General features: G+C 48.4%; 1 protein-coding gene across 1 annotated transcript; it reads left to right on the top strand.

The window, feature by feature from the left end:
* The first annotated feature begins 40,963 nt into the window (after positions 1–40,963).
* On the top strand, positions 40,964–60,733 carry LOC128843510 (tumor necrosis factor ligand superfamily member 10-like). The gene is made up of 5 exons (XM_054040380.1): positions 40,964–41,339; positions 53,493–53,639; positions 54,515–54,551; positions 57,244–57,351; positions 57,722–60,733. The coding sequence occupies exons 1-5, from the start codon at positions 41,109–41,111 to the stop codon at positions 58,162–58,164; spliced, it is 966 nt and encodes a 321-aa protein (XP_053896355.1). The 5' UTR covers positions 40,964–41,108; the 3' UTR covers positions 58,165–60,733.
* The last annotated feature ends 2,055 nt before the right edge of the window (positions 60,734–62,788 follow it).

Genomic DNA, 62,788 nt, shown 5'->3' on the forward strand with positions numbered 1-62,788 from the left:
CCCCTTTGAGGAAGCTCAATGAGTCTCTGGAAAGAGACAAAGATCCACTTGCTAGAAATGGTTCAGGTTCAACAACTGGATGCAGCTGCCTTTACTGTAACATTTTTAAAGGGCCAGATCCTAGTTCCAGTGAAGTCAGTGGCAAAGTTCCCATTGACCAGGGCCAAGACGTTGGCTTGGAGTATTAAAGCAACATCCCCAGCAAATAAGAGCATCCCAGCCATTCAGGGCAGCTTACAGTTCCTGGGCTGTGGCTTTTGTCAAAGCAGGACATTGGACAAGGAGGAAGGAAAAAGGAAGAGGAAGAAAGAAGAAATCATAACTGAAAGTGGTGCCCTCATTTCAAACAAGCCTTCACATGATCTATAGCACATTTCAGCCCAAATGATCCTCAAGCTCTACCTGTCACACAGTGTGGGATAGACAGAGAGGGTCTACTGCATCCATCACAAATGTAGCCACTCCAGGATGGAACATGGCAGCTGTTTGACAGTTTAGGACAGGAAGTGAAGAATACTGTAGCCAACTGAAAGCATCAGGGGGGATTTCAAGAGGCAAAATGTAATCATCAGTGTTGGAATGAGGCCAGGACACTGGGGTTAACACCCTGCCTCTTGAGGAAAGTGCCATGGCACAGCTGATGTGTACAAGTGAACAGGGCCTAAGTATTATGCTAAAGGCAAACTTGGGCAGGCTTTTCTTCTCCCAGACTTTTCTTGGGGGGCAGGGCAGGTAGGTGGGAGAAGGGGTGGTGAGAGGCAGTGTGGCTGGCACTATTCCAACAGGGTTTTACTGTTCAGCTCTGCCCTGGGAGCTCCTTAGAGGGCTTGGACTCCATAGAGAGGCCTGATACTATCACAGACTTTACTGGGCACTTTGTGCTGCATAGAATAACTCCCCAGCGTTCTGCCCCAGCATGCACCAGGCTCAGGGTAGCACCTGGGACGCAGTCTCTGGGGACTGTCTACTGTAGAAAAACTAAGTCCTGGGGAGGAACCTGGAGGGGATGTCCCAGATGTGACATTGCAGGGTGCCTGGGTCACCCCTGCCTACAACTTGGGGTGCCTCATAGTGCTTTGCTGCTGTAGCAGGCAACCTGGGCTTCTCACAAACAGCCTAACAGCATGCAGGGCACCCCCTGAATGTCTGTGAACAGCAGTGGTTCTCCACCTATTTACTATTGTGGGCCATATCCACACAACATATATACTACCTGTATGGCGCTGAGGAGGTCACATGGGCCACAACTGTGTGCTGATTGAGCCACAAGTGACCTGCAGGCTGTGTGTTGTATAGCCACAGCCCGAGTCCAGAACTCTGACCCCAGTAGCCTATCGGCACACACCAGCCACACTCCAAACTTCCACTATGCTTGGTTACCCCTTGCAGGGTAACCCAAACACACACCCAGTCCTGGGATTTCCCCCAAAAACCATGTGTTCTGCACTGTCCAGCTCTCTGGGACAGTCCAGTTGTACTAGATCCATTGCCCCTCTAAGGTGAGCAACATACAACAGTTTGCTACCATAAATGGAGTTACCCGCATAGCTCACAGCATTGGTTCAGTTTTGATTAAAGAATAAAACAAAGTTAGTTTAACTACACAGAGATAGGCTTTAAGTGAGTACAAGCATACGGCACTAACATCAGAATTGGTTACAAGAGAAATAAAGAGAAAATGCTTTCTAAACTTAACAAACCAGACTTGGTTCAAGGGGAAGTTCTTATCACAGGTTCCCAGTAACGATGCTGACCAAGTATCAGGATCTGCTCCCAAAGCCCAATGGCTGTTTTTTTTTTTTTTTGTCTTCTTAGATGAAAAGGAGAGAGATGGATAGGGAGAGATGACAGGGGCAAAAACACCCCAAGTTAAGGCTGATTCCCCACTCTGGCACTTCGAGTGCAGAAGATGGGAGCCCGCAAGGATTCTAAAAATTAATAGTGGCCACTCGAGGCTTGTATTAAACTCCCAGGGTTACAGCTTTTCTCTGACCTTGGCTTGGTAAACGCTGCCACCAGCCAAATGCAAAACCCCTTTTTTGGAACCCAGGAAGGCGCACTTGGGAATTTCTTCCTGTGGGGTACCCTCAAACCCTTTCACCCCCTCTCCAGGGAAGATAGGAGGGGGGGGGGGAAAGAGGAAATTAGCTGTTGCTACCAGCTAATTAAAGAAAATATGCATAAACCTCATAGGACACCAAAAATCCAATCCTGTTCTTTAAAAAGGTAAATTTTATTAATAAAAAAAGAAAATACATCTGAGAACTTACTTTTGCTAGATTTTAAAAGAGCAATTCCAAAAATTAAGCACCCAAAATAGCTTTCTTGGGGGTTCAGCTTAAAGGTTACAAGCAAACAAAAGCATCTGGGGTTAACACAGAAGAGTCTGCTAGCCATAAGAAATAAACAGAAATAAACCTATTTGCATATTTCTAAACATTCCTGATCTACTTACACATCTGGGGGTTCCAAATAAGTCGTTCTAGGTATGATCTGATGATCTATGATCATACCTGGCTTAAGGCTTCTCATAGCATTACTGCTTCATGTTCCCCTCTTTCCTGGAGAAAAACAGACACAAAAGGGAAGTTTCCCCCCCCCCCCCCCCATTTTAAAAATTTCTAGCCTTCTTATTGGCTCTTTTGGTCAGGTGCCTACTCCCTTTCCTTTACCTGGGGGACTTTAAACCTTTACAGGTAAAGCAAGCAGAGAACAGCCACCAAGAGGGACTTTATAGCTAAATAGGTGTTCATAAAAGGGAATCCCCCTCCCCCTTCATTTATCACACCTTACTTTTATAGTTCAATCACTCTTTGAAATGCATTTTCCTGAGGGTTACCCCTAGATAAAGTTCCTTCCAGCTGTGAGGATGGAGACATGGGGGTCTGTCCTGAAAGACTTCATGCTGTTTGCTAAATTGCAGATTTGCCTTGTCTCCCTCTTGCTGTTTCAAGGCCATTGTTTAACACACACACACACACATTTGTTTAAGGCCTGCTTGGGGCTATGTGGTTTTGAACATGTGCCACCAACATCATTCAGGGGGAATTCATAACTTCACATAGAATGTTGCTACCCACATTTCATTCTGGTATTATTGACCAGTGAATTGAGTTTTCCAATGATACCGTGCAAGGCATATTTTGTACAAAGATTATTACAATAGTATGTAGGGTGTGAATACGGGGTTGCATTCCATCACACCATGACTGTACATTGGGAGGTCCAGCCCTTGTTATGATCTCAGCCAGAGCGACTTATATGCTGGAATACTCAGCAAGCCATTTCCCAATGCAATCCTTCCACTGCTCCACTAAAGTAGTCCCATGCAGTTACTACTATATTTTAAAAAGAACAGGAGTACTTGTGGCACCTTAGAGACTAACAAATTTATTAGAGCATAAGCTTTCGTGGACTACAGCCCACTTCTTCGGATGCACAAGTACTCCTGTTCTTTTTGCGGATTCAGACTAACACGGCTGCTACTCTGAAACCTACTATATTTTAATGTCCTTTCTTACCCTATCCTTATTTATATCAGGCTGGATGCTTTTTCAGGAAACGTGGGTGCAGATACATAGGAGGATTTGGGGAACCCAGTGAAAAGAGGGATGTCCTTGGCAACAAAGAGAGACAAGAGCTGGGTCCCTAGCTTTCACCTTCACAGAGATACTCAGTCCTGTCTACAGATGTACATTGTCAAAGAACTGTGCAGACATTAGCTAACTCAAAGGTCTCCATCTCACCTGGCCATCAGTGGGAAACTTTCCATTGCCTTTCACAGCACTTGAATCATGTCCTTAGAGGGAGCCTGTGGTGCAGTGGAGGGAGACCTGGTCATAGGGGAAGGGCCATGCCATTTCTGGCCCATGACAGTGATTGAATGAGAGGAACACCCACCTCCTGTGGCTGTAATGTGCCATGGCTATGCCCTCCCGAGCCCTGATCTGGACTTTGGAACAGCCAGACAGACCTGGTCCCAAAGAATCTATCCCCAGGATCAGAGCCCAGTGCATTGTGGGGCAGGTCTTTGGGAGTCTAGTCAGTGCTGTGCTTATGCCATGCAGTGCATAAGTGACCAATAAAGCTTACAGGTACTGAATTTACCACACTCTGGCATCGAAGTGTTTTGATATAAGGACCTCCCAGTAACCTAAGACATAACAGTGGCAGCTGCATGGCAGCACCAGACATACACCACGACAGGAAGAGCCTCCCAGAACAGAGGAAGAGCAGAGCACGTGACAGCATCTGGCACCAAGTGCCACTGGCCCCCAGGACACACAAGTCACCCCTTTGCTGCAGTCTAACCTCCCAGAGAGATACCCTTCAATGTCAGAGCCTACCACCCTGGATGTGACCACGCTCAGACATTGGGCGACATTAGGGTTATCATATTTCAACAATCAAAAAAGAGGACAGGAGGAGCCCCGCCCTAGCACCGCCCCTGTCCTGCCCTAGCCCCGCCCCTGCCCCTTCCACTCCCTCCCACTTCCTGCCCCCTCAGAACCCCCAACCCTCCCCCCCACGCCTTGTCCCCTGACTGCCCCCTCCTGGGACCCCTGCCCCTAACTGCCCCCCAGGACTCCACCCCCTACCTAAGCCTCCCTGCTCCTTGTCCCCTGACTGCCCCCTCCTGAGACCTTCCCCACATCCTAACTGGCCCCCTAGGACTCTACCCCCTACCTGTCCCCTGACTGCCCCAACCTTATCCACACCCCCACCCCCAGACAGACCCCTGGGACTCCCATGCCCCATCCAACCACTCCCCACCCCCTGACAGCCCCCCCCCCAAACTCCCGACCCATCTAAACCCCTCTGCTCCCTGTCCCCTGACTGCTCTGATCCCTCTCCCCACTCCTGCCCCCTGACAGCCCCCCCCAGAACTCCCAAACACCCCCTTGCTCCTTGTCCCCTGACTGCCCCCTCCTGGGACCCCTGCTCCTAACTGCCCTCCAGAACCTCACCCCCTACCTAAGCCTCCCTGTGTCTTGTCCCCTAACTGCCCCCTCCTGAGACCCCCCCACCTGTACTCTGACTGCCCAAAACCTTACACCCCCAACCCCCAGACAGCCCCCCCCCGAACTCCTGACCCATCCAACCCTGCTCCCTGTCTCTTGACTACCCCCCCCCGAACTTCCCTGCCGCTTCTCTGACCCCCGGCCCCCTTACTGTGCTGCAGAGCAGCGCGCTCGGCAGCGGGGGAGGGGAGCAGGGTCGGAGCTCCAGACTGCCAGAGGCCGAGGCGACGGCCGGCGATCTGTGAATGCAGGGTGGGGGGAGGGAGAGGAGGGGAGTGGTGTCAAGTTGCAGGGGAGAGGAGGGGGGAAGTGGAGGAAGGGCTCTGGCTGCCGGAGCCCGTGCGAGTGGCACCATCCGGCCGGCTGCCCTGTAAGCCCCGCACTCTCTGCATGGGGGGCGGGGGAAGTCCGGACATTGACAAATTCCCCCCGGACGCTATTTTTAACTGAAAAAAGCCGGACATGTCCGGGGGAATCCGGACGAATGGTAACCCTAGGCGACATCAGATCTGCATCCTGCAAAACCTAGGCCGAGGCCTAAACTGCTCTTGAATCAGCACTTGTTGGCTGCCTGGCTTCCTGGAGGCTGAGTCATGGCTGGCACCGCCTCCATTTCTTCTTCCCAGAAAGTTTCTTCCTCGGCCAGATCATTCTTTCCCATCACCACTTTTCTTTGGAATTTGGAGAGGTCACAGCTGGGGGACCTGCCCATGTGTGATCTTCCTCTCCCCTCACCACCCATCCCATCCACTCATCTCCGCCGCAGCTCTGCTAGGATTTGCCAGAGAAGAAAGAGCAGATAAATTCATCATCATCACATCCGCTCATTGTCAGACAGTGGGCACTCAACAGCCCATGCACCAAAACACCCTCTGGTCACAGGCTTGCAGTCCCTTCTCTTCAGCAACTTGGGTTTATTTCTTCAGAATAAGACTAACAAAAGTTCAGCTCCTCAACCACGTGCTTTCACCACGACCCAAGGCCTCCTGCAAGAGCCTATCTAATTCCAGCAGCCCTGTCTGCCTGGGAGTCAAGGCAAGCCTCTCCGCTCCCATCTTGTCCCTAGCCTGCACCCTGCAGGATTACACTTCACAGTCCCTCTTCCTGGGAGTCTCACCTGTCAACTGAGGTCTGTCATCTACAGAAACCTTCCTATTTCAGCTCAGCTGGCGACTTGCTGAAGGAGGCAACGGCTGATTAGTTTCAGAGTAGCAGCCTTGTTAGTCTGTATCCGCAAAAAGAACAGGAGTACTTGTGGCACCTTAGAGACTAACAAATTTATTTGAGTATAAGCTTTCGTGGGCTACATCCCACTTCTTCGGATGCATAGAATGGAACATATATTGAGGAGACACCCACCATGAACAGGTGGGAGTTGTCTTACCAACTCTGAGAGGCCAATTAAGTAAGAGAAAAAAAAAAAAAAACACCACCACACACAAAAAAAACACACACACTTTTGAAGTGATAATCAAAATAGCCCAGTACAGACAAGTTGATAAGAAGTGAGAGAGTAGTCACAGGTGGGGTTGGACCAAACATTCCTTAAAGAGCCAGCCACCATGTGATGTTCACTTAGAAGCCAGCTCACATATGACATGGCCCCCTCATTTCAGTCATTAAAGATCTGCAGAATTCAGTGACTCACATAGACACTGACCATGCACCTGAGTATATATGGTACAGTGGGGGGTTGAGGAAAGACCTCAGCTCTACAGACAGGACTCATCAGCAAGGCTATTCCCAGGTGGGAGAGATCACAGGAGGGTCAGAAGAGAAACAATAGAGCAGTGGAAAACACCCAGACTTGCATTGTACCCTTGGTGTAAATGACTCATCTGCTCCAATATATACAATAGCCTAGCTCAGGAGTTCTCCGCTTGGGGGTCGTGATCCCCAGCGGGGTCAAAATCAGGTTTCAGGGGGTCATGACCCCCCTCTTTCTATATTCCTAAATACTGGGGGGGGGGGGTCCCAAAACTTTCTTCTGTTGTAACATGGAGCCAGGATGAGGCTGGAAACCCCGGCCTGGCTGGAGACAGTGCTAATATCAGCACCATGGAGTCGATTCTTCCAGCTGTGCATGTGGATGGGACGAGTTCTCTAAGTCCATTAACAGCAGGGGAGCTGCCATTCTAACCACCCCCACACTGTGTGTGTGGTGTGCATTATATCTGGGCTATGCTGGCTGTGAGGAAGAATGTGGATTTCACCTCTGACCTTGGATCCTCTTGGGTTGCAAACTGAGGAGCGCTGATGTTTCCTGTCCCATAGGCATCTGAGTCGCAAAGTGCAGGCTGAACTTGAACCAGAATTACATGCACTGTGAAATTGCTGGTTCCATGACCGAGGGAGGGAGAGAAAAACGTCTGGTTCTAATTACACCCTAAGTGCACAGTTCATGGTGTATTACTAGGCATGATATAATTTAAGGTTTTAAGACAGTTTCTGTTCTAAGCCTGCTTTTGACCCTGAGCTGCTTTCAGCCTGACTATATGCAGCCAGAGGACAGTATGTCTGGGAAAGTTTGAAGCTAATTGGATAAGCTGTTGCCAGGTTTTAGGACCTTGAAATATAAGTGGTTTTTCATTGTTTGAAAGTGGGTCTATTGTTTATACTCTTGTCTATTCAGCCCTCCAATGCCTCTTTTTTTCTTAAGGGTAACCCACCACCACAATTAGTTTTCCATAGAGTTTAAGGCCAGAAGGGACCAGTAGGATTATGTAGTCTGACTTCTTGTATAACACAGGCCAGAGAACCTCATCCTATAGTTTCTGCATCAAGCCCACAACTTCTGGCTGAGCTACAGCATCTCTTTTAGAAAGATCTAGTCTTGACTTAAAGATTCCAAGAGATGGAGGATCCACCTAGGTAGGGTGACCAGATGTCCCAATTTTATAGGGACAGTCCTGATTTTTGGGTCTTTTTCTTATATAGGCTCCTCTTACCCCCCCACCCCCACCCCATGTCCTGATTTTTCACATTTGCTGTCTGATCACCTTACACCTAGACAAGTTGTTCCAATGGTTAATTACCATCACTAAGGCTAAGATTTAGTCATGGGTATTTTTTTGTAAAAGTTATGGACAGGTCATAAGCAGTGATTTCCCTACACCCCCCCTGAATTTCCCCAACACCGCCCCCCCCAGTTTTGTGAACTAGTTACATGCCAATTTAGTGACTGTTTGGAAATTTGAATTGAAATTGAAACATTAATACACACTTTAAAAGCATATGCAGTGTATGATAAAATACATGTATCTGAAAAAGAATCAGATTTGAAAAGTATGAACATAGACTAGCTTCCTTATACAGCTGTTTTTTAGGACAATGTCAGTGCATTCATTTCGGTGATGTTGGCCAACCTAATAATTTCAAATGATGATTTGTAAGCGAAGTCTAAATGAGCTCTCCCTGACAGCTAGTGATGAGCTGTGGGGCTGGGGGTGGAAAAAGGCTTCAGGACCAGATTGTATTTACATTCACACCTAAATCTATCTAGGTATCCAGCGAACAGAGCTGTGTTGCCCAAGTGATAGATTTTGGCTGGGGTTGGGTTACAAATCCCTTGAATGCGGGGGCGGGGGGGGGGGGAGGGAAGGGAGGATGAAATGTTGTTGTTCTTATTGTATGAGTAAAGGGCAGTAGAACTGTACTTAGCCTGTGCTGATTGAGGGCATCAAGAGAGAGGGTGGGGACCTGTCCCTCTCCACTGTTTAAAGACAGAGCTGATTAGGCTCCATAGATAGTCTTTTGTTCTGTTAAGTGACCACTGCAGCTGAAATCACTGATAATCAGGTCTAAGTGCTTAGTCCTGTTGTAGGGCCAGTGTTTCAGTGGAAGAGATGGCCCAGACTGCACTAGCAGCGAGGTTCCCTCACTGAGAGCTCAGCTGAAATCACTGAGAGCTGGGTGGAACCTCAAGAGACCAACTCACAGAGCTCACAGTGGCAGGTGGCAGCAGAAGGTGACTGTGCAGGGCCATTGGCAACAGAGCCATGGAGTGAACGGTGGCACAATGAATAGCAGAGGCCAGAGCGAACAGTGAGCAGCTGGAGGAACGAGCAAGGTGCCTTCTTGCCCCCCACCTAGGAGGTGTAGTCACATGAAAGCACCTCTGAACTCTGAGTCTCTACTGACCAAGGACAACACCGGTGAGTGGGGTGCGGTGGAGGGAAAAGTGAGGGGCATGATAAATAAACATTTGTTTGTTGGACTATATTTTAGTGACTTTGCTCCAGAATACTAGATTTGTGACTGGGGATGGAAATTTATATAAATATGTTTCCTAGTAGGCCAAGATTTTTAAAATGCATTATTTGCCAAGGTTGTTCTCACATTGTTGCTATCTTGAGAGGTCATTATGTTGGGGAGTTTCTGTACTAAACATTTCTATTATAATTAATTTTTACATAAGAATGATCATACTGGGTCAGACCAATGGTCTATATAGCCCAGTATCCTGTCTTCCGACAGTGGTCAAGGCCAGTTGCTTCAGAGGGAATGAACAGAACAGATAATCAAGTGATCCATCCCCTATTGCCCATTCCCAGCTTCTGGCAAACAGGCTAGGGACACTCAGAGCATGGTGTTCCATCCCTCCCCATCCCTCCCCATCCTGGCTAATAGCCACTGATGGACCTATTCTCCAGGAATTTATCTAGTTCTTTTTTAAATCCTGTTATAGTTTTGGTCTTCACAGCATCCCCTGGCAAAGAGTTCCACGAGTTGACTTTATGTTGTGTGAAGAAATACTTCCTTTTGTTTTTTGTTTTGTTTTGTTTTTTTAAATCTGCTGCCTATTAATTTCATTGGGTGACTGCTAGTTCTTGTGTTATGTGAAAGATTAAATAACATTTCCTTATTCACTTTCTTCACACCAGTCAAGATTTTATAGACCTCTATCATATCCCTCCTTAGTCGTCTCTTTTCTAAGCTAAAAATTCCCAGTCATTTTAATTTCTCCTCCTGTTCATAGCCCTAATCATTTTAGTTGCCCATCTCTGTACCTTTTCCAATTCCAATATATATTTTTTGGGATGGGGCGACCACATCTGCATGCAGTATTCAAGGTGTGCACATACCATGGATTTATATAGAGGCAATATGATATTTTCTGTCTTATTATCTAGGGTTACCATATTTCAGCAAGCAAAAAAGAGGACGGGAGGAGCCCCGCCCTAGCCCCGCCCCTGTCCTGCCCTAGCCCCGCCCCTGCCCCTCCCACTTCCCGCCCCCTCAGAACCCCCAACCCTACCCCCGCTCCTTGTCCCCTGACTGACCCCTCCTGGGACCCCTGCCCCTAACTGCCCCCCAGGACTCCACCCCCTACCTAAGCCTCCCTACCTCTTGTCCCCTGACTGCCCCCTCCTGAGACCCTCTCCCCCATCCTAACTGGCCCCCTAGGAGCCTACTCCTACCTGTACCCTGATTGCCCCAACCCTTATCCACACCCCCACCCCCAGACAGACCCCTGGGACTCCCACGCCCCATCCAACCACTCCCCACCCCCTGACAGCCCCTCCCAGAACTTCCGACCCATCTAAACCCCTCTGCTCCCTGTCCCCTGACTGCTCTGATCCCTCTCCCCACCCCTGCCCCCTGACAGTCCCCCCAGAACTCCCAACCCCCCCCCGCTCCTTGTCCCCTGACCACCCCTCCTGGGACCCCTGCTCTTAACTGCCCTCCAGAACCCAACCCCCTACCTAAGCCTCCCTGTTCCTTGTCCCCTAACTGCCCCCTCCTGAGACCCCCCCCACCCTAACTGCCCCCCCGGCCCCTACCCCCTACCTGTACCCTGACTGCCCAAAACCTTATCCACACACCCCCAGAAAGCCCCCCCCAGTCCTGACCCCTTCCTCCCCCCGCTCCCTGTCTCTTGACTGCCCCCTCCAGAACCTCCCTGCCCCTTCTCCGACCCCCTGGTCCCCTTACTCTGCCGCTCAGACCAGCGTGCTGGGGAGGAGGAGCAGGGGGAGGAGCTCCAGACTGCTGGTGCGAACGAACGGCCGGCTGGTGATCTGCGAATGCAGGGAGGGAGGGAGGGAGTGCTCTCAGCTGCAGGGGAGAGGAGGGGGAAGTGGAGGAGGGGGCTCTCTCTGGCTGTCGGAGCCCCATGTAAGTGGCACCATCTGGCCGGCTGCCCTGTCAGCCGCGCGCGTTCTGCATGGTGGTGGGGGGGGAGTCCGGACATTTACAAATTCCCCCAGATGCTATTTTTAACTCTAAAAGCCGGACATGTCCGGGGGAATCCGGACAAATGGTAACCCTATATTATCTATCCCTTTCTGTTTGCTTTTGACTGCCGCTGCATATTGAGTGGATGTTTTCAGAGAACTATCCACAATGACTCCAAGATCTCTTTCTTGAGTGATAACAGCTAAGTCAGACTCCATTTTCAATGTATAGTTGAGATTGTTTTCCAATGTGCATTACTTTGCATTTATCAACATTGAATTTCATCTGCCATTTTGTTGCCCAGTCACCCAGTTTTGTGAGATCCCTTTGTAACTCTTCGCAGTCTGCCTGGGACTTAACTATCTTGAATAGCTTTGCATCATTGCAAATTTTGCCACCTCACTGTTTACCCATTTTTCCAGATCATTTATGAATATGTTGAACAGTAATGGTTCCAGTACCGACCCCTCAGGGATACCACTATTTATCCCTCTCCATTCTGACAGCTGACAAAGGGTAGAAATAAATTGTTTCCCATCTTTTAACCAGTTACTGATCCATGAGAGGACTTCCCTCTTATCCCATGATAGCTGACTTTTCAAAAGTCATTATATTTTTTTAGAAATTTAGACCGGTTATGTGTTTTGGTGTAATTTGCATTATCCTTATGTTACATTTGCATTATCCTAATGTAACCCTTCTGCCCATCTAAGTTGGCAGCAACAAGGGCCGGGTTCTGTATCTAGGGGTTCCGCTTCAATAACACAGTGCAAAACCGGCTCGAGCCCCCACCCAGTGACCTGGGACAATTACATACCACCCCCTGGGTGCCTCTAAGAGGCAATACTTCCCCTCTCGCAAGCACGGAGTCTGAGTGTAACAGAAAATGTTTAATAACATGAGGTAAACGACATCAGCATTAAATTGGAAAAACACCACAACTAGAGTTCATAGACCAAACCATGAGCGAAGACCCACCCCAGCAAATTGGGCCGTGTCCTCTCCCGTTGGTTCTTGGAACCAGCGACCCAAGAATCACCAAAGTCCCAAAAGTCCGACAACCCCCCAAAGTCTCTGTCCCTGATCAGTGCAGCCCCAGAGTTCAAAAAGGGGGGGGGGGGTGAGCAGGGTGCTAAGGGGCACCTTACGTGATCCGAGGCCAACCGGCTGCTTCTCCGTGGGGTTCCACCCAGCCTTCACCACGAACTGCTCCACTCCACCCGCAGTCCCACTCCTGCCGTCCCACGAACTGCTCTGGCAGCTGCTCCGCTCCGCTCCGCTCACCGACCTGTGAGCCGTGCCGCGCCGCTCCGCGCCGCTCCGCTCACCGACCTGTGAGCCGTGCCGCACCGCGCCGCGCTGCTCCGCTCCGCTCACCGACCTGTGAGCCGTGCCGCTCCGCGCCGCTCCGCTCACCGACCTGTGAGCCGTGCCACACCGCGCTGCTCCGCTCCGCTCCAGCCGTCCCTTGGGCCGCTCCCACAAGGCTCTGTTCTGTTAGCTGCTCCTCCAGCCGCTCCACTCACCGACCTGTGAGTCGCTCAGCGCCACTCCAACCGTCCCACAAGGCTCCACTCTGCTAGCTGCTCTGCCAGCCGCTTAGCATTATAGCTTCAGGCTCCCCCACTAGTTAACACCGCCTCAGTGATCTCAGCTCTTTTGTGATTTCAGCTCATAGTAGGGGAGACCCAGTGCTAGTGCACCACTGGCCCAAAGTGAATTCAGTTCAGCAGTCTGTAACTAGACTTCTAATGGAATCAAAAGTTAGCTCTGATATTCAACAATGGAGAGAGGAGGTAGTGCAATTGGTGTTTCAACCCCTCAGAGAGGGCCCATACCATCAGGTACAAATACCTGTCCCCATCCTCTCTCAATTCACTGGGTTTTGTAACCCATGCCCCTTGACAAGCACATGCTACTTAGGTAATGGTGAATGACTCACTCAGTCCTTCTGTCATACACAGTTCCACTGGCCTTGATTCACAGAATCAGGGTAACAAAACTTTATTCTTCCTGCCCCAATAACAGAGAAACTGGGGATCCCACACCAGCCAAAGTAACCACTTTGAGTTGCTGTTGTTTCATGCCAGGCGAGTGGGTGTGCCTATGCAAACAAGATCAGCCCCTGGAGTTCTTTTCCACACTCGCCATAAGTCACCACCAGATGTCAGGGTAGAGCTCATCCTGACTCTGCTTACATCCTCCCCCCAGCCGAAAATTTGTCGTCCCGACAAATCACACTCCCTATTATAACAACTCACTGGTTCCCTCCAAAGGGCCTCAGATAGCCCACTTTAGCTTCCACAAGCCTGTGTGCTAAACATATTGGTTCCTCACTAGTTACCCCAGGTGCATCATAAGTCAACCGTTTTACTGGTCTTATTACCCTGTCTCGTCTATTGAGAATTTCTGTTGCCGTGGTGGGCGGGACAGCCTCTTGAACGATGGATGGAGAGGTTTCCTTTGAGGGTCCCTCGGCTACTGGCATAGGCCCCTGCATTTCTAGTTCTAACAGTGGAGGGTCCAAGGTGCCCAGGACATCCTCCACCTGTATGTCTCCACTGTCCAATAACCTGGGTGTGTCATCACATGGGGGTCCCACCAGTGGCTCAGGGGTGTCAGGAATGGGCCTAAATACTTCTGCCATGGGGTTTAGGGTAGAAGAAGAGGAGGTCTCTTTTGATTCAGCCGATCGAGACTGAAATCTTGTCTCCATCCCAGGATACACCATGGTTGTATCTTCCTCCTCAGACTCACTCTCAGATGTGCTGCATGGGGGTAGGTTAGCTGCAGGGGGCTGGCTGTCCACGTTGGAGGGCGGCTTTGGTCCAGCACCCTCGTTCTGCCCAGTTGCCCTGTTGTGGCCCATCTCATACGGGGTGCCTACCAATTCCCCCACAGGGAGCAAAAGGTTTCTATGCACTGTCTTTGTCTGCCCTGGACCCTCTTCAGGTTTGATCTTGTAGACCGGCAGGTCTCCTAGCTTTTCCATCACCAAGTAAGGTATTGCCTTCCATCTGTCGGCTATCTTGTGTTTGCCAGCAATACCCAAATTTCGCAGCAGAACTCTGTCCCCCGGCTGGAGTTCTTGCAGACGTACCCTAGCATCATATCGATGTTTGTTGCGGTCTGCATTCTTCCGAGCCGCAGATGTAGCTAAGTGATAAGCATCCCGCAGCTTTTCTCTCAGTCGGGATACATATTGCTGATGAGTTTCATAGCTATCTCCATCCTCTGATACACCAAAGCACAGGTCTATGGGTAATCTTGGTTCTCGTCCCACCCTCTTGGGACACGATGTGCCCCACATACTTCACTGAGGTCCTGCAGAGCTGGCATTTGTCAATTGAAAGCTTCAAACCATAATCCTCTAACCTATCAAGCACTTTAAGAAGTCTTTCTTCATGCTCCTCCAAGGTTCTTCCAAACACAATCAGGTCATCCAAATAAACTAACACTTGCAGTAAATTCATGTCTCCCACAACTTTCTCCATAAGACGTTGAAATGTGGCAGGTGCTCCAGAAATCCCTTGGGGCATGCGTTCAAACTGATAAAACCCTAATGGGCAGATGAAGGCTGTCTTCTCCTTATCTTCTTCACCCAGAGGGATCTGGTAGTATCCACTCCGAAGATCCAACACAGAGAACCACTGGCTTCCCAGCAAACAGTCTAAGGCATCTTGGACTCGGGGCATTGTGTACTGGTCAACCACAGTACGGCGGTTTAGGGTGCGGTAGTCAATACACATCCGGATTTTCCCATTCTTTTTACGGACCACCACAATGGGTGAGGCGTATGGACTGCGGGACTCTGTAATGATGCCATTCGCAGCCAGCTCCTGAAGATGTTGTCGCACATCTTCCATCTCGGAGAGGGCAATCCTCCTAGATCTCTCCCTGAAAGGTCGAGAGTCATGTAGTCTGATGTTGTGCTCTACTCCTTTTGCACATCCCACATCCCACTCATGCAATGAGAACACTTTGGATCTTTCACAAAGTTTCCTCCTCAGGCGATCTTTCCACTCCTCGGACAATGGTGAATCTCCAAAGTCAAACTTTGCAGGGTCTATTGTCGGAACTTGAGTCTCACACTGGGGTTTTACAATTGATTCAGGCTCGAAGAGATCTGCTATCTTTTGTCCTTGCTTCACCCCAAAAATGTAACCCTTCTGCCCATTTAAGTTGGCAGCAACAAGGGCCGGGTTCTGTATCTAGGGGTTCCGCTTCAATAACACAGTGCAAAACCGGCTCGAGCCCCCACCCAGTGACCTGGGACAATTACATACCACCCCCTGGGTGCCTCTAAGAGGCAATACTTCCCCTCTCGCAAGCACGGAGTCTGAGTGTAACAGAAAATGTTTAATAACATGAGGTAAACGACATCAGCATTAAATTGGAAAAACACCACAACTAGAGTTCATAGACCAAACCATGAGCGAAGACCCACCCCAGCAAATTGGGCCGTGTCCTCTCCCGTTGGTTCTTGGAACCAGCGACCCAAGAATCACCAAAGTCCCAAAAGTCCGACAACCCCCCAAAGTCTCTGTCCCTGATCAGTGCAGCCCCAGAGTTCAAAAAGGGGGGGGGGTGTGAGCAGGGTGCTAAGGGGCACCTTACGTGATCCGAGGCCAACCGGCTGCTTCTCCGTGGGGTTCCACCCAGCCTTCACCATGAACTGCTCCACTCCACCCGCAGTCCCACTCCTGCCGTCCCACGAACTGCTCTGGCAGCTGCTCCGCTCCGCTCACCGACCTGTGAGCCGTGCCGCTCCGCGCCGCTCCGCTCCGCTCACCGACCTGTGAGCCGTGCCGCTCCGCGCCGCGCCGCTCCGCTCCGCTCCGCTCACCAACCTGTGAGCCGTGCCACACCGCGCTGCTCCGCTCCGCTCCGCTCCAGCCGTCCCTTGGGCCGCTCCCACAAGGCTCTGTTCTGTTAGCTGCTCCTCCAGCCGCTCCACTCACCGACCTGTGAGTCGCTCAGCGCCACTCCAACCGTCCCACAAGGCTCCACTCTGCTAGCTGCTCTGCCAGCCGCTTAGCATTATAGCTTCAGGCTCCCCCACTAGTTAACACCGCCTCAGTGATCTCAGCTCTTTTGTGATTTCAGCTCATAGTAGGGGAGACCCAGTGCTAGTGCACCACTGGCCCAAAGTGAATTCAGTTCAGCAGTCTGTAACTAGACTTCTAATGGAATCAAAAGTTAGCTCTGATATTCAACAATGGAGAGAGGAGGTAGTGCAATTGGTGTTTCAACCCCTCAGAGAGGGCCCATACCATCAGGTACAAATACCTGTCCCCATCCTCTCTCAATTCACTGGGTTTTGTAACCCATGCCCCTTGACAAGCACATGCTACTTAGGTAATGGTGAATGACTCACTCAGTCCTTCTGTCATACACAGTTCCACTGGCCTTGATTCACAGAATCAGGGTAACAAAACTTTATTCTTCCTGCCCCAATAACAGAGAAACTGGGGATCCCACACCAGCCAAAGTAACCACTTTGAGTTGCTGTTGTTTCATGCCAGGCGAGTGGGTGTGCCTATGCAAACAAGATCAGCCCCTGGAGTTCTTTTCCACACTCGCCATAAGTCACCACCAGATGTCAGGGTAGAGCTCATCCTGACTCTGCTTACACTAACAAAACATTTACTTTATTCGTATCTTTTATATATCTCATCAGCCCCGACGCGCACACACACACCCCGTATAAATTCGAACACCCCCCTCTAATTTCAATTCCTGGGGAAACCATTGGTCATAAGCAATAAACAATTCACAGGTCCAGCCCCACCGGCCGCTGCTCTGGGGGGCCCCAGGGCCAGCCACACCAGCCGCTGCTTGGATGGTTCCCAGAGCCAGCTGCCTGGGGCCACCAATCAGTGGCTGGGGGGCAGCTCCAGGAGTGGCCGTTGTGCCTGGCTCCAGGGCCGCATGAGCCTGGAGTTGCTCGGGCGGCCCTGGGGTCAGCCACACTAGCTGCGGCAGTTGCGGAATTTTACAGAGGTGGCGGAAAGCCACAGAAGCCATAACAAACTCACAGCCTTAACCATCATTGTTAAAAAATGTGCCTTGTTTCTAGCCAGAATTTGTCTAAATTCAGCTTCCAACTACTGGAACTCATTATGCTTTTTTCCTGTTAAATTAAAGAGCCATCTACCAGAAATCTTCTCCCCATTTAGGGAGTTGTAGAATGTGATCAAGTCACTTCTTAATCTTGGTTTTGTTTTATAATAATAATATTGTGGCTAATTTGTATTATCATAGTGACCAGCTCCCCATTGTGCTAGGTCCTTACTAGCACCGAACAAAAAGACATGGAACAAGCATCACACCAGCTCATGACAGGCTGTCAAAAGCAGGGTAGACACCAAACTGGTGGTATGTTCCATAATTAGATTTCACCAGTCCAGGACCAAATGTGAACTCCCAAAATACTACAACAGTCTTAGACTGGAGCATCTCAGGGTACTGTCTGTGACTCCATTATATCTTGCCACTCAGGCAAAACAGACTATGTGATAAATGGTCACTTACACCAAAAATCAAATATTCCAGGTTTCTCCCAGTCCCAAGAGACCAGTCACTCACCCAGGTTGAGTTGCAGCCTAGATCTCACACCGAAGACAATGCCAGGAGACAATTCTATAGTAAACTAACTAAAGGCTTATTAGCTAAGAAATGAAAGGATAAAGCAGGTAAAGTATGTGCACAGCTGAATCACAGTCTGATTTCAAATGGCAACAGAGACGTAGTAATCTGCCAGTTTCTCGGAAGTCTCTCAGGGCTACCCAGAACAGCTCTGTAATCTCCGTCTCCTTGTTCAGTTATTCTGCCCTGTTAGAATCCAAACAGTCCAGAGATGAAGGATCCTTCCCTGAGTCCATACTTACAGCTTCTTCTCACAGAAAACAAGCTGACAGGGTCACCACGCAGGTGGGATCTTTCTTTGATTGGCAGAGAGAGAGAGGGGAGTGCATTTAGGCCCCGCCTACACTGGCAAGCTTGTGCGCAGTAAAGCAGCTACAGCGCTGTGGTGCCAGTGTAGACACCATGGTGATTACAGCACTGCGATTGGCCTCCGGGAGGTTGTAACGATGCTGGTTCTGGTGAGACCCAACTGAGAGTGCCAATTTAGGACAAATTGCTTAAAGCAGGGCAGTTACAGCCCAAGGCTGGAGTTTTTCCACCTCTAAGGCAAACCAAACCAGCCAGACAGGGAAGACTTTGGTTTTACCCCACTGGCTAACCACAAGTCACGCAAGCAATTCCCTTAGACACTCCAGTTTCCCAGTATCCCCACCAGTGCCACTCGTTATGGGGACAAATGGTTATGAAAACCAATACCCCAGTAAAAGAAAAAAGGTTCTCTTGGTCCCAAAGGGCCAAGCCCCAGCCCCAGGTCAATATATAAATGAGATCTTACCCACAAATCATGCTGTTGCCAATCCTTTAGAATCTAAAGGTTTATTCATAAAAGGAAAAAGATATAGATTAGAGCTAGAATTGGTTAAATGGAATCAATTACAGACAGTAATGGCAAAGTTCTTGGTTCAGGCTTGTAGAAGTGATAGAATAAACTGCAGGTTTAAATCAAGTCTCTGGAGTACATCCACAGCTGGGATGGGTCCTTCAGTCCTTTGTTGAAAGCTTCAGTTTGTAGCAAAGTTCCTCCAGAGGTAAGAAGCAGGATTGAAGACAAGATGGAGGAACTGCAACAGCTTTTTATAGTCTCTTGCCATGTGGTCTCTGCTTTCTTTGTCCCAAAGACACGCATTCGGGCACATGGCAAGAAAAAACCTTAGAGTTCTGTCCATATGCAAGTCCCTGCATACCTTGCTGAGTCACAAGATGTATCTGCCTTCTTGCAATGGGTCAATTATATAGCTGATGCCCCTTAATGGGCCATCAAGCAGGCTAGGCAGTGCTGATGCCAAATTGTCTGGGGTATCACCCATCAGCATAGCACAAGTTTGAAATACAGACAGTATAAAGTCAATACTTATAACTTTCCAATATAAAAATGATACATGCACACAGATACCATAATCAATTATGTTAAGGCCCTTTCTTGCATCATGTGCGCCAATCACCTCCTAGTATTACAAGCACTGCAATCCCAAGCAGAGCAACAAATATAGGGTTACCATTCGTCCGGATTTACCCGGACATGTCCTCCTTTTTGTGTTTAAAAATAGCATCCGGGGGGGGGGAAATTTGTAAATCGCTAAAAATGTCCGGGATTTCCCCCCCATGCAGAGTGAGGCGCGGCTGGGAGGGCTGCAGGAAAGTCAGCCGCTCTCATGGGGCTCTGGCAGCCAGAGCCCTTCCCCCGCAGCTTGCCCGGCTGGACTCCGGAGCAGCTGTAGAGCTCCTCCTCCGCTCCAGCAGCACTGTGTAGGGGCAGGGACCGGGTTGTGTGTTGCACTGGGGAGCGCAGCCACGTGTCCGGCTCCGCACAGAGCCCAACACCATGTTCTGAGCGGCGGGGTAAGGGGGCCAGGGGCAGGAGAAGGGGCAGGGAGATTTTGGAGGGGGCAGTCAAGAGATGGGGGGGTCGGGAGTTCGGGGGGGGGCTTTTTGGGGGGGTGGAGAAGGTTTTGGGCAGTCAGGGTACAGGTAGGGGGTAGGGTCCTGGGGGGCAGTTGGGGGGGGTCTTAGGAGGGGGCAGTTAAGGGACAAGGAGCGGGGGGTGTTTGGGAGTTCTGGGGGGGGGCTGTCAGGGGGCAGGGGTGGGGAGAGGGATTGGAGCAGTCAGGGGACAGGGAGCAGAGGGGTTTAGATGGGTTGGGAGTTCTGGTTGGGGGCTGTCAGGGGGTGGGGAGTGGTTGGATGGGGCGTGGGAGTCCCAGGGGTCTGTCTGGGGGTGGGGGTGTGGATAAGGGTTGGTGCAGTCAGGGGACAGGTAGGGGGTAGGGTCCTAGGGGGCCAGTTAGGATGTGGGGAGGGTCTCAGGAGGGGGCAGTCAGGGGACAAGAGGCAGGGAGACTTAGGTAGGGGGTGGAGTCCTGGGGGGCAGTTAGGGGCAGGGGTCCCAGGAGGGGGCAGTCAGGGGACAAGGAACGGGGGGGAGGGTTGGGGGTTCTGAGGGGGGCGGGAAGTGGAAGGGGCAGGGGCGGGGCTAGGGCAGGACGGGGGCGGGGCTCCTCCCATCCTCTTTTTTGCTTGCTGAAATATGGTAACCCTAAACAACCCTATTAGTGGCTTTCAGCTTCAAATTGCTGCCTCAAAGCATCCCTGATCCTTATGGCCCCGTGCTGTGCCCCTCTAATAGCCCTGGTCTCTGGCTGTTCAAACTCACTTCCAGGCGCTGAGCCTCTGCAGTCCAGCCCTGAGTGAAGGTTTCACCCTACCCTTCACAAATATTATGGAGTGTACAGCATGCAGCTATAAGCATAGGAATATTGTCATCGGCCATGTCCAGCTTCCCATACAGGCATCGCCAGTGGGCTTTTAAACAGCCCAATGCACACTCCAGTCATTCTGCACTTGTTCAGCCTGTTGTTGAACCGCTCCTTGCTGCTGTCAAGTTGCCCCATGTATGGCTTCATAAGCCACAGCATTAAGGGGTAGGCAGGGTCTCCCAGGATCACAATGGGCATTTTGATTTCCCCTACGGTGATCTTCTGGTCCAGAAAGAAAGTCCCTCCTTGCAGCTTCTTGAACAGGCCAGTGTTCCAAAAGATGCGTGCATCATGCACCTTTCTGGACCAGCCTGGGTTAATGTCTGTGAAACGCTCACGATGATTCACAAGCACCTGGAGAACCATTAAGAAATACCCCTTGCGATTAATGTACTCGGTGGCAAGGTGGTCTGGTGCCAGAATTGGAATGTGTGTGCCATCTATCACTCCTCCGCAGTTAGGGAAGATCATTTGTGCAAAGCCATCCACAATATCACACACGTTGCCCAGAATCACGGTCTTTCAGAGCAGGATGCAATTAATGGCCCTGCACACTTCCATCAACATGACTCCAGTGGTCGACTTTCCCACTCCAAACTGGTTAGTGACCGATCGGAATCAGTCTGGAGTAACCAGCTTCCACAGTGCAATTGCCACGTGCTTCTCCAGCGACAGGGTAGCTCTCATTCTTGTGCCCTTGCGCCGCAGGGCTGAGGCAAGCTCATCACACTCAGGACTGGCTCTAGGATTTTTGCCGCCCAAAGCAAAAACAATTTTGGCCGCCCCCGCCCCCCGTTCTTTAATTACCCCACCCCTGGCCCCGCCTCAACTCCGCCCCTTCCCCAAATCCCCAGCCCTGCCTCCTCCCCCCAGGCTCTCAAGCCTAGGAGGGAGGGAGGGGGAGAAGCGGCGCCCGCACCGCGGCCGCTCGGGATCTCCCCCTCCCTCCCAGGTTTGAGAGCCTGGGAGGGAGGGGGAGACCCTGGAGCCGCCGCGGCACGCGAATCACCTGTTTCGCGCGCCGCTGCTCCCCCTCCCTCCCAGGCTTGAGAGCCTGGGAGGGAGGGCGAGTAGCGGCAGGCAAATCAGCTGTTTCACGCGCCGTGGCAGCAGCAGCGGAGGTGAGCTAGGGCGGCTGGGGCACATTTTTAGGGGTGGCATTCTGGCGCTGGCCATGCCGCCCCTAAAAATGTGCCGCCCCAAGCACCAGCTTGTTTTGCTGGTGCCTAGAGCCGGCCCTGATCACACTGTCCCATGAATGTGGCTTTCCTCATGTGAAAGTTCTACAGCCACTGCTCATCATCCCAGACATGCATCACAATATGATCCCACCACTCAGTGCTTATTTCCCAAACCCCAAAGCTGCATTCCATTGTAGTCAGCACCTCTGTGAATGCCACAAGCATTCTCATGTCATAGCTAGTATGTGTGGTGAGATCAATGTCGCACTCCTCTTGCCTTTGTAGTTTAAGGAATAACTCCATTGCCACTCATGACGTGTTGGTCAGTGCAAGCAGTGTTCTGGTCAACAGCTCAGGATCCATTCCTGCAGCCAGAAAGAGGCAGGGCAGGGCACACAGTACACAAACTGTTGAAAGATGGCGCCAAATGCAGACAGAAGCACAGGGATTGCTGGGATGTGAAGCAATGCATCACGGGGCATTGGGACAGGACCCAGGATGCCCTGCAACCCCTTCTGCCTTCCCACAAGTCTTAGCGGCAAAAGAGAAAGTGGTGCTCTGTGGGATAGCTGCCCAGAGTGCACTGCTACGAATAGCACCACAAGTGCCACAGGTGTGAACATGCTATTGCGCAGGCAGCTTTCAGTGTGAACACAAGACAGCGGTTTTTCTTCAGCGCTCTGAGTGGCGCTGTAACTTTGCAAGTGTAAACGTGCCCTTAGAGTCTTTGAGCTCTGATCATCAATTGCAAGGACCACTTGCCTTCAAATGTGCAGGAATTAGCGCTTTCCTGGTAAAGTTCTTCATTTGTATTACACAAGGCTTCTTTCTCATTTGATGGGTTATTTAGTTACGGGGATTTATACAATGCAAATATTTGCTGCTACACTATAATGGGATTCAGATAAGTGACAATGTCCCATTAGTTTTCATGAAGTTTAAATACCAAATACATTCTTACATCTTTAACACTTTGATCTATATGATTACATAAGTGAATTGGCCTCTCTTCCAGCTGTGAATGTGTCAGTTTGCAGCTCAGCCTACAATTTTGATCATCAGCATCACAGCAAGTTAACAACTTGTTCTTTTACAGGAGCTCTAAATTGTATGTTGTGGTAGGTCCTCGCCCGCACTTGCAGCACGACAAAACCCAACCCTTTTTAGGAGAGGAACCAAATAATGTTGTATCCAGTTGAAAAAACATGGGGGTTCCATGTAAGAAGCATGTACTCACCTAAAACGGAATTTAGCCAGGACATTGGGGCTAACATCCTATTTCTGTGGAGCAGTCTGTAGTCAAAGATCCCAGGAGCACTTAGCACCAACATTTACATGTCATCCAAGAGATATAACAGGCCAGATCCTCAGCTGATGGGAACTGGCTTCACTGAAATCATTGATTTACTGCTAAGGTTCTGGGCTAGCAGCTTCCAGCAAGGAGAATGTGACAAACCCCAGAACAGATATGGGCTACCAACATTATTCTGTGAGGAAAAATCAATGTAGAATAGGCCTGCATGACACACACTCCTTCCCACCTAGTATGCATCCTGTGCCCCCTCTAGCTATTTCCTTTCCCATCACTTCTGAGTTCCATGTTGACAGATCACTGTCCTTTTCCTCCATCCAATTTCCAACCATCTGATTCACCCAACAATATCACAACCCAATGCTTACAACAATACTCTCATCCCCAATGAGGATGAATTAATTACAGGACTTTGTCCTCATCTAGTTCCTTCCAACCAAACATCTCAAAATGCTTTGCAAACATTCATGAGGTTTAATGACCTGAAAATCAAAAACAAACCTACAAATGGTGGAAGCATGAACAAATTGCTAAGCATGGATACAAAAGACTAGCACAAGCATGTAGGGATAAAATCAGGGAGGCTAAGGCACAAAATGAGTTACATCTAGCAAGGGACATTAAAGGCAATAAGATGTTTTACAGATACATTAGGAGCAAGAAAAAGACAAAGGAAAGTGTAGGTTCCTACTTAGCATGGAAGGAGAGTTAAACGGACTACATCAAGAAGGTTGAGGTGTTTAATGCCGATTTTACTTCAGTCTTCACTATAAAGATTTATTGTAACTGGATACGTAACACAATAAATATTAACATCTAGGGAGAAGGAATTAGGGCTGTTGATTAATCACACTTAACTCATACGATTAACTCAGAAAAATTAATCGCGATTAATTGCAGTTTTAATTGCACTGTTAAATAGAATACCAATTGAAATGTATTAAATATTTTGGATGTTTTTCTACTTTTTCATAGATATTGTATTCTGTGTTGTAATTGAAATCAAAGTGTGTATTTTTATTACAAATATTTGCACTGTAAAAATGATCAACAAAAGAAATAGTATTTTTCAGTTCACTTCATACAAGTACTGTAGTGCAATCTCTTGGCCATGAAAATGCAACTTACAAATGTAGATTTTTTTTTTTTTGTTACATAACTGCACTCAAACAAAACAAATGTAAAACTTTAGAGCCTACAAGTCCACTCAGTCCTACTTTCTTGTTTAGCCAATTGCTAAGACAAACAAGTTTGTTTGCATTTACAGGAAATAATACTGCCCTCTTATTATTTACAAGGTCACCAGAAAGTGAGAACAGGCATTTGCATGGCACTTCTGTAGCTGGCATTGCAAGGTATTTACGTGCCAGATATGCTAAACATTCATATGCCCCTTCATACTTCAGCCACCATTCCAGAGGATATACTTCCATGCTGATGACGCTTGTTAACACAATGCATTCATTCAACTTGTGACTGAACTCTTTGAGGGAGAATTGTATGTCCCCTGCTCTGTTTTACCCGCATTCTGCCATATATTTTATGTTATAGCAGTCTCAAATGATGACCCAGCATGTATTGTTCATTTTAAGAACACTTTCAATGCAGATTTGGCAAAACACAAAGAAGGTACCAATGTGAGATTTCTAAAGATAGCCACAGCATTTGACCCAAGGTTTAAGAATCTGAAGTGCCTTCAAAAATCTGAGAGGGACGAGGTGTGGAGCACGCTTTCAGAGGTCTTAAAAGAACACTCCAATGCGGAAACTACAGAACCCAAGCCACCAAAAAAAAAATAATAATAATAATAATCAACCTTCTGCTGGCGGCATCTGACTCAGATAATGAAAATGAACATGCATCGGTCTGCATTGCTTTTGATTGTTATCAAGCAGAACCCATCATCAGCATGGACGCATGTCCTCTGGAATGGTGGTTGAAGCATGAAGGGACATATGAATCTTTAGTGCATCTGGCACATAAATACCTGGTGATGCCGATTACAACAGTGCTATGCAAATGCCTGTTCTCACTTTCAGGTGACATTGTAAACAAGAAGCAGGCAGCATTAGCTCCACAAATGTAAACAAACGTATTTGTCTTAGCGATTGGCTGAACACGAAGTAGGACTGAGTGGACTTGCCGGCTCTAAAATTGTAAATTGTTTTATTTTTGAATGCAGGATTTTTGTACATAATTCTACATTTGTAAATTCAACTTTCATTATAAAGAGATTGCACTACAGTACTTGTATTAAGTGAATTGAAAAATACTATTTCTTTTGTTTTTTTTACAGTGCAAATACTTAATCAAAAATATAAAGTGAGCACTGTACACTTTATATTCTGTGTTGTAATTGAAATCAATGTATTTGAAAATGTAGAAAACATCCAAAAATATTTAAATGGTATTCTATTATTCATTAATTTTTTTTAATTGCAAGACAAAATAGGGAAAGGGTTAAAGCATATTTAGATAAGTTAGCTGTTTTCAAGTCAGCAGGACCTAATGAAATGCATCATAGGATTCTTAAGGAACTAGCTGAAGCAATCTCAGAACTGTTAGCAATTATCTTCAAGAACTCATGGAGGATGGGTCAGGCACCAAAGGAGAGGATATGTGGAAACATAGTACCTATCTTTTAAAAAAGGGAACAAAGACGACTGGGGAATTATAGACTGACTGGTCAGTCTAACTTTGATACCTGGAAAGATACTAAACAAAGTATTAAACAATCAATTTGTAAGCACCTAGAGTTATTAGAAATAGCCAGTACCATTTGTCAAGTAAAAATAATGCCAAACCACCCCAATTTCCTTCTTTGACAGGGTTACTGGCCTAGTGAATAGAGGCAAAGTGACAGGCATGATATAGCCTGTTTTTAGTAAGGCTCCTGACAGTCCCACATGACATTCTCATAAGCAAGCTAGAGAAATGTGGTCTAGATGGAATTTACTATAAGGTGGGTGACAACTGGTTGAAAAAACCATACTCAAAGAGTAGTGTGACAAAGTTCCTCTTCTATCTTGGTGGGTCCTGTGCTTATTGGCAGATTTTCTTGCCTCAGAGATTCACCATGTGGGTTGGGGAACAGCCCAGAGACCTTCCCTTCTGGAAGAACCCACAGTCCAGGTCAATTGGGAGGTTTGGGGAGAACCCGGGCCCACCCTCTACTCCGGGTTCCAGCCCAGGGCCCTGTGGACTGCAGCTGTCTATAGTGCCTCCTGTAACAGCTGCATGACAGCTACAACTCCCTGGGCTACTCCAAACACCTTCCTCCTGGTGTCTGATAACGCTTGTGTTCCTCAGTCCTCCAGCAGCACACCCTCTCACTCTCAGCTCCTTGCGCCTCTTGCTCCCAGCTCCTCACACTCACACCACAAACTGAAGTGAGCTCCTTTTAAATCCCAGGTGCCCTGATTAGCCTGCCTTAATTGATTCTAGAAGCTTCTTCTTAATTGGCTCCAGGTGTCCTAATTAACCTGCCTGCCTTAACTGGTTCTAGCAGGTTCCTGATTACTCTAGTGCAGCCCCTGCTCTGGTCACTCAGGGAACAGAAAACTACTCATCTAGTGACCAGTATATTTGCCCTCTACCAGACTCCCGTACCCCACTGGCCTGGGTCTGTCACAGTAGTTATCAATGGTTTGCTGTCAAACTCGAGGACGTATCTAGTTGGGTCCAATACTATTCACTCCATTATCCAAATCATTAATGAAAATGTTGGCGAGTATGCTTAGAACAGTTGTGCATGACACCAACCTGGGAGGAACTGCTAGCATTTCAGTCGACCAGATTAAAATTCAAAATGACCTTGACAAATCATAGAATTGGTCTAAAATCAACAAGATGAAATTCAATAAAGATAAGTGCAAAGTACTACACGTAGGAAGAAAAAAAATCAAATAGCTACAAAATGGAGAATAACTGGCTAGGCAGTAAAACTAAAGATAAGGATCTGGGCGTCAGAGTGGATCGCAAATTGAATATGAGTCAGCAATGCGATGCAATTGCAAAAAGGCCAATATCATTCTGGGGTGTATTAACAGGAGTGTCTTATGAACGGTAACTGTCCTGCTGTACTCGACACTGGTAAGGCCCCAGCTGGAGTACTGTGTCCCAGTCTGGGTGCCACACTTTCGGAAAGATGTGGACAAACTGAAGAGGCTCTAGAGGAGAACAAAAATGATAAAGGTATTTAAAACTCGACCTATGAGGAAAGGTTAAAAAAAAATTGGGCATGTTTAGTCTTGAAAAAGAAGATTGAGGGGGGACTCGATAATAACCTTCAAGTTTGCTGTTATAAAGAGGATGGTGATCAATTATTCTCCATGTCCACTGAAGATAGGACACAAGGTAATGGACTTAATCTGCAGCAAGGGAGATTTCAGTTAGATATTAGTAAACTCTAACTATAAGGATAGTTAATCAATGGAATAGGCTTCCAAGGGTGGTTGTGAATCCCTGTCATTAGAAGTTTCTAAGTACAGGGATAGTTGTACAGACTGTCAGGGATAGTCTACATAAACTTGGTCCTGTCTTTGGGTAGGTCTATACTTACCGCCGGGTCCGGCGGTAAGCAATCGATCTTCTGGGATCGATCCCGGAAGTGCTCGCCATCGACGCCGGTACTCCTGCTCGGCGAGAGGAGTATGTGGCATCGACGGGGGAGCCTGCCTGCCGCGTCTGGACCCGTGATAAGTTTGAACTAAGGTACTTCAACTTCAGCTACGTTATTCACATAGCTGAAGTTGCTTATCTTAGTTCGAAGTGGGGGGTTAGTGTGGACCAGGCCTCAGTGGAAGGGGCTGGACTAGTTGACCTCTGAAGGTTCCTCCCAGCCCTATATTTCTATGATTCAGTGACTCTCTCAGCTCTATTGGGAGGCAGGTGAATATCATAATCTCCATTCCACAGATGGAGAAATTGAGGTTCAGAGAGGGCACATGACCTGCCCAAAGCACCTCAATGGCAGTCTCTTGATTCCCACTCCCCTGCTACAACTCCTGCTGCTTTCAGTAATAACGCTGTGCCCTTTGCTAGTTCTTTCCAGTTGCAGACCTCAATTAGCTTGACAGGAATGACTTAATTAACCCTCCGCAGGAGATATTTTGTATTTATAGCCAGTTGTATGCTGCTCATCACTGCAATATCAGAGTGCCTCAAAAGCACCAATGAATTAAGTCTCACAGACTCCCTATTGTTAAACAGGTGAGCAAACTAACATATAGAAAGGAAAATCTAGCGAGACTTGAGCAGTCAGGCTCACACAGGAAGGTCTGGAATTGAACACAGATCTCCTGCCTCCTAGCCCTGTGCTCTAACTGCTAGATAGGTGATACTCAGACCTCAGTGGTTCAGGAGCCAAATTAGCGATTAACATTACCCAAATGAGCAACAGTATGTGAATTCATTGTTTCATTTACTACACCACATATGTAATTCCCACAGCAAAATGACTGACCAAGTATTATTATTTTATCAATTTACAATTGCTTTTACAATAGTAAAAGCATCCTGATTGGTTAATAACTTAGATTGGTTAATAATTAAAGCACACAGTGTTTTACTATCATGTGCTGCAAAGAGCTGCAGGAGAAACATTAAAAAGTCACTTGCAGCTCATGCGCTTCAGTCTGAGTGTCCCTGATCTAGATCATCTTGCCTTCCACAATTAGATCACAAATGCTGCACCAAGGAAACATCTAAACCAGACTGGAGCGAATGTTTTATGCGGATTATTCTTTGGCTGCTCCAACATCTGCCACCTGGGCCAGCAAACGGAATGAATTCATCCAGGTCAGCTGACCAGTCTCTCTGGGATCGGTGGCTTTGCCACTAGATACCAGGGATCTAGCTGAGCTTTTCACCCCTAGTCATTTTCCCATGGTGTTTTGCACATGTTTAGCCACAGTGCCCAGAACGGTCACCTGGTGAGGCTTGTACATTAAGAAATATCCCATGGGAGAGAACGGTGAAGAGTTTACTTTCAAAATCAAAACTGAACATGAAAAGGAATAATGAAAAAATGCATAGTAAAAGTTATTTAATGAAACATACCAGCGGGTTGAGGCGTGGATTGCATGGAATGATTTCAGATCCCCAGGCGGTGTGTGTTTCCTGTGTAGGGGTCACATAGCCAACATATGGTAGAAATCACCCCACAGCTCAGTGTCTGAGGCAGGCAGCAGTCTGTCTTAAAGGGATAGCATCACCTAAAATTTGATTCATATTAAAACTGGTGTAATACAGTGAGGAAGGTCCTCCCAAGCCTAAATATATAGATAGAGATTCTTGATTTATTTCTTGCATGTAGGGATCATAAATAAAAATATTCAGAAAGATTGGGGCATGATTGTGTATGCAGCCTGTGTGTGAATTGCACCTCTATTTGCATGTACATTTACCACAACAGCAATTGAAACCTAGACAACTGGCTCTTAATTGGATACCTGAAGCTGTTTGAAAAACTGGCCCTTATCTCTCAGTCTACTGATCTATTTCTAGTATCCCCACTGCCACGTGCTCCCCTCATGCTTTTTGTGAGACCCCTGAAAAATCCATGTTTCATTTCCTTTCACATGCTCTGCATCAATGGTTAATGCACAAGCAGGACTCCCAGAGCCATGCTGACCTCTCCAAGCTGCCAGCCTGCAAAGCAGGAAGCGATGAAAAGAAAAGCCATGCTCATCTAAGCTGCCTTCAGAATATTGTTGTCAGCCCCCCTCCCCATGATTTTCACTGGATAATCCTGATCTCAGCAGGCTGTGTCAGCACCTGGCTCTGAGGACTTGCAGGTCACTACAAACATCCCTTCTCACACCCCAAGATGTGTCGCTCTGTGAATAGCAAGTATATATTCCTGTGGGGCAAATTCACCCCCTCTTCGGAGGGCTCACACAAGATCTGTGCACCACTTCAGCCCTCCAAATAGGCTTTGAGTGGGACTGAATTGGTGTCTAGGGCAAGTTCTCTGACAAAATCGTAGCCTTAATTATGAATGAACTAAAATGATTATACAACCCACCCCTCTTCCCCAAATTCCAATGTGCCAATTCAGCAATACTCTCGTCCGAGTGAGACCATGCCTTCGGCAGTGCCTGGCACAATGGTGTCCTGATCCTGATTGGCCCCTCTGGGTGCTATGGGAACAATAAAGAATTACAAAATCACGGCATTTGAGTTAGCAGAGGATGCTGCAGTGTCATGATATCGTGATAATGGTTAGAGAGAGACAGGCATGAACTCTGGATTTGAATGCCCAAAGCTCAGATCTGGATCAGAACACCCCCTAGGTTCAGTCTCTGACCCCCATGGCCTAAAGGGATCACTCCACCCCTCCCACCATCTCTGCAGAAGTTGCACTTTCACAGCTTTTGACTGCATTAGAAACACGGGCTAGATCGCAGCTTGCCAAGGGAAGAGAAAGAGTGCAGTAGAGAATGGCTGAGATGCTGGGGTGGGGGAGAGGGGCCCTGCCATACTAGGGAGCAGCATGGAAAAAGAAGGCAGAGGCTAGCGTGGGAGGAGAAGTGAATGGAGCTAGCTCAGGAGATAGGGCCCTAGACTAGGAATGAGGAGACCTGGGTACAATTTCTGGCCCAAAGTCACCCAGCAGGTCAGTGGCAGAGCAACAATCTTTCTTCCTCCCACTTGCTTGGTTTTGCCTATTTAGATTGTAGCTCTCCAGAGCGGGGAATGCTTCACACTGTGACTGAACACAGTCCTGGCATTATGGGGCCTCGGTCTCAGCTGGGGCTCAGGGCTCTACTGTAACGGAAGAAATAATAAAACTTAGCTGGCAGAGAATGCAATGCATGAGCAGGGTGTGATGGAGGCAGCCAGCACCACTGGAACTGCTCTGGGGAACCTCCCTGGGCTTGAGCCTACACAAATGAAGCGCCTCCTGATTTAGCAGCGTGAGAAAAGAATCAGGCCCATTGCCCTAGGCTGGGACCCAGCCGTCAACTCGCTCCTGACTCTACAGAAGTCACTACGATTTCAGAAGCCATGTCACTCACACACATACACACCTGCCCCTCCCCATTCCTCCCAACAGAGGCAGATAGGGCTGACGCCAGAGAAAATGTGTGGGTCAAGAGTACAGGGCAACAGGGCTTCAACTAGCACTGCTAATCACAAATCAGGCTGCCGAGGAGCACAACATTACCAGTCCTCTCTCCCCCTCACATCCCCGTCAGCTGAGTTCTCAGACTACATGGCCTTTGCTGTGAAAGAATCAGTGTATGCATCAATGGGAGAGATGGAGCAATGGGAGTCATCACCCCAACTGCTCCCTCCCTCCCCCCCTCCCCCCCCGCCAGTCAGGATCAATGCTGCCTTTCTGCTGATCTCTCTAGGGGACAGCGAGGGTATTGAATGGGGGTTCAGATTCAGAGTGGATACAGCCAGTGACCCCTGTTCAGCCAAAGCCATTAAGATACAGCAATTAGCTACAGAGGGCAGAGAGTCACAACCAATGTCTAGACTAGCATCCTAGACAGAGCCATGCTCGGACATAGCTTATCCTGGAAAGAGACCAAATCCCAGTCTAGATACATCTTAGCCATTATATAGACTTTCCAAAAGTGACCAGTGATTGTGCATGTCTCCGTTTCTGGGGGACAAAAAAGGGTCTGATTTTCAGACAGTGCTGAGCACCCATCACTAAAAGTCAGGCCTTTTTGAGGTGTCTCAATTTTGGGCTGCTCAAATCACTAGTCACTTCAGAAAAAAATCTTGGCCCGAGGCTATAAAATGGTTTGCAAAAGCCATGTCTACACTGGGATGTGACACATTTCCAGCATATTTTATCATGGATCTGCCTAATTCAATTTGAATTATAGTGTAGACTGGTCTATAGAAAGACACGGTGCCAGCTACCCTGTAATTTGGGATGTAATTGGTTATGGGACCAGGCTACAGTGTGGCAGTCCCCCGACACAGATAAAACACTCTTTGGTTCTGGTTACACTGCAAGGCAGAATCCTGTTTCAAGCATCTCCCAAATCAAACACTGGATCTTTCCTTGGCTCAGGCACCACCTAGGAAAGTGGTTAACAAATGGTTCATTCGGTCCCATCTTCACCACAAGAGCCGACTGTTTTAACCATGCCACGGGGACTATTCTTTTGTAACCAGTTCCCAAAGAGGCAGGGAGCAACACCCTGTTAAAGCCAACTGGTGGTGAGGAAAATGAACTAGATTTATGTAAAGGACGCCTGAAAAAAGTTTGATTTGCTTTTATTACCTTTTTTTTGTGTTTGATTTTGCCTTAAAATCTGGTCTTCCTCATTTTGCTGGAGGTTTCCTTGGAGAACCCAGAAATGTGGATCAGGAGTTTCTTCAGCCTTTAACTAGGGGAGCTGCAGTGTTGAATCTTCAACAGTCGTCCTTCCCCCCCTGCCAATGGCTTGTTGGGTGTTTGGCAAAAATCAAACAAACAAAAACCAGCCCAAAGAATTTTAAACAGTCTGAATTAAACAATCACTTTCCCTCTCAAGGGTTTTCCCTTGCTCAGTACCTGGAGTGTCATAAATCTACCAGTTCTCCAGTCATCCATAGAGACTGCCAAGAAAAACACAATAGACAAGATCTGGATTTTTAATGCAAAAAAACATTAAGAAAAAAACTTTTTTTATCATTGATCATAAAAAAACAAAAAAGGGCCACACGCCCATTTCCCACCCCCATCACCCCCAACAAACAGGTCACCTGGAAATGTTTCCCTGTAAATAACTGATTGGCTGAGCTGTGGTTTATTGGAAGTTTGCATGAAACAGGGTGAAACCTTATATAATCTAGTTTATAAAGGCAATAAAAGCAGATAAGATGGTAGTTCACCCAGGCTCTCACATGCCAGAGGAGCATTGCCAGGCATAATGTCAAAAGCCAGAAGCTTCCATCTACCCAGGTAGACTGAGTACCTGAAGCATGTAGGCATCCTGGCAAAGTTGGCAAGCACCAAGTATTAGCCTGAGGAGGCTGGCACATCCCATGGACATTGCATGCAGTGTAGAGGGTGCCATTCCAAACCTTATGGCTTTTGAGTGCCCACTGTACCTGCTGCTCAATGGCTTAAATTGGCCTTTGCTTTGAATATGGGAGGCACAAGACTACAGGGAGAAACAGGGATCGTCTTCAAAGGGTAACAGCCCTCTCCCCGAGCCCCAAAAGAAACCAAGTGGACGAGATTTGGGTTAGAAAGATTCTTTGGGACTGACCGAACTATATTTCATTGTCCTGCAAACAAGGCAGGCTGACGACACGGCTGTGCAAGAGATGGGCCCAGAGAGCAGGTGAACAGGGCTGAGATCTCAGTGTGCAAACAGCCCAAGAAGACCAAACTGCCAGGAGAAAACAAATATTGACCAAGCCCCGTAAAGGAGTGTGCTGGGGTTATAACAGCAGCGTTTTCCCAAGTAGCTCAGACTTTAGTGAAGTAATAAACAACTCTCCTTCACTCTCCTGCCTGTGAGAACGCAGCATGTGCAGCGGGGAGAGCAGGTAGCTGGGAGTTAGGACTCCTGAGTTCTGTTCCTGGCTCTGCCGCTGACTCACTCAGACCTTGCGCATGTCATTGGCTCTCTCTGTGCCTCACCTCCCCCCACTGGTAGAACAGACTTCACACTAACTGAACTCCTGCAGGTCGTGGGAGTTTTCTAGGGCCTTGCCTTCACTAGTCTTTTTTCCCTAAAATGTGTCAGCTTTGCTGGTGGAGAGCTAGTGTGAACAAGGGCTCCGTTGGGTTGTCTGGCCTGGCTCAGAGCAGCTCTCGGTGACAATGTATCATTACCCTATGGCCCTTTGCAGATAGGCTGGTGCAGAGGGGCAATAGGGCAGGCACACAGGCCTCCTAAGGAATATCCCCAGTGCTGGGGGGACCTCTGCAGGACTGTTGGGTACAGGGAGCATTCTGGAGCAGGCCAGAGTGGGGGGAGGGCTGCCCACGCCTGCCCCAAAGGCCACACTGGCCCCTTAGGCATATGCTGCCTCCCCTCTGTCCCTATGCCAGTGCCTGAGCCAGCCGTACAGGGATGACTCTGGCTCAAGGTGGCTACCAGCACCTTATCGCAATGGTGGGGACTAAGGGCTAGTGCGGACACAACCTGAGAGTGACAAGAGGGGTGCTAGGTATCTGCTCTGTGTGCTCACTAGGGGCGCACACCGAGGTGTCTTGGGAACAGGGAGTTGCATATTCCTCTAAAGCAACTGTAGGAAACAGAAGAGCAGAGCAAAGGGAGCACCTTGTCTTCCCCAGCCTGGCAAGTCCTTGCGATGGAGCCAGGGCCGGCTCCAGGCACCAGCCGAGCAAGCTGGTGCTTGGGGTGGCAGCTTGTAGGAGGCGGCATTCCGCCCAATCCTAGGGCAGCATGGCCGCTTTTTTTTGTTTGTTTTTGTTCCGCTCCGGCCACCCTGTAGGGGGCAGTGGCATGGAGGACGGGAGCGCCCTGCAGCAAGCCCGACAGGGCAGCCTGCGTCCTTCCCTCCCAGCCGACCGGAGTGGTGCGGAGCCCTCCCGGCAGGGGGCACGGCGGGAGGGGCCACATGGCAGCGCCCCGCTGAAGCCATGGCCACCCCCCTTCTCTCTCTCCCCCCGCTCCCTCCCCCTCCCCCTGCACCCTGGCTCCGGCCGCGCCGCAGGTTGTTTTTTTTGCTTTGCCGTTCTGGCCGCCGCGGGGTTTTTGTTGTTGTTGCTTGGGGCGGCCAAAAAGCCAGAGCCGGCCCTGGATGGAGCTTCCAATCCTTTCAGTGCTCCTCCTCCAGATCCTCCTGGCTATTTTGCTCAACAGACAGGGAACTTCCCCCTCTCCCCACCAACACACAAATCTTCTATATCCTCCATGCAGAAGCCATCCTTACCTTGGGAAAGAGCCGCCGCCATATGCTTGGCTCTCGGCCAGCAGCTCCTGCAAAGCACTGGTCAGAAGGATCAGCAAAATCATGCCTATTGCCTAATGACGTGGTACACCGCTACCTCGATATAACGCGACCCGATATAATATGAATTTGGATATAACGCAGTAAAGCAGTGCTTCGGCGGGAGAGGGGGGCGGACTGCGCACTCCGGTGGATCAAAGCAAGTTCGATATAACGCAGTTTCACCTATAAGGACAGCGTTATATCGAGGTAGAGGTGTACGTACAGTCTGCAGGCAGGAGGCTACAGCCACTTCAGCGAGGAATCAGAGACATAAGTCATAAGCGCTTCAAGTGAAACCAAGGGTGGCAGCTCTTAGAACTTGCCGAGCCCAGATCACAAACGGGGATAGTTCACTAACAGTCATCCTTTAAAACCTCTGTAACTTGTGCCTAAACAGCTCGATGTAGGAATGGATTTGAGAGTAAATGAGTAAATAATTCCCATTACTGATGCAACTAGATGATACTTGGCATGAATTCAGGACTAATTGTCTTGCACGGCAGGACTGCAAGACTGAACCATGAAAATCAAGTTCAGACACAGTGCAGAGTCACTCATATAGAGTCACCTTTATCACTGTCTGCCCTTCTCTAGCACTTCCTATCTGAAGGTCACAGAGCACCACCCAAACATCAATGAATTCAGTCAGCCACATAATTCCCCTGGGGAGGTGGATGAGTGGATCATTCCCATTGTACAGATGGGGAAACTGAGGCACAGACCGGGGCAGGGACTTGGATGTAACACAACCCATAGTTGAGGGGGCTTTTGGAAACTTTTTATTAATATAGAGTTACAATATAATGTTTCTATACTACACTGTACATTACTTTATTCAGGTTCAGGTTAATATTCAAATAACCTGGCTAAAGATTCTGGCTTGCTAGCTGGGAAGTCCTCCTCCTCTGAGTACGCTAAAAGGGTGACCAAATTTCTATATACCTGTCCTCTTTTTGAGAGAGACAAGGCAGGTGAAGTATTATTTCTTATTGGACCAACTTCTGTTGGTGCAAGAGACTCACCTTTTTGGCACTTGTGTACAGGTCTGTCTCATCTTACGCGGGGGTTCCGTTCTGTGGTTAGCCCGTAAAGCGAAAACCGCGTATAGCCAAAACCCCATGGGGTTCAATGGCGGGCAAAATCGCCCGCACTACAGGTATAGTATTACAACTGTTGTTTTTCTCTTTTTTTGGGGGGGGGGTTGTTTTTGCCGACCGCGTAAAGTTGAAATTGCGCATGTTAAATGCGCGTAGGATGCGACAGACCTGTACATACTTGGTGTACGTACTTGGTGTGAAAGCTTTCCCATACAAGGACAGTCCATATTTTACTATAGCACAGTTCAATAGGAGGAGAAGTCACATTTTGGCAATACAAAGTCTTGCTGCTAACAATAAAAAAAGAAATTATTTTGTCATTCTGTTTAAAATGTAGCTCCTTTACTGGAGCATTAGGGTCAGGGGATCTCTGGGAAGCTGGCATTTAGTTATAAGATGAATCTCTTTAATAATTTCCTACTCAAACTGACTAATTTCTGGACACAACCACCACATGAGCAAGTATGTTCCCCTTTCCCCATAATCCCTCCAACAGAGCATCTTGATAGTAGCAAAAATATGATGGATCGTAACTGGAGTAAAATGCAATTGATACAGTAATTTATAATATAATTCTTTATGAGCTAAAGAAATTGAAGGTGTAGATCCCCAATTCAACCCATGGTTATACCATAAGCTTCTCAGGGCAGGGATCATCCCTTCTTGGGTGTCTGCAAGATGCCTAGCACTTTCCGAGAGCTACCACAAACAAATGCTAAATAACAGTCAACCTCCCAACTCCTAGTCCAGGACCATCCTTCCTCCCTCATCTCTTGTTCTGCTGCATGCTAGACATTGATCAGGTAGAGTCACGCTTTGCCTTCACTACCAGCTGTCATCAGAGACATCAATGAAGTCCCAGATACTTCTGGGAGCTGAATAAGGCTATGTCTCCACTTTACCCGGATGTTTAATTTGCAGCCCATTTGGACGTACCTGCTCTGGCTTTAATCTAGCTAGCTCATTAGAAACAACAAGAAGGATGCAGCAGTGTAGACTGTACAAGGCTGCCTCACTCTCCTGGTCATTGCTAGGCTCCCATTGCAGACAATGCCACCTTGTTCTCACTGCTATTTTATCAAGCTAGCCAAACTAAAGCCAGGACAGATATGTCGACAGGAGCTGCAAATTACACCCCTTGCAGCAGAGACACAGCCGAATTATGATTATTTCCAAATAGAAACTAGGGTTAAGGAAAACGCCAGCATAACATACAAGAGAGTCTGATCACTACATAGATTTATAAAAGAGAGAAAATAATGGAAAAATAATTCTGAAATACATCATGATGAAGAAGAAGAAGAAGAAACACTTAAATTGTGGTAGTGGTACTGACCAACCAGACCCAGACCCCATTGGGCTAGGTGCTATAGAAACATATAGTAAATGACTGTCCCTGGTCTAAAGAGCTTGTAATAAATAATTAGCGATCAAATAGGAAGCTGCTGGCTTGAAATCCTAGGTTAATGAGTCAATACAGTTCATTATGCAAATGAATGAGAAAAGGGAGGTTAGATTCTTTTTTAAAAGAGTAGAACATATCTTACCACACCTTTGATTGACTTATTTGCCTATTCATTCCAATGGGCAGTGGTATCTCCTATGTCCTAACCATTGAGCTTCTTCCCACCAGGAAGCTCATTCTGACAAAGCACCAGGAACATGGCAGCTCTCGGTGCAGGAGACATCACCAGCCATTGTAACAGACAGAGTGAAACCATGAAGGGCATTGAAAAAAAAACCGCCTGCTGCTCCTTGTTTGATTGTTTTGTGTATGTGTTTGCCTGGTGAGTTATCTCCCCTAGTTAACAATGAAAAGGGCAAACCTGTTTCGGAAGGTTTCCAGTTTGTACATTTCTCACTATTTATAAGACAATTAATCTCTGTAGTTTCCGTTTGAAGGGCTAATCCTGTAAGGGATGCTGACCACTCTTTCACATTATTCTTACAATACCACTTACAGGTGTTGGAGAAAAATGAGTCCTCACTCTGAGTTTGAAGCAACAAGCCAGAGGCAGCTTTATTTTCCTGACACTTGGAAGGGGAGAGTACTCACGGGCAGGGGTTCCCCTCCCGAGGCAGGTCTCCATTAGATAAACAATTAAGGCAATAATAATACCTTTTGTCACATACAGTAATGATCAACAGCTGCATTCAGGGCTGCCCAGAGGATTCAGAGGGCCTGGGGCAAAGCAATTTTGGGGGCCCCTTCCATAAAAAAAAGTTGCAATACCATAGAATACTATATTCTCATGGGGGCCCCTGTGGGGCCTGGGGCAAATTGCCCCACTTGCCCCCTTCCCCCCCCCCCCCCCCCCCCCCAGGCGGCCCTGGCTGCATTTTGTTTATACATATTCCTTCTTGATATTTCACTTTTTCTCATTAATTTCTGCCACAGTCTACTTTCCATTCTTATCTAACACAAAGTCAAAACAGTATCTCTTACAGTCTGCTCCCATTCCTCTAGGCCAGTGGTTCCCAAACTGGGGTTCATGAACCCCTGGGGGTTCGCGAAATGTTACAGGGGGTTCTTGGAAAAAAATTCCCTAATGGCGGACAGAGCTGTCCCTAGGAACTCTGGGCAGCATGTGGCCAGCAGCCTGGAGCCTCTGGGCTTCCAAGAGCTAAGCAGATCAAAGCAAGTCTATCTATCACACTGAGAAGATTTAAACTTCAAGACTCCTTATAAGAAATGGAAAGGGAGGTGGATATTTTTTGCTGTTTTTAAAATGAAACAGGCAGCTAGTATTGTTTTTAAAATTATCATGAAGAACAAGTTTAAGCTTTGTTGTAACATGTGGTGTTGGCCTGGACTGCTCAAGATCTGAATGCTTGTGTATTCTTTGAGTTGGCTTCTTAAATACCTTCATGCTGTTTCACATCTGATACCCCTTGATGAAACATAGGGGCTTTGTCTTATAACAGGCTTATTCAAATTGATACAAGCTATGAAAGTGAGTTCTTGGAAGAGTGTTGCCATTTTAATAATGTAATGAAAATACTGTAATGATAAATAATTAATAATAAATAGTGTGTAATAAGCATATCATAAAAACAAATTTTATATTTCCAAGATCACTGCTTTTATAATTTATACTCAGGTAAAGGAGAAAATCCCTGGAAATAGACATTTTTAGGAGGGGGTTCGCGAGACTTGACATTTTAGTGAAAGGGGTTCACAGGTTGTTAAAGTTTGGGAACCACTGCTCTAGGCCTTCAAGTCTCGCGTTATTAAATAGAAGAATTAGCCTGACTCTTGCTCTTCCTGGAAGACTAAGATGTCTGCGCTTTTCCCAACTTCCACACAGGCTTCACTCAAGCTTAGGCTCTGGAGGGCACTGTGCCTCTGTAGTGAGAGACAATCCCTACCTGCAGTCTAAATCGCAAATGGCAGGAGGGGAACAGAGACACACAGAGGAGAAGGCCCCACATCCACAGAAGTATGTAGGTGCCTCACTGCCATGGCAGTTATGCACCTAAATACCTTTGACCACCTGGGCTGAGGTCACTTGCCACATGTCCTGGCTACGCCACCAGCTTGATGGCAGAACAAGGTCTCTTGACTCCTAGCCCAGTTCCCTATCTACTGTCACTGCCTCTAATTTTTTAGGGCATCTTTAATAGCTTCAGGGACAGAAAAACATGCCCCCAGCTGGCAAACTCTAACGTATTTGTTAATGTCCAATCCCTGCAATGCAAATCACTGCCCAAAGGGCTTGTCTATGTGCTTTCACTATGGCATTTCTAATTTAATTATAATCTCTCAGTTCCTACCCTCCTTAACTCCTCTTTCACTTCCATTCTTCACATGCCCCAGTACAGGCATGCCTTCCGAAGGCCCAGGTACTCAGATTAAACAGTTACTTCGCCTTTTATTTAGTAATTTGTATTTACTTTTTCAAACTTTATGCTCTTTGTATCACTTTGATACCTTGGTTTTTTTAAAGTTTATTTTTGTAGCATTTACTCTCATTATAATTATTCTTATTTATATGTATATGGCTCTCCTCATCACCAGGATGAAAGCACTTTAGAAATCTAAGGCCTGATGTTGTAGTCCCCATCCAAATAAAACATGCACATCTTTCTGTAGGAATTCTGTTTACATCAATACTGCAGATTGGGCCCCAAAACAAATTAAGGGCTCAATGCTGCAGATACCTCCCCAGTAATTTTTATTCCCAAAAGTAGATCCATTAGAATTACTTAATTTGAGGAAATCCGAGAGACCAGGTGGAGGAGGTAAACTTAGAGAATTTTTTCACTTGACCAGAGCTCGGATTGGAACAATTTCTGTTGGTGGACGGGACTTGCTTTTGAGCTTCACAGAGCTCTTTCTCAGGCTGAGTAAATTGCTCATTCCCTCCTCTGCAAGTCAGGATAGAGATAATTTCGTCTACTACTGAAATGCAGCCACCTCTGGGGTGCAACACACAGCAGCTGTTTAACTTTTCACTTAGTTAAAGACAACCATTTGGGATGAGAAGGAATAAGGACAGAAGAGTCCCACATCCCAATGAAACAGAGAGGAATCTGGGGAGAGGAACACTGCAGCTAAAAAGCCATCCTCTTAGGGAAATTTGCATCCCTGAAGATCACAGGTTGTGATCACAGGTCCTTGGTTTTATGTCTCACAGGAACAATAGGATTTTAAACAATGACTGGCAGGCAGAGAGTTGAGGCTGTCTCCACGTGTTGTGTCTCGGCGATGCCTTTGTTTATAGGGTGAACTGAACTTTACACTCGATTAGCATCAGGATATGGCAGGGAATCAAATACCGCCTGGAAAGAGACTGGAGCTGTTTAGCTCTGCCTGTCCCTCCCACACACACACAGAGAGAGAAGTCTTCTCTCGAGGCAAGAATTTTTCTCTAAACTTGCTTCCTTGTGTGGGTGTGTGAGGAAGGGAAGGTGGGAGGAGGATCCGAGAGACCCAGAACGGGCTTAGAGGGGAAGTAAAACCAGGGCTCTCGCTTCTGGGATATTTATATAATGCAATGGACAGCCAGCAGCAGAATAACCAGCAGTATTTCCGATCGGATAGCAGCGACTCCTCAGCATGCATGATGGGGTCCGGAACAGGGCACAAGGACGAGCCAGGCTCCGGGAAGAGGAGAAAGAAGCATTGTAGCCCGGTGTGGATCGCCATGGCTGTGATGTCCATCCTGGCTCTGCAGATCGCCTCTACCACGGGGCTCTTCGTATATTTCACCATGTCGATATCCAAGGTGAGGCCAGGTCAGAAGTAGTAGCACCGAAACTCACTCGCTCTGGTTTGCAAAGGGGGGAGGCGAGATCTTTGTGCATTTCAGCTTTTAAACCCACTTTCGGGGAGATTCAGATGTACTAGCAACAAGAGCTGTGAACTGCAAACTCTTTCGGGTGCAACCTTTGGTTTCTTTTCAGAGTGATTTAAATTCAAAAATACGGTTTTGCTTAAGAAAGCTACTGGCACAGTCAAGGGGGGGTTTATTTCCAGAGGTCTCCTTTTGCTTTGCATTCAAAGCAGTTGTGAAAATCTTGTGAACTAGCCTCCAACCCCTTGCTACACATCCCCCTCCCCCCTTCCCCGTTGGACTGAATCATTGAGCTTCTATAGGAAGCTTTGAAAATGACTAATCGCTTCCTTGATCAATGCAAAAATATCGTTTCAGGTGAGCGTAGGTGTAATTCTGAAAGCAACACAGGTCCCTGAAAGAATAGGGCAGCCTTGATTTGCATGTTCCCTCTCTGGCCAAAGTTCTGCACAGTTTTAGCAACGGGATCTTGTAGTCAAAGCTCCTGGTTTTGTTTGTGCATGTGGCAACTCTTTTCCCCAGTGGCTGGGCGGGCTCCCTAATTATCCCAGCCGTGATTTGAGCGATGCCAATAAAGCGATTACAGCTTTACAAGAAACTGAAAGCGTCTCCACCTTCCTTAGAGGAAAACGCAAGGTGCCTTAATAACGATCAAACCCGAAACTATTGTTCTCGCGCATAAGTCCCTGCAGCGCAGATCTCTGCCTGGCTCTGAGCTGCAATGTACCAGTTCAAACCCACTTTAGATGGGTACTAAACATAGAGCGAGGTGCCACCTTTGCTACTTTGCCTTGTGGCACCCCCACCCCAACCCCCAATGGAACCAGGACATTTTGTACAAGCAGGCACAACATATTTTTCCCTTTTAAATATGAGATTTATTTTTTTGCATCCATTACTGTCTTGCCAAATTGAGGAATAGGCAAATCCCAGAGCTTTGCTGATAACAATGACAGGAATGACCCAGTCTTATTCCCCTGGATAGAAGGGGAGAGGGAGAGAAATTACCTCCTATTAAACAACAGTATAAGGCTAATTCAGGAAAAGATGTGTGTTTGGTGCTTAGATGCTATGGTGATGAAGACCCCAGGAAAGACTAGATAGAGAGCAGAGTTTTACCAGGAAGAAAATAAACTTTTATGGCTAAGTGTCCGAAGATAAGGAGTAATTCAGTCTCATGCTTCTGGGTGCCAGGCTCCAGCTTATCCCAGCAGGAGACAGGGAAAGAATTTCCCCCTTCCCACAAACTTCATTGCACAATTGCCTATATATGGTGGTGTTGGGTGAGGAGGGGGTTTGTCTTCTTCAGTGCATCGGGTATTGGCCACTGTTGGAGTCAGTACCCTGTGATCTGGTATGTCAAGACAGGGGCTGCTGGACTAGGGGCCTAATCCAAAGCCCATTAAAGTCAATGGAAAGATTCCTGTTGACTCAGTTGGGCTTTAGATCCGACCCTCTGTGGAGCAGGGGTCTGATCTGCAATGTCAGGAGTCAGGCTGCTGCACTATATGAGCCGGTGATCTGATCTGGCAATGAGAACTCAGTGAGACCTTAAGAACCAGCCCCTGAACTGCCTGCACGCCCAGACTCTCATTGACTTCACTGGGAGTTAAGGGCATAAACAAGGCAGCATCAAGCAGTAAATCTGTCTCAGTGCAGGCAACAGTTTAAAAACATGTAACATAATAAATAGGCCAAGTCAAAAAACTGCTTTTCTCTAATTCAGCTTCCCATCAGATGCTAGACTGTAGGGAGCCGTCTGCATGACTTAAAATGTTGAGCTGCTGGAGCTGTTCACAACCCATAAAAAAGCTGCTAGTAGCCAAAGAGCTGTAGAATCCATTGTACTTGTTCCCACCACGTGTCTAAACCCATTTGACAGTAACCATTAACAGGTGTTGGAAAATCAGTTTGGAGTAGTGAGTAATCATTTATGCTGGTTGGGTACAATTTTCAAAAGCATCCAAGTGACTAAGAATTCTAAGTCCCATTTTCAAAAGTGATTTAGGACCAGATTGACAGATGTAAGTGCCTAAGCAGGGTAGGTGCCTAACTCCCATTGACTACACTGCTTAAGCATTTTTGTGTCTTCCACTAGGCACCTAAATACCTGAACTCTGGGCACTCAGGAGCCTAAATCTCACTGAAAGTCAATGGGGCCTTCAGCTTCACTGGAAATTGTACCAATTACTTTATGTAAAACATTACCCTCAAATCTGGCATTTACACTTTGGGCTGGGCAAACATTGAGCCCAAGTCTCCTCTCCCATCAGGCGTGTGAGTCCTATTACACAGTTTTATTTGTGTAATCCAGTACACTCAATCAAAAGCTGAATCCACAGTGCTAGGAGCTGCTCCGAGGAGTTTACAATCCAAGACCCGGATCCTGCAAGCCATCCAATACAGGCATGCCCCTCTGCCCACGCTGAGCACTGTCTACTTCACTGGCACTTCATGCTGGCCCAGAAACCATCTGTGTAGAACAGCTTACAGCCTCAGGGACACAGAATCCAAGTTACATAGAAAGGGTGAGGAGAGAGGGACACAGACAAATATGTACAATGTTATAGGGATATATACAATATACATAGCACGTGTGGATCATTATCATATACAGAGAAAATCAGTGCTAGCTATCTCTATCTTTCTCTCTAGTTATCATTAGCTGGCAGATTTATTCTAGGCATTGGAAGGCAATGGAGTTCAACAGAGCTTCATTTGAGCTGGGGCTTGGCAAAGCTGAGCCCCAGCACCTCTAAGCTTGCCAGTTCTTCGCCCCGGCACCTCTGGGCCTGGCAGTTCTTCGCCCCGGCACCTCTGGGTTCTGTCAGTTCACAGCCCCGGCACCTCTGGGCCTGGCAGTTCTTTGCCCCAGCACCTCTAGACTTGTTACATCAGTTTTGAAAGTAAATGGCTGGAGCCCCGGAACCCCTTTCATTACAAACTAAGCTCTGGAGTTCAGTGATGTAAAAGCAGCATTAGTGAGATCAGAATCCATCCATCTTAAACCAGGGTTGGGTTGGGGTATTTTTGAGAAAAGTGTGGTAATGATCAGTGAGTATGTTGGCAGTGAGGGGGAGAATAATTGTTTATTATTATTACAGAGTCCCATTGTGCTAGGTGCTGTATACAAACACAGCACCCAAAGAATGTCCCTGCCCCAAAGAGTTTATAATCTAAGATGAGAGACAAGGGGGGGGGGGGGGGAGATACAAAAACAGACAGCTGGGGGCTGCCCAAGCAAAGAATGAGACAATTCTGGCCAGTATGGCCTGTGGCAGCTGGACAGAGCGGTTTTGGAATGGTGTGGGAAGAGTTTTGAACTTGCTTTGTTTCATTTTCCCAGAAGCTGGTGTCCTTTCCCTGCCCCGGGATACGTGAAGTTTTCATTTCCTAGGGTTGTATGAAATGTACTAGACAGGTAGTGGGACACATGCCATGGGATAAAGATGTGTTTACCGAAAAGTGCTGAGTCTATTCAACATTCTTCAGTAGGTTTTGGAGAATTACTCAATATTTTAGCAATGTACAAGAGCTGGATAATTACATCCTAAGTTACTGCTTATTCATGAGTCCTTAGGGTGCATCTACACTATGGGGACTTGACCCACAGAGCTATAGCCCCATAGTTTAGATCAGGGGTAGGCAACCTTTCAGAAGTGGTGTGCCGAGTCTTCATTTATTCTCTTTAATTTAAGGTTTCGCATGCCGGTAATACATGTTAACGTTTTTTAGAAGGTCTCTCTCTATAAGTCTATATTATATAACTAAACTATTGTTGTAAAGTAAACAAGGTTTTCAAAATGTTTAAGAAGCTTCATTTAAAATTAAATTAAAATGCTGATCTTACACCACCAGCCTGCTCAGCCCACTGCCAGCCTGGGGTTCTGTTCACCTAGGCCTGCAGTGGGCTGAGCAGGGCGACTTGAGGTCAGGGCAGAGGCTTGGGGTGTGTATGGAGGTGCAGGGCAGAAGGCTGGGTGTTGGGGGGGACTCGAGGTCCGGGCAGAGGGCTGGGGTGTGTGGAGGTGCAGGGCAAAAGGCTGGGTGTGGGGGGGTTCAGGGCAGACGGCTGGGGGTGTGTGGAGGTGCAGGGTAGAAGGCTGGGTGTTGGGGGGAGGTCAGGGCAGAGGACAGGGGGGTGGGGGTGCAGGGCAGAAGGCTGGGTGTTGGGGGCAACTCAAGGTCAGGGCAGAGGGCTGGGGGTTTGTGGAAGTGCAGGGCAAAAGGCTGGGGGTGTGAGGGGTGCAGGGCAGAAGGCTGGGGGCCGTGGGGGGTGCAGGGTAGAAGGCTGGGGGCATGGAGGTGCAGGGCAGAAGGCTGAGTGTGTGTGGGGAGGTCAGGGCAGAAGGCTGGGTGGGTGTTGGGGGGAGTTCAGGGCAGAGGGTTGGAGGGTGTGTGTGGGGAGGTCAGGGCAGAAGGCTAGGGTGCTTGGCTCATGGGGGTGCTCCCAGCCCCCTGCCCTGAGCAGCTCATGGCAGCGGGCTGGGAGGGATATGCCCTGTTCCAGCCCCTTCCCCCAGGCCCGTCCCTACCTCCCTCGCCTCCTCTATGGAGCAGCGAGCACGCTGCCGCTCTTCCCACTCTTCCCCCTCCCACTCGCAAGGGCCATCCCAGCAGGGAGAGGGAGGAGGAGGGGCAGAGGGGCCGGAATGCACCAAGCTGTGGGAAAAAGCGGGGGAGGAGGGAAACTTGGCTGCCGCAGGACCAAGCTTCTGCCTCCTGTCCCCGCAGGGGAGAGCAGTGGGCCGGGGGCTAAGTGGGGTGGGGGTCCGGGACCCCCACCACCACTCTCCCCTGCGTGGACAGGAGGCAGAAGCTTGGTCCTGCGGCAGCCAAGCTTCCCTCCTCCCCTGCTTCTTCCCCCAGCGTGGCGCTTTCCGGCCCCTCCGCCCCTCCTCCTCCTCTCACCGTCAGGCTGCGTGCCATTCAGAATCAGGCCGTGTTTGGCACGCATACCGTAGGTTGCCGACCCCTGGGCTAGATGCAGCCTACACCAATAGAAGTTTTTCTTGCAGCATAGGAACACCACCTCGCCAAATGAAGTTACCAGTGTTGATGGAAACATTCTTCTTTTGTCACAGCTGCATCTAGCCTGGGGGTCATGGCGGCATAACTAAATTGGTCAGGGGTGTGCTTATATTAACTTTTCACTGTACGCCAGACCTTAGTCTGAGCCAGCTACAAGAGTCTCTCTGATCTGGAGGAGATGTCACTGCAGTCCCCTGCCCCTGTGAGTTCACAGTGAGAAGAGAGACCCGGCGGCTAATTAAAGGGCACAGAAACAGTGAAACCCTTCCGCTTCCTACAGGATTAGAATGAGACAAAGGATTCAACCTGGGGGAAAGCCAGCAGGGATTGGGCACTGAACTGCTGCCTAGGTGGGTAACTATCCCTACAGGGATGCCCGAGGGACCATGCTGGGTACAATATTTTAATTCTCCAGCTGTTTGGTTTCCCATGTGTAATGAATTGGGGGACAGGGCAGGGCAGGCCCCAGCCCAGTTTCAAAACCACCCCTTCACCAGGCCCCCTGGTTGGCAGTCTGAGCAGGGAGGCCAAGGACCGATTGTTCCCGTGACCCAGCTCCCCTCTTGCCAGTAGTGGGGGATCCCTGCAGGTCAGGGTTGAGGCAGACTGGCAGTGAAAGGGACATTTGGCCTGCTGGGTGGCCACACATGCCCTGCAGCTAGAGGACTCCATTCTCCAGGGCTGTGAACCAAGCACCTCTCCCCAGCATGATTGTTTGTCTGGGCTGGTGAGTCATGCTGAGCGGGGAGACAATAACATGACACCGCAGATCTAACCAGCTGGAGGGGAAGCTAGGCCTGGGTGTTTATTACAGACTGAGTCAATTTCACAATGCCTGACCTAATTCTCTGGTGGTAATAAGGCAATGGGAGAACTGCCCATTCAGTGCAATGAGCCAGGATGTACAGGCATTTCAGCCTCAGCACAGCTGTAGGCTCCGTACAATGCTGCATTTCAGCTTTTCTCCTTTATTTCCTTAGCAAGACACACTAAATCTATGCCCTCCCCAAACAGGGGCAGCCCTCTCTGCAGCGCTGGGGGCATCTGTTTCCCAAGGACACAGTGCTGCAGGGGCTGAGATTCTGCACCAGGGGAAAATCCATTGCACACTTTGGCTAACAAACAGGTGCAGGGTTGGATGCTGCTGAGGTTTGGAATTAGGCTGTGGGGCCTTTTGCCTCTAGCTCACTGGTTCAAATTCAGCCCAGCTGGGGAGTAACCACAAACGTTGGCCCTCTGAGGCCCTTGAGAAATAACTCAGGGGCCTCAGGCTAGGTCCTGCATCAGAAGTGGCACTAATTGGAAGCCTCAGCAGCGAGCAAGGACTGAACAGACCTTGGAGACTTTGGAGACAGTCCAAAGCAGACTGTGAAGAACTTCAAAAAGATCTCACAAAACTAAGTGATTGGGCAACAAAATGGCAAATGAAATTTAATGTGGATAAATGTAAAGTAATGCACATTGGAAAAAATAACCCCAACTATACATACTATATGATGGGGGCTAATTTAGCTACAACAAGTCAGGAAAAAGATCTTGGAGTCATCGTGGATAGTTCTCTGAAAATCTCCACGCAGTGTGCAGAGGCGGTCAAAAAAGCAAACAGGATGTTAGGAATCATTAAAAAGGGGATAGAAAATAAGACTGAGAATATATTATTGCCCTTATATAAATCGATGGTACGCTCTCATCTCGAATACTGCGTACAGATGTGGTCTCCTCATCTCAAAAAGGATATACTGGCACTAGAAAAGGTTCAGAAAAGTTTCAGAGTAACAGACGTGTTAGTCTGTATCCGCAAAAAGAAAAACAAGAGTACTTGTGGCACCTTAGAGACTAACAAATTTATTAGAGCATAAGCTTTCGTGGACTACAGCCCACTTCTTCGGATGCATATAGAATGGAACATATAATGAGGAGATATATATACACACATACAGAGAGCATAAACAGGTGGGAGTTGTCTTACCAACTCTGAGAGGCCAATTAATTAAGAGAAAAAAAACTTTTGAAGTGATAATCAAGCTAGCCGAGTACAGACAGTTTGATAATAAGTGTGAGAGTACTTACAAGGGGAGATAGAGTCAATGTTTGTAATGGCTCAGCCATTCCCAGTCCTTATTCAAACCGGAGTTGATTGTGTCTAGTTTGCATATCAATTCTAGCTCACCAGTCTCTCTTTGGAGTCTGTTTTTGAAGTTTTTCTGTTGTAATATAGCCACCCGCAGGTCTGTCACTGAATGACCAGACAGGTTAAAGTGTTCTCCCACTGGTTTTTGAGTATTTTGATTCCTGATGTCAGATTTGTGTCCATTAATTCTTTTGCGTAGAGACTGTCCGGTTTGGCCAATGTACATGGCAGAGGGGCATTGCTGGCACATGATGGCATATATCACATTGGTAGATGTGCAGGTGAACGAGCCCCTGATGGTATGGCTGATGTGATTAGGCTGAGCCATTACAAACATTGACTCTATCTCCCCTTGTAAGTACTCTCACACTTACTGTCTGTACTCGGCTAGCTTGATTATCACTTCAAAAGTTTTTTTTCTCTTAATTAATTGGCCTCTCAGAGTTGGTAAGACAACTCCCACCTGTTTATGCTCTCTGTATGTGTGTATATATATCTCCTCAATATATGTTCCATTCTATATGCATCCGAAGAAGTGGGCTGTAGTCCACGAAAGCTTATGCTCTAATAAATTTGTTAGTCTCTAAGGTGCCACAAGTACTCCTGGTTCAGAAAAGGGCAACTAAAATGATTAGGGGTTTGGAACGTGTCCCATATGAGGAGAGATTAAAGAGGCTAGGACTCTTCAGCTTGGAAAAGAGGAGACTAAGGGGGGATATGATAGAGGTATATAAAATCATGAGTGATGTGGAGAAAGTGGATAAGGAAAAGTTATTTACTTATTCCCATAATACAAGAACTAGAGGTCATCAAATGAAATTAATAGGCAGCAGGTTTAAAACAAATAAAAGGAAGTTCTTCTTCACGCAGCGCACAGTCAACTTGTGGAACTCCTTACCTGAGAAGGTTGTGAAGGCTAGGACTATAACAGAGTTTAAAAGAGAACTGGATAAATTCATGGTGGTTAAGTCCATTAATGGCTATTAGCCAGGACGGGTAAGGAATGGTGTCCCTAGCCTCTGTCTGTCAGAGGATGGAGATGGATGGCAGGAGAGAGATCACTTGATCATTGCCTGTTAGGTTCACTCCCTCTGGGGCACCTGGCATTGGCCACTGTCGGTAGACAGGATACTGGGCTAGATGGACCTTTGGTCTGACCCGGTACGGCCTTTCTTATGTTCTTATGTTCTTATGAGACTTCCAGGAGGGATGATGGGACTCAGGCATGCAAAGCAGGGCCTGGCTGCTACATCAAACTCTAGAATCTCAGCATGTAGCACGGGCCTCTCCACTTGCTAACTAAAGCTGTCTTTCCCACAACGCTGCTTGCTTGCTGTGTCACCTATTGCCAATGGAACATGGGCTGCATTCACTATGGGGACCTTCACCTGCAGGGTGATCAGTCTCAGCACTAATTCCATGGACACTCCAAGCACAAGCACCTCACTGCAACAATGGAGCGAGGTCTCATTTGTCACAGCCATAGTCCATGTCAGCAAATAGCCACCCCACCACCATGCCTGGTCTCAAGAGGGCATAGCTAGCAGCAGTGTTCAGCTGGAAATGGTTCAGTTCATCTCCTGTGGGTTAATGCAGATATTTACAAGGGGCAGATTAAGGCAGGGGCTGGGGTTTGTAAGGAGCGTGGGCCCAGAAGGAGCACCCAGCTCCTACTACACTGGGTTTGGGCTGCCAGGCAGGAGGATCAGAGACTCTGGAGTAGGAGAAAGAGCCCTGTGCAGATGAGAAAGAGAGCTCAAAGAGCCAGATCCTGCCAGGTGCTGAGCACGCTTGACTCCCAGTGACATTAATGGATGTTGAGAGTGCTCAGTGCCTAGCAGGTTCAGGCCATAAGTGATGGGGAGTTTAGTCCCAGGAATTTCTCCAGCAAGGAGCCGAGTACCAGCTTGTCTCCTGAGCATAAAAGCATTTGCCACTGTTCCTACTGAGCACGGAAATAAAATGATTCCAAGACAGTCGGAAATGTTTTGGGAGAACAGTTAATTCCAGGGGCTGATCAGGCCTGTTCACCAGGGATCCCTCTAGGGCAGAGATGAGGCAGGAGGGCAGGGCAGCCTGCAGGAACCTCGCCTTGTCATTGCTTGGCCTCTACTTGTTCTGTGGATGGAAGGCTCTGGTCTCCAGGGCTGTTAAACCAGCATCTTTCACCACAGTTAGATTCACACAGCCACAGTAATGTGGCCTGCAGGCAGCTTTGCCTAGCAGCATTGTGTGACTGTTCATACACACATTTATAACAGAGGAACATGGTTACAAACCCAGGATGAGGCATCATGGGCTTCAGGCTGGGTTTTGCTGATGGACAAGCAGGTGTCCTAGGTTTGATCACTGGGACTTGGGTTGCAATCTGAGCAAGAGACCTGACTGAAACCCCCTGAAGAAGAGCTCCGTGTAAGCTCGAAAGCTTGTCCCTCTCACCAACAGAAGTTGGTCCAATGAAAGATATGACTGCACCCATCTTGTCTCTCTGACATCCTGGGACCGACACGGCTACAACATGGCATGAAACTGCCTCCGACAATCTCAGCTCTGCCATTAGCTTAACAGAAACACCCCTCTTTCTTCCCCTCCCCCATGTATCTAAGCCAGCAGCCCTAGGGGGTCAAAAATCCTGAATCAAATCCCCCCACAATCACAAGAGGGAATAAAAATCAGATTTAAAAAATAATAGCTATGGGGATCTTTGCCTCTGGAGCCTTTGAGTCATGTTTTCAAAGTTTTCCCTGCAATGAGGAGAGCTAGAAACTTAGCAGGTCTCCCCCCTGCCTCCCAATGAAAGCTCAGATTCTTACTGTCACACACAGCCCTAGTAGAGCTGCCCCAGGTGGACACATACCAGCTTGCTGTGTTTGGGTCCCACCATGCTAGACCCACGTCCCTTCCCTTGGGCAGTCTTCCAGCACTCTCTCTCCTGGGCCTCTTTGGCACATTTCCTAGGCACAGGCTCTAGGTCACAGAAATGGAACCATGCAACCCATCTGCTGTAGGCCCTCCGGACCAACACTGACACCACCACGCCAATACCCAGGGGTGTAAGCACACTCTCTCCCTGAGACCACCTTTATGGGACCCTGGCTTTACAGCTACCTCTTCAGGGGCACACAGCAGTGAAAGCAGACAGACAGGTTTTGAAAGGGTTTCTAAACACAATCACTCTTTACTTTAACAAGCACAAGAAATACAGAGATCCAGGCAAAATAAGAAACACCCATGCACGTTTCCCTGACGTCGTTTCCTCACCATGCTTGAGCATTTTCTGGGCTCAGGGCAGAGCTCTCTGGGATGTCCAGGATCCTTCTGCAGCTCACGGCTTCTCCTCTGGATCGTGGAGTCTCTGGCTAGGTCTACACTACCGGGGGGGTGGGGGTGGGGGTGTCGACCTAAGATACGCAACTTCAGCTACGTGAATAGCGTAGCTGAAGTTGCATATTTTAGGTCGACTTACCTGGCTGTGAGGATGGCGGTGAGTCGACCACTGCTGCGCCGCCATCGACTCCGCTTCCGCCTCTTGCCGCGGTGGATTTCTGGAGTCAACGGCAGAGCCATCGGGGATCGATTTTATCGCGTCTTCACTAGATGCAATAAGTCAATCCCCAATAGATCGAGTGCTACCTGCCGATCCGGCGGGTAGTGAAGACGTACCCTCTCTCTCCTCCATGTCAGTTTCTCTTGACTTTGGGTGGTCCTGCAGTGAGTTAAACAGATCCTCCTGCTACAAAAGCATGTTCTTTCTCCTGTCTCAGCTTCTTGGGTGTTTCTGTGTCGCCTGAGTTTAGAAGTCCTACTACCAACACCTGGTTCTGCTGCTGGGGAAATTCCACTACTCCACACCCCAGCCCACTGCAGAGAAGTTGGAGAAAATTGGCTTCCCCCAGATGCCTCATTGTTCTGTCTGGGCTATGTCTATTTACTAGTTGGTAGCTTTGAATGACTGTCTCTTTCAAAGACAAGGTGGAGGAGGTAATATGATTTATTGGACCAACTTCTGTTGGTGAGAGAGACAAGCTTTTGAGCTTGCGCAGAGCTGAAGAAGACCTGAAGATTTCTGTGTAAACACAAAAGCTTGTCTCTCTCACCAACAGAAGTTGGTCCAATAAAAGACGTTACCTCACTCACCTTGTGTCTCTAACATCCAGGGACCAACACGGCTACAACATCATCTTTCAAAGACAGACTTGTAGGCACCACTTCCCTCCCCTTAGCACAAGGAGCATGAGGCAGCGCACAAAAGTCAACAGTCATAAGGATAGAGACAATTCATAAAATCAAGCTAGAATTTATAAATTGTACACAGATTCCCCAGATTGTCAGATTCACGTTTTCACATGATTCCAGAAGCTGGAGGTTCAATGAAGACATCAAATATCACAAGACTAACAATAAAATTGCATGAGATAGCAACACTGCTCAGCTATCGATCGCTAATGCACCAAGCAGTGCAGGAGTCTATTCCAGGAACTGTACTTCAATAGAACTCATCATGCGTAGATCTCCCAGTGCTTTGCTGAAGCTAGCAAGGGGACCTGAGGCCCAGACAGGGGAGGTGACTTGTCTGAGGTTGCACAGCAAGTCAGTGGCAGAGCTTGGGGTTTGAATCCAGGTCTCATGGCTCATCCACTGGCTGGTTAATACCTGGGCATCACGTTCACATCACAGGATCTCAGCCCCTCTGGCACTGTGATCAGAGAAGCACAGGCTTATTCTCAGTTCCTGCATCCAAGCTCGGCACAGGGCTTACTCTGGACGAGTATCAAAAAGAAGAGCAACAGTCCATATTTACGTAGGTCTGGATCACATCAGTGAGGCCTCCCTCTGCACCCTACAGCTCAGCCACGCATGCAATCCTTTGTACACTCAAGAGGCTGCTTCGTTTAATCGATTCAACTCATCTTATTTTCCAGTTAAAAGCCCAGACACAGGGGAGCTCAGAGGAGCTGAAGTGTTTGCAGCTGATCAATAGATTGCAGGAAGTCTCAGACTTGGAGGAACTGATTGGCAACCAGTCCTGTCTCAAGCTGGCCAGCAGCATCAAATCCTACGTGACCATGGTGAGTCCATGACAAACCACACACTGGGTGGGGGGAGGGAAGGAAAATGGGAGGTAGGCACTTGCCAAGGAAGACCCTAGAACACCACAAAGGGTGACATTCCAGCAGAAGGTCTTGGGCCAGTCCCTGTAGGTGACTAATTCCAATCAGTTCCCAGGTCAGGAGGGACTCAGAGTTGGTACCATCTGGTGGCTGTTGGTGCCCATGTGAAATGCGTTGGTGTGTCTGCATCTAGGATCTCATGGACGACATCACAGAAGCCACTCTATCAATGGGAACGCCTTTGTTGGCCCTCTCGGTAGAGAGGCCAGGGAATTAGTTCAGCTCCCTCTTTCACTCCCACCCTTGCCTGCCCTGACAGGGTTACCTGCTACTGCCAATGAATGTCAGCGAAGAGTGTGGCCGAACCAGAACTGAATGTGGTTAAAGGGGATGGGCACAGATAGAAACCTTGCTCTGAACAGGGCTGTGATGTGGTTTCTGAGATGGTGCTGGACATGGTCTGTCCCTGTCTGCACTTGCCGTCAAACCAATGCCAATTCCAGTGCCAGCAATGAGTCAATTTCCTAGTGCAGATGCTGCCAATGTGCCTCAGTTTCCCCATCTGTAATACTCACCTCAAGGGGAGGGGGATTTTTAGGCTCCATTTATCAATTTTTGAGTTCCCCAGGTGGACAGTGGTAGAGTAAAGCAGAAGGGTGGCAGCAGGGTGTGCCTGGTGCTTTACCCTGCCAGGAGGGGCGTATTGTCCGATGGAGCTTGTTGACATGACTAGAAGCAATGACAGATGTGGGGGGCCTGGAAGAGGCAACAGGACACAAGGGAGTTGGGGAAAGTCTCCTGTTTACTCACTGACCTCTCCTCTTGCCTTCCAGGTGACAGAGAACATTATCCACAGTAACGCACTGAAGGGTGAGTTTCTGGCCCTGGCAGGAGGGAGCAGGGCAAGTGCCCTTCTGTACAGGGGATAGAAATGGCTACATTCACTTAAATGGCTACATCTACTTTTAAATGTGTGAAGATCTCACCCATCTGGCCAGCTTGGGTCCCTGTTAAGTTTGATGAAAGGGCTCGATTTTCCAAAGCAGCCTGTGACAGAGCAGACAGCCTTTTTCACGTCCACCTTCCTGTGCATGTAATGCTTGGATTTATGCACAGCCAGAGGATAGTGAAACTAGATGGGTTTTGGGGATTGGTCAGTTTCACTTCCTGGTGAGGGTGCACTGGCACACAGCTGTGCTTGCTCACCCCAAAGCAAACCGGCAGCAGCATCTCCACTGCTCTCACTGGAGTCACAGCAGGATGAAAGCAGTGTTAGGGAGAGGAGAATTGGGGCTGTTGTGTTAAGTCACTAGAACCAGATGGGATTCACCCAAGAGTTCTAAAGGAACTCAAATATGAAATTGCAGAGCTACTAACTGTGATATGTAACCTATCACTTAAATCAGTCTCTGGTGACTGGAGGATAGCTAATGTGACGCCAGTTATTAAAAAAGGCACCAGAGGCAATCCTGGCAATTACAGGTTGGTAAGCCTAACTTCAGAACCAGGCAAATTGGTTGAAACTATAGTAAAGAATAGAATTATCAGACACATAGATGAACACAGTTTGTTGGGGAAGAGTCAACACGGCTTTTGTAAAGGGAAATCATGCCTCACCAATCTATTACAATTCTTTGAGGGGGTCAGGTCAACAAACATGTGGACAAGGGTGATCCAGTGCGCATTGTATACTTGGACTTTCAGAAAGCATTTGAAAGTCCCTCACCAAAGGCTGTTAAGGAAAGTAAGCAGTCATGGGATAAGAGGGAAGGTCTTCTCATGGATCAGTAACCAGTTAAAAGACAGGAAACAAAGGGTAGGAATAATTGGTCAGTTATCAGAATGGAGAGAAGTAAATAGTGGTGTCCCCCATAGGTCTGTATTGGGACCAGTGCTGCTCAGCATATTCACACATGATCTGGAAAAAGGGGTAAACAGTGAGGTGGCAAAATTTGAGGTTGATGCAAAATTACTCAAGATAATTATGTACAAAGCAGACTGTGAAGAATTACCAAGAGATCTCACAAAACTGGGTGAATGGGCAACAAAATGGCAGATGAAATTCAGTGTTGATAAATGCAAAGTAATGCACATGGGAAACATAATTCCAATTATACATACAAAATAATGGGATCTAAATAGGATCTAAACTAGCTATTACCACTCAAGACGAGATTTTGGAGTCATTGCAGATCGTTCTCTGAAAACATCCACGCAATGTGCAGCAGCAGTCAAAAAAACTAACAGAATGCTAGGAACCATTGGGAAAGGGATCGATAAGACAGAAAATATCATAATGCATAATATAAATCCATGGTACACCCACACCTTGAACACTGCATACAGTTCTGATTGCCCCATCTCAAAAAGGATATATTAGAATTATAAAAGGTACAGAGAAGGGCAACAAAAATGATTAGGGGTATGAAACAGCTTCCCTATGAGGAGAGATTAATAAGACTGGGACTTTTCAGATTGGAAAAGAGATGACTAAGGGGGGATATGATAGAGGTCTATGAAATCATGATTGGTGTGGAGAAAATGAATAAGGAAATGTTATTTACTTCTTCTCATAACACAAGAACCGGGGGTCATCCAATGAAATTAATAGGCAGTGGGTTTAAAAACAAACAAAAGGAAGAAATACTTCACACAACGCACAGTGTGGAACTCGTTCCCAGGGGATGTTGTGAAGGCCAAAACTATACATATAAAATGATGGGGTCTAAATTAGCTGTTACCACTCAAGAAAGAGATCTTGGAGTCATTGTGGGTAGTTCTCTGAAAACGTCAGCCCAATGTGCAGGGGCAGTCAAAAAAGCTAACAAAAAAAAAAATTAAAAAAAAAGAATTGGATAAGTTCATGGAGGATATGTCCATCAGTGACTATTAGCCAAGATGACCAGGTATGCGATCCCATGCTCTGAGTGTTCCTAGCCTCTGATTGCCAGAAGCTGGGAATGGGTGGCAGGGGATGCATCACTTGATGATTGGCTGTTCTGTTCATTCCCTCTGATGCACCTGGCATTGGCCACAGTCAGAAGACAGGATACTGGGCTAGATGGACCATTGGTCTGATCCAGTATGGCCATTCTTATGTTCTTATAGAAACATTCTTTTTTCAAAAAACAGGGTGGGCTTGTCAAAGATGCTAACAGAGTTTGGTGTTCAAATGCCAGAAATTGCAATGGAGGGTGGGTGGCCAACTCCCTGAGGCTCCATTCCAAACACCAGCCTTCATTCTTCAGTTTAAATGGCCCCGACAGCCTGTCCCCCGTTCCCCCACCCACACACACACACACACACACAGGGCTGCATTCCTTTCTCTCCTTTAGGGCTAAGGGATCTGTGGCAAGAGGAACATGGAATCCTGAACTCAGGGCTCACAAGTGCCTTTCACTTCCCTGTAAGTGCCGACTAGTAAGAGCAAGTCTCACCATGCTGGCTTCACAGCACTGAGGTGCTGAGTGCTGCCATGGGGCATATGTGTGTCAGAGAGAGAGAGACACACACACACAATTTACAGCCTCTGCAGATCCTTGTTCCTTTCATTTCACCACAGAAGCCAGGAGGAGCTATTTCAACAGCTCCAGTGGGCAGCTGGCTACAAGAGCACCTGGCAAGCCTTCTGCCCACCTCACCCTCCGGCAGCAGAGCCCTTCCCAGGACGGTGAGTCTGGGGTTCCCAATAGGAAAGCAGCGGTGCCCAGAGCCATGGGAGCCTGGAGGCAGGGGGGAGGGCAGAGGAATGGGGAAGCCTTAGCCTGGTATTAGAAGACAGGCTTGTGGATTTTGGCAGTGAGGGAAGGGGTGTAGAAAAATTTTGTTGGCAACTCCACGTCAGCTGTGGAGCTTCAGGTTTTGGGCAGTTCTCTCCCCCCACCCCCGATCTAGTCTGGGATCCTGGCTTTGTTTTTGTCTCAGGCCATTCTCTGTTTATTATCTATGCCTGAAGCCCATCAGCTAGGTTGATGCCCAAGCGTAGGATGCTATTTGCTCCCATCAGCCCCACAGTGACCTCTGCTGGCGTTCTCCCCTAGGAAGCTCAGCACACTTTGGGGAGCTCTCCCAGTCCTGCCGACATCCCATCACCAGGTGGGAGGACAAGACCATGCACTCACATCTCCAGAACATCACCTACCGGGATGGCAAGCTGCGGGTGAGCCAGGCGGGCAAGTACTACATCTACTCACAGATCTACTTCCGCTACCCCAGCGAGGGCGTCGCAGCCCGCGTCTCGGGGCACCAGCTGGTACAGTGCATCAACCGCGAGACCTCCTATGGGCAGCCCATCCTGCTACTCAAGGGCGTCGGCACCAAGTGCTGGGCACCCGAGGCAGACTATGGCCTGCACGCCCTCTACCAGGGTGGCCTCTTCGAGCTCAAGGCCGGTGACGAGCTTTTTGTCTCCGTCTCATCCCTGGCCATTGATTACGACGATACAGCGGCCAGTTACTTCGGGGCCTTCCGGCTCGAACTGTGAGGAGTTGGGGTCTGTGTTTAAATCCTCCTCCCATTGGACAATCCCATTGCAGATTCTTTTGATGTCGCTGCCCGTCATGGGCCAGCTATGACAAACCTGGTCAAGGCTTTGATCTGGTCACTGTTCCTGCCTTGCAAATCCAGCTGTCCCAGCTGGTTATGAATGCTGTGACAGCTGCCAGGCCCATGGATGGTGGCCAGGACAACTGCTCTCCTTGACTTATGGGGCAATGCCCTGATTCCGTTCCCATTGAGTTTTGCCTTTGGAGGGCTGCCCCCATAGCTGCAGAACAGTCGTGGTCCCCTGTGGGGTGGAAGAGCCAGGGGGGCACCTCCAATGCACCCCCCCACCCCATCATGGAGTCAGAGCCATAGGAGGAGGCAGCAAACTGTGTGGGGGTCTCCAGTGAGAGCAGAACAGGGCTCCTCACCCCATCCTCAGGGTGTTGGTGCCTTCCCCAGGGGTAGGTGCAGGGAGATGCCCTTACATGCTGTGAAACTCACCCTTCAGATTCCTGAGGGGGTAAAGCCCGGCCGGAACAATAAGAGGGTCAATTACTCTTCCCCCAGCAAACCCACCCCACACGTGGAAAGGACTCAGCTCTCAGCACATTGCATACAGCCTCCTACTTGGGGGAAGGAGCCAGGAACATGGGTCTACTCTGTTAGGACAGAGCAGATTGTATCTGATCCAGCCAGCACCAGCTTTGGAGCAGGCGTCACAAAACACACGACAACGATGCCTTGAGATGATGTGACACACGCACAGCCACGTCATAGCGATGTGAGGGGAATGTGACATGGTGCAGCGTGATGGCATCAAATCTGCACATGAGGCTATGCCACACCATGTCGCCACCTTGGTGTCCCCGTAACCAGGATGTGACAGTCCAGTGTGGGTCTGAATGCAGGTCCTTCTCCCACTAGGTCACCTGGGTTCGGAGCATCTGCCTCTGTGCAGTACAGCAAGCTGCATGTTGTCTCAACACACAGCCAGAGGGAGGAAAACAGAGACCAGGGAGTGAGATGACAGCAGAGTGTGCTCACTGTAGGCGGGGAATGTAGGTCGGTGGATTGGGTTCGCCCTTCTTTGCTCTTCCTGCCCTGCTGCCCAGGTAGGTCTGAGACAGCCTGCAGGTATCTAGAGCTGGGTCTGAGCCACGCACAAACACGTTCTGCTTTCACTGAAGGTGGGATTTTAATCTGCTACAACTCTGCAGGTGCACACCACTAAATCTGTGTAAGAGGGTCTTAACTCATGTTAGCTGAAGTCAGTTTGTAATCTACTTAAGTGAAACTGGTTTGAGACCTTCTGAAATGGACTTGAGTGTCTGGGGGGGGGGGGGAGGGTGGCACCGATGAAATTAAATTAGCTTCTAAATCAGTTTAGTTAAATGAGTGCATGAGCCGTATAGACAAACCCAAAGCAACCCTGAGAGGGCCAGCAGCTCCACAGGACCCTCTCCCATCCATCCACTTCAGCACACACCTCCCCTCTTCAGTGACGCATGGTTTACACCACGCCTGTCAGAAAGGACTTGATGCTACCAGGATTCTGGGTTAACATCCCCTCCTCGGTATTTGCTGCTCTGGTGACCCAGCTCAGAGCTGGCATGGCTGGCTGCTAATGGACAGGAAAGAAGAAATGCTGGTTTTAGATGCCATTCGAGTGGGGTTAGTTTTTAAAGGGAAAGAAAAAGTTGTTAGGGCCAAGCTGTAGGTTTAGTGGAAGGAGACGGAGCGGTTACAGAGCCTGTGCTGAACAGATTTCAATGAATGTTTCTCCCTGGAAACACTTAACAGCTGGCTTTCCCTGGCTGAAAGTGACTCCGTGAAAACAGCATCTTCTGACTTGCAGATCTGCCTGCCATGTGGATCAGTCAGAGCTTCAGAAACAAAATATGCTTTATTCCTATCAGCCCTGCTGAGACAGCGCATCTGAGAGCGTGCAAGCTGGATTCCATCCTGTCTCATGCATCACTAAGACCAGTATTGTTAACTAAGGCCTTGTCTGCACTGGGATTTCAGCCAGCAGTAGAGCTGCAATTATGCAAAACCTCTGGTGTAGACGCAATTTACACCAGTGCGGTTTATCCTGGGGTTTGTTGTCCCAGTACAAACTGCTTTGGCTGCACATCATGCCTTACACTAGGGGTCTGCACTGGTACAGGTGCTCTGGTGGCTAAAATCCCACCATAGCCAAGACCTAGGTCTCAATTACATAGCCCACTTCTGCCCCCAATTACACCTTGAAGGCCGTGGGATTGCACAGGTGTAGCTGAACGTAGATTTTGAATCTCTAGCACTGAACCAAGGCTCACTGGCTCGTCCCACGCTAGGTGTAAGATACTTGTAGATTCTGGGCAGGCAGGATGGAGACCCAGCTTCCATCTGTGTAATTACTTGTATATTTTGTGTATCATAATAGCACCACTAAGACTGTTGATAGGTACAGACATGCTGGAATGAAGGATCGTCTCCAGTGAAGGGCGTGAGTATACGCTGCCCAGCAGGGTGGATTTTGGATGTGAGATTTCTGTGCTTGTTCAATAAAACTTGTATTCAATCACTGCATTCGCATCTGTTTATACGGAGCAAGGCTGCTCTACTGATCATGTTGCTGCATGACGTCCAAATACCTGTGAGTGCCTGGGCCCGAGTGATTACTGAACCCCATGCTTAGCAATGGGCTGCTTCTTGCTGTGCCTCTGGGCTGCTTTTCATTAGTACAGTAAAGAAGTTACATGGAAATCTGGATTTGGTGCTACGTCGTGCTCTCAGGCCAGCCAACACAGCCCACAAGGGAAGGTGGGAATGCCGCAGGCTGAAGCCATGCTAGAGCAGGACTTGTAGCCATGGAACTCAAGACAAGGGCCCTGATCCCAAGCCCATTGAAATCAGAGGGTGAAAAACCTGGCTGCATTGGAGTCAAAGGGAAAGTTCCCTGTGACTTCCATAGAGCCAGAATTTGGTGTGGCATGTAAGAGTATTTCCCACTTCAAGACCATCTCTCTTGTCAAAGAATTCCACAGCCCGAGGCCAACCGGATGCATATTGCACCCTGGGAACGCAGACACTTACAGAATCAAACTGTGCACAGTGGGCCAGAGACCAGGGCGAGCGCCTCTACTCGCCGAAATTCCCTGCAATCTTTAAGGAGGGAGCTGAGCGGGTTCAGTGCCTATGTCGGTCCTGGGGAAACTTGGAGTTTGTTCCAACTTGTCTTGCTGTTCTCTGAATCTCAACCACGGGCCCTTGTGACTGAAAGGATGCGTGCGGAGAACCAGGGGCGGCTCTATGTATTTTGCCGCCCCAAGCACGACAGTGAGGCAGCCTTCGGCGGCATACCTACGGGACGCCCGCTGGTACCCGCCGCCGAATTGCCGCCGAAGCCATGGGACTGGCGGACCTCCCGCAGGCATGCCGCCAAAAGCTCCCTGACTGCTGCCCTCACGGCGACCGGCAGGCTGCCCCCCGCGGCTTGCTGCTCCAGACACACGCTTGATGCGTTGGTGCCTGGTGCTGCCCCTGGGGAGAACTCAGTCACAGGAGCAGCCCGCTGCCTTCCTTCATGCAGCCCTAGGCCTGGTACATGCTCCCCTGCCCTCAGTTAAACGCCAGTTCAGCTGTGGGGCTTACAGGGAATCTTTTTCTTGAGGAGTGTGGTGAGGTGGGAAGTCTGGTCTGGTGGTTAAGGTGCTGGTTTGTGACACAGGAGATCTGGGTTTGCAGGCTCCCTGGGTGATGTTGGGCAAGTCCCTGAATCACTCTGTGCTTCAGTTTCACACTGGTAAAGGTTACTAATAGCACTTCCTTTCTCCCATTCTTCATCTCTCTTGTCTATTTAGATTGCAACCTCTTTGGGGCAGGGACTGGCTCTCGGCATGTGCCAGGCACTGTGTGCACCCGTGTGTAACTGGGCCCAAATTTTGGTTAGACACTAGCTGATGTTTCTCATTATCCCTACGGGTGTGTGTCTGTCTTTAGATTGCACGCTCCTTGGGGTGGGCTCATTCCTAGTTGTCTGTCTGGAAAGCACATAGTACGAACTACCATGAAAATCCACACATTAATAATCAGTGATGCTCCATAGGCTCTCAAGTCCAGGTCTGGGTATTTCCAAACCTGGGCAGTCCAGATGTGCTAATGCCTGCATCAGCTGCATAACTGGCTATTTCGGCTGCCTCCCCAGCACTTACCCAGCTTGCAAATGTACCTGGCCCTTCAAGTTTTTCACACACTAAAGCAGCACCCCTGTTTTTATAGCAGTGAAGCTGCAGGGTTGGGAGCAAATCCTCCTGCAGTGTAAGAGGGATGCCACACTCCAATGTCTCACCACCACTGGGAAGGGGGAGAAGGTAGGGTTGGGGTGACTGAGTAGAGGAAATATGCCATTAGTCTGTGGCCTCTCACTCCAGCCCTTCGCTAGACAAAGTTTTCTAGCTAAGGGTTCGTGCTGTGCTCATCTGCATGGCATAGGAGCAACTGATTAGGATTAACTTTTGCAGATGGATTTTAAAAGGTGCCTCCAGTAACCAGATGCCTCTTATTGTGTATTTGATCCCTCTGCTAACAGGACTCCAGCTTGCCTGTTCCAATGCAGCTGTACTCTAGGCCCAGGGCTT

Source organism: Malaclemys terrapin, chromosome 9 (genome assembly GCF_027887155.1).
Source record: "Malaclemys terrapin pileata isolate rMalTer1 chromosome 9, rMalTer1.hap1, whole genome shotgun sequence".
Taxonomy (NCBI): Eukaryota; Metazoa; Chordata; order Testudines; family Emydidae; genus Malaclemys; species Malaclemys terrapin.

Coding starts and splice junctions, on each gene's coding strand:
- LOC128843510 (XM_054040380.1), top strand. CDS start 41,109: ATGGACAGCCAGCAGCAGAATAACCAGCAGTATTTCCGATCGGATAGC. Junction 41,340..53,492: donor TCACCATGTCGATATCCAAG/GTGAGGCCAGGT, acceptor CTTATTTTCCAG/TTAAAAGCCCAGACACAGGG. Junction 54,552..57,243: donor CCACAGTAACGCACTGAAGG/GTGAGTTTCTGG, acceptor ATTTCACCACAG/AAGCCAGGAGGAGCTATTTC.